This window comes from Protomyctophum bolini (genome assembly GCF_963924005.1).
Source record: "Protomyctophum bolini genome assembly, chromosome: 18".
In the NCBI taxonomy this organism is placed as follows: domain Eukaryota; kingdom Metazoa; phylum Chordata; class Actinopteri; order Myctophiformes; family Myctophidae; genus Protomyctophum; species Protomyctophum bolini.
The window spans coordinates 9,841,292-9,913,380 of NC_137879.1; the positions used below are offsets into that span (position 1 = coordinate 9,841,292).

At 41.3% G+C, this 72,089-nt stretch overlaps 3 protein-coding genes across 5 annotated transcripts; 1 reads left to right on the forward strand and 2 right to left on the reverse strand.

Moving 5' to 3' along the window:
- Nucleotides 1-8,288: 8,288 nt before the first annotated feature.
- Nucleotides 8,289-29,092, reverse strand: LOC308333347 (cadherin-related family member 1a). Of its 2 annotated transcripts, none has more exons than XM_080789703.1 (19): nt 28,986-29,092; nt 27,524-27,624; nt 27,064-27,414; nt 26,468-26,563; nt 25,999-26,144; nt 25,722-25,772; nt 25,414-25,503; nt 24,284-24,370; nt 23,036-23,152; nt 21,062-21,205; nt 20,430-20,508; nt 19,957-20,057; nt 19,009-19,212; nt 17,242-17,394; nt 16,509-16,673; nt 15,195-15,262; nt 13,131-13,359; nt 12,417-12,671; nt 8,289-10,877 (listed from the first exon to the last, which is right to left on the reverse strand). In XM_080789703.1, exons 3-19 carry the CDS (start codon nt 27,122-27,124, stop codon nt 10,206-10,208), a joined length of 2,718 nt encoding a protein of 905 aa, XP_080645829.1. In that variant the 5' UTR covers nt 27,125-27,414; nt 27,524-27,624; nt 28,986-29,092; the 3' UTR covers nt 8,289-10,205. The 2 variants fall into 2 exon arrangements, with proteins under 2 accessions (XP_080645829.1, XP_080645828.1); XM_080789702.1 differs by having other exon boundaries at nt 27,524-27,879; nt 28,986-29,085.
- Nucleotides 29,093-30,714: 1,622 nt separating this feature from the next.
- Nucleotides 30,715-36,857, reverse strand: ghitm (growth hormone inducible transmembrane protein). Its single transcript, XM_080789098.1, has 9 exons — nt 36,771-36,857; nt 35,864-36,017; nt 35,122-35,224; nt 34,148-34,259; nt 33,718-33,859; nt 33,212-33,320; nt 32,267-32,455; nt 31,801-31,972; nt 30,715-31,535 (listed from the first exon to the last, which is right to left on the reverse strand). The coding sequence occupies exons 2-9, from the start codon at nt 35,987-35,989 to the stop codon at nt 31,451-31,453; spliced, it is 1,038 nt and encodes a 345-aa protein (XP_080645224.1). The 5' UTR covers nt 35,990-36,017; nt 36,771-36,857; the 3' UTR covers nt 30,715-31,450.
- A 1,059-nt stretch (nt 36,858-37,916) lies between these two features.
- On the forward strand, nt 37,917-49,487 carry LOC308332590 (carbohydrate sulfotransferase 3-like). 2 transcript variants are annotated; one of them, XM_080788560.1, is made up of 4 exons: nt 37,917-38,225; nt 45,209-45,425; nt 45,931-46,410; nt 46,549-49,487. In XM_080788560.1, the coding sequence occupies exons 2-4, from the start codon at nt 45,346-45,348 to the stop codon at nt 47,324-47,326; spliced, it is 1,338 nt and encodes a 445-aa protein (XP_080644686.1). In that variant the 5' UTR covers nt 37,917-38,225; nt 45,209-45,345; the 3' UTR covers nt 47,327-49,487. The 2 variants fall into 2 exon arrangements, with proteins under 2 accessions (XP_080644686.1, XP_080644685.1); XM_080788559.1 differs by lacking the exon at nt 37,917-38,225 and having other exon boundaries at nt 45,210-45,425; nt 46,565-49,487.
- Nucleotides 49,488-72,089: the final 22,602 nt, after the last annotated feature.

Here is a 72,089-nt window from a genome sequence, read left to right on the forward strand (position 1 = left end):
AATGGACCCTGACAGGTCTTTAACTCTGAGTGTACAAATCTGTACACTCAGAGGGGTGGTACAGTGTAGGACTGACCTTCGATCACGGTTTTGGAGATCGACGCTTCGACAAAAAAATTGATTTGATTGATCATAAAGTTAATGTGACTGTGAGTGTGCGTATACACAGGCATGGGAAAAAGCAATGCGATTTAAGTTACCTCATAGTTATGCTGCATGCGCTGTTGGTCGATGAAGAATTATAATCCAAGGTTTGTCAATCATATTATGGTTTGTGGTTGAAAGTAAACCATAATAAGTCAACTTTAAGAAGAGATCTGCAGTTATTGTGCTGCAGACAGTGCAGAGTGAGAGCAGCGCCGCTCTGCTAATTGATCTGACTGGCATTACAGTAATTAGTTATTTGCCAGCACCTGCTCCAATATAGGCCTAAATCAAATCAAACTTTTATATTTATATAAAATATAAATATATAATATTTATATAGCACATTTAAAACAATAGAAGCTGACCAAAGTGCTGTAGGCCTACAGCATTTTGCATTTATCGAACGAACGTTGATTAATCAATGTTTTTGTTTTTATGTGTTTGGTTCATTCTTCTCTTCTCTTTGTCTATTTGTTTAAGTAAATTGGAAATGAAGATGTCCAGTCCAGTCCACAAATTACTAGCTGTGTTCTGTGTCCATGTCTGGACATAACAAGAAGTTCCAAAACCTGTTTCTTTTTCATGGTGCATAAGGTAAAATTTAGTTTTTAAAATGTACATTTCTACATGAGACCACATTCTACAAAATGTCTTAAGTCCTGCCAGTTTTTTGAAAACCATATCAGTGGTGCTTGAATGTTTTCATGTCCCTCTGGACCCCAAGCTGAAAATATTTTGTTTCAGCGACCGACCAGAAGCAAATATTTGAGTTAAAATCGTTTGCTGTGAAAGAATATATATTCAAAAACTTACATTTTCTTCCAAAAATAGCAAATCTATAAGCTTGCATATCTGCTATTTTTCATTAGCTAAAGTATGTAGAGAAAAGTCCTTGCGCACACCTACAAGGACAGAGCTGGCAAAAAAATGCAAATAATGAGAGGAAAGATGTCCCGCACACTGTATTCATTTATAGAGCCGCAGTTTATTTCATCTTTAGACTGAAACGTTGTCACTCAGCTTTCCTCTCATTAGCTAAAGTATAAAATAATTGTTAATGTGGTTAAACACTAAAGTGACGGATCTTAATGGATTAACCCATTTTGGTCTGAGGTCGATTAAAAAAAATCCTTGTAAATCCTGACCCAAGTTTTCTGAAAAACTTCAAATATTTATATAGCGGCATCATTTATTTATTTATTTTTTGAATACTGTACATAGTGTAGAGAAACACAAAAGGGGTTCCTGACCAGAAGGGTAGCGTTACAAAAAGGGGTTCCCGCCTAGAATGAGTTAATGATGTAATTTTGCAAAACATTTGATGTACACTAGTAAAAGCATGCCACAGCATACAGCTGCTATGTAACTGGTGGAATAGGGAGTGCGACAGATCTGTAAATAGGCCACCGTTAGCGTTTCACATCGTTTTTTAATATTGTCATCATAAACCCAACTTGTTACTTTTGACAAGTTTCCCACCAGTAGCTTTTAAGCTTTTACAAGGTGTAATACAACACGTGTGTAAGTAAGTAAGTAGGCAATGAGAGGCTATATGATAGGCGTATGATAGCCCTATGCTATTCAAAGGTTCGGCATAATATTGCTTTAACTTTAATGTCTCTTTCCCCTGTTTTTGTGATCTTTCTTTTTAAGACACATGCGTCAGAAGCAGAGACTCCATCTGATGTACAGACTGATGTTGAAACGACCGAGGAGGTTGTTTTAGGGCAGTGGTTCTAATAATATTTTGTGGCAATATAGGGCCGTGGGGGTCATCGCACCCCACTTTGAGAACCCCTGCATTAGAATATGGACCACCATAATTATCTGAGAGTGTACAGTTATGGTGGTCAAACAAAATGGATTTGGTTCTCGGAGTTGCAGCAACATTAGGGTCCATTCGGATCGCAACTATCCATAATTTATGTAGAGACCCCTGGAATCCCCTCAAGGACCCCTGGGGATCCCCAGACCCCAGTTTAAAAACCACTGTGTTGGGGTGCTTGCCAAGTACATTGGCACACAACCTGGAATTTCCCTTCTATTATTAGACGCATAAGTCCCACCTCGATCTGAGCAAGGAAGTGAGGATTAAATGTGAGTCCGCATGAATCAAGTAGGTTGGACTGACAGGCTGCCACATTCCAATTCCGCACACTCCTGCTCGCTCACTCCTCCACATGTCATGTGATGTGATGCTGTATTTCTCCTGAGCTGTTTGACATTGTGGCCCACACCATGCTACTGCTTAAAGTTAGTTTTTTATGTTTGCTAAAATGTACGTTTTCTTTATTGAATGTACTGTAGGCCATCGCAAAGACATGTGACCTACACCTCCCTGTGGAATGAACAGTGTTGGACTGACTACTGTGTCCCAGAGAGACTACTGTGTCCGCCACTTTAGTATGACCAGCAGCCCCAGTGTGTGTCCTGGAGGTTCTCATGCAAGTATGTAAACTATGGAATTAGATTTATTTCATTTAAAAAAAAACATAAACATACTGAGAATTTGACATCTTGAAATGTAAAATTATGTGTAGGAACCCTGGGTCACAGTGGAATTGCTGCCCAACTGAAACCCTGATCAGCTGCTGGAACCCTGAATGTGAGCACCTGAATGTGGGACACAGAGCCGCCCTACTGGAACCAGTTGTAAGTTGAAATATATTCACTTCAAAATGTAGTTTCGAATCACAATCACATGCATAGTCGATAGAATCTGGCCCTTCTAACTCTAACTTGAAATGGTGTTTGGCAAAACATTTGATGTTTGATGTACACAAGTAGAAGCATGCCACAGTATTACAGCTGTAGCTGCTGAAAAGGGATCACAATTCTGAACAGAGGCCACCGAAAACAAATTTGCCACCATGTATTTCACATAGAAAACAAATTTGCCACCATAGCTCAAGACATTTAAAATTACAGTTTTTTGGTTTGTTTTTAATCTTCTGTTCAGAAAATAATCCTCAATATGCAGCAAAAATATCTTTACAGACCATAGCTATTATTGCTGTATAATTAATCATGTAATTTATTGTAGCACTTGGCCGTGTGATTAAATTGTAGTACAACTTTCATGATAAATTCTTAAGCGTTATTCAGTCTGATTTATTGGTGGTGAGGTGACCCCGCACCTACAACATGACGTCACAGAGCCGCAGTGAAGAGCCCTTCTTGCTGTTTTTACTCACCACCGCTCTGCGTTATTACAGCTCCGGTGGTCACCTCACCACTGAAAATCCAGACTATGAATAGGCCTTTAATAAGATGGTTGTGGTGGCCAATCCATTAGTCCCTAATCACACTCTATTATATATATTTTTTTTAAATATACACATGTCTCATGATGTTTCATAATGTAAGAATCAAGCTAGCATTACTTAGTCAGCTTCTTGTTATTTATTTTTAGGGACACTAAAGAAGAACACAGTGGCAGTCACACAGGACATTCAGCAGGAGGAGGGAGAGGGAGCACTTGAGAACACATAGGACAATGGGGCACAGCCCCAATAGAAAAAACACCATCTGACAGTCTTGGTAACACACACACACACACACACACACACACACACGCAAACAACTACCTCCTCATAAGAACCCTCTTATTTTAGTTCAAGTTGAGAGTTCAAGTTTAATCTGTCTCTTTCTCCAGTTGGCTTTTTTGTGTTCAATTTTAAATGATTGTCAAGTCGTGATTGTGTCAGGTTCCTCTTACTTTTTGTGTTCAGAATATTTAAGTTCCTCATGTAGTTTGCCAATTTATACACTATTCTAAAATTATTGTTTACAATAGTTATGGGGAGTTTCATTTCAAACATGTTTGGGCTCAATTTAACGCCTACACAGGCTTCTGTGAACGCCCCATACAGTTTAAATTGCTTTCACTCACTCATCCCATGGCCTAGGGGGTTGTACAGGTGTCATGGTGGATGCTTGGGCACTCTCCAGTGCTTTTCGATCTTCTGTTGTGCATATCAGGGTTTTAAAGCTGCAGCCAGTCCACTCCTTGATGTTGTCCACTCGGGACTTAATCTGCCTGTCTGCCTCTTCTCCACTTTCCCTCTACTGTCCCCTGTACTATTGTCTTTGACAGGGAGGGTATGTCTTGTGACATGACCATGAGAGTAGAGGCTCCTGTTCTCCAGCATGGGTGGTAGCTAAACTGTCTTAACATAATCATTTGACTGGTCTTCTTATACGATATATGTAGCATTCTTCTGTCACACTTGCTTTAAAATGACTGTATCCTGTGCTCGGTGTCCGCTGTAAGTGTCCAGCTTTCAGAGCCAATGGAATAGGGTGGAGATTACAAGTGACTTGTAATCTCAGCTTCACTGAGAAGCTGATTTATTATGTGTTATGTTTCCAAATACTGTATAGTCTAGTCATAGCTGATGTTGCTATCCCAATTATTGCTTTTATCTTTTGTGGACTTAACTGGGTGCTCACAAGTTAGTGAACGTGCCTGGGGACCCAGAGCCCCTGGTTGTCCCTGGCACGATGCTAGGCCAGCGATGTGTCAAAGTGTGTCCCTGAGAAAAAATCGTAACCCCTAATTGCTGCCTGAGCGCCAGCTCCCAGAGATAATGGCTGCTCCTTACTCCTAGTTGTTAAAGGATGGGTACAGTGACAAAAAACACCACAATGTTAGAATGACCCCAAACATGTTTGAGAGTTAAATATCCTTTAATTTAACCCTATCTTCACTTGATGGTTCGAGTTCTTGAAAATGATCAACATTGCCCAATAAGCTTGCAATAGTGTTTTATTTATTTATTTTGAGGGGTGCTAGCCCGTCCTATGCCCAGGTTTGTGTGTTCCACAAAACTATTATTTGATTGGCGTAGCAATGTGTGTACCCCATTGCGACAATTTGATTGGCTGAACAATGTGTACGATGATTTGATTGGCTGAGCACGGAATGTGATGTATGATATGATCGCCCATCACTTCACACAAGTGTTATTTACACAATTTGTGAATAATTTGTTTTTCATATGTTTCATTTATGACAGTTATGTTAAAACATTAACAGAAAATTGGTCTGAAAGAACAAAGCTTGTTTTTATATTGCAACCAATAGATTCCATGTGACCATGTTTTCAATAAACTTTGTCAAAAGATATATTCTCTGATATAGCTTTTTCACTCTGGTAAAATTTAAATTGGCTAAACCTTAGGCACTTTTTACATCTTGTGTCAATGTGTTTGCAGTTGTTAAACAGGGTTCATGTCAATATACTGCTAAATTCTTCCATTTAAATCCCTTCAGGACCAACTTGAAACCCATTTTGGCAAAGTTCCCGGGTGTTACCCACTTGTGCTGCTGGAAGTGGGATCTACATCGGTCTCAAAGTGCCCAGTTGGACTCCACTAAAGGCCCATTCAGATCCCACTTCAAGCCTATATAGGTAAACACAGGTGAGGCCTACATGGGTTTGAGATACAATTGCCAATTTGGACCCCACCTAAAACCCACAGCTGGGCCCTGAGTGTATACTGGGTGAAAACCCACTTGGAGCCCTTAATGGGCAGATACAAGTCTGGCCTACATGGGTCGCATTTAATTCGCCCAGCTGGAACCCACATTCAGATCCCGGTTCAAACCCATATAGGCAAACACAGGTGACGCACACATGGTTCTGACATCAAATGGCCCATTTGGACACCACCTAAGACCCAGCTAGAAACCCACATAAGCCCATATGGGCTAACACAGGTGGGTGCTTTGTGAAAAGTGGGTGCACGGCCCACTTGGAGCCCTTAATGGGCGGACACAAGTCTGGCCTACATGGGTCGCATATAATTTGCCCAGCTGGAACCCACTTAAGGCCCATTCAGTTCCCGGTTCAAAACCCATATAGGCAAACACAGGTGGCGCACACATGGTTCTGACATCAAATGGCCCATTTGGATACCACCTAAGACCCAGTTAGAAACCCACGTAAGCCCATATGGGCTAACACAGGTGGGTGCTTTGTGAAAAGTGGGTGCACGGCCCACTTGGAGCCCTTAATGGGCGGACACAAGTGTGGCCTACATGGGTCAAATATAATTCACCCAGCTGGTACCCACTTAAGGCCCAGTCAGATCCCAGTTCAAACCCATATAGGCAAACACAGGTGGCGCACACATGGTTCTGACATCAAATGGCCCATTTGGATACCACCTAAGACCCAGTTAGAAACCCACGTAAGCCCATATGGGCTAACACAGGTGGGTGCTTTGTGAAAAGTGGGTGCACGGCCCACTTGGAGCCCTTAATGGGCAGACACAAGTGTGGCCTACATGGGTAAAATATAATTCACCCTGCTGGTACCCACTTAAGGCCCAGTCAGATCCCAGTTCAAACCCATATAGGCAAACACAGGTGGCGCACACATGGTTCTGACATCAAATGGCCCATTTGGATACGACCTAAGACCCAGTTAGAAACCCACGTAAGCCCATATGGGCTAACACAGGTGGGTGCTGTGCAAAAAGTGGGTGCACGGCCCAGGTAAAACCCATAGCCCATAGCCCATATCAAAACCCAAGTGGGGCCCATATGGACATGTTAGCTGGGTAGTGGGTAAGTCAGGTAAGGTGAAAAACCTTAAAGGGAAAATAAAAAAGAACTAATGTAAGTATAATGCACATTCAATCAATACACATACTTTACATGTTCTAAACACCTAAATATCATTTTTACTTAAGTGTCTCTTAATCAACTCATTTCTAAATCAATTCATTTTTTGCTCAATTCGTTTCTAAACAGTTTTTAAACATAATAAACTCATGAAATGTAAATTAAATAAACTGAATTAATTAGCATCATTGAAACGTTTTTATCAATCAATAATCAATTCAAATGTATTTTAAATCAAATGATCATGTTCATTGTTCATGTCCAATTGGCCATCATGTTTCCTTTAACTTCAACTCAAGTCATCATAAACAACAACAAACAATAACAAGTGTCCATGAACTGGCATGCAACTGGCATGATCTGTCACAGATATACAGTTCTCTCACCGGCTGTCTCTCCAGCATTTATATGGCTGCACCGTTCTGCTCTGCTGTTTGTGTGTGTTGCTCCTGTTTGGATGCACACTGCTGTTTCTCATGGAGGTTTGTGTGTTTCCTGTGTTTGGCCAACGCCCTACTCTCAGGTGCAGTGAATGCACTGATGCTGATTAGTGAGGCAATTGGGGAGTGAGTGAGTGAGTGACAATCAGCAGAGTGTCAGTGGCAATGATTGTCAGTCCAGATTTAACCCTTTACTCTCCATTTCTCCAAGTTGACTTCACACTGGTGAAATAGTGAATTTCATATTTAATGTGAACATACAACAGGACTAAGGTTAGCAGGTTACAGCGCTGTAGGGCTTCGAACCCTATATCCAGGCAGAAGCTTGGATAGTACACTACCAGCGCTTTCTTTTGCTTTGCAACACCATGGTCCAAATTCACAACGGCGTTTACGATGATAACATGACGTGACGTGCTAGCGGAATTTACGTGGATTTCCCACATTTTAATTTGGAATTCAAGGAAATGGCCGTGAACTTGACGCTCACGTAGGTTGGTCGGAAACTCCGTCAAATCCTCTTTAGGTGGCGTAGACATTTGCGGAGGCATACACTTGCGTATAGATTTATTCAGAAGGCTTTAGTCTTCATGCTGAATCAATAAATTGTTCCCAAATCTCAGATAAAATATGTAGGCATGTGTCCCCAACATATTGGTCGATCAGCACATAAAGAAATGATAGCCTATATAATAAATGATGAGAAACGAGGCTAACTTATTTTTTCAAAATTTCAAAAATAAATGAAAAAATAAAAAAACGATGGGTTATAGCCCATGTTTTTTGAAATTTTGGAAAAAAAAGTTAGCCTCGTTTCTCATCATTTTGGACCATGGGCTATAGCCCATATCGTAAAATTGCGTAAAAAACGATGGGTTATATTGCGGAAATTGATTAAATGAATAGCCTATTTTATTAGACCTTATTATTATTTATGAACCTGAATTAAACTGGCTTCTGCTGAAAAGGAACTGTGAGCACTGATTATTTATTTGATCAATAATTTATTCAAAAATCAAGACAATATTACAAAGACAATACAAAGATGTCACTTAAAAGCGACAGGCAAGTGTAATATGTTGTACAATATTTGAGTTACCGAAGGATAAGAGACATTCATTACTATGATTTAAAAGTTGAAACGGATGTGCCTATACTTGTCTTGTACAGGTGTGGAACAGCAAGACCATACAGTACCATACCATCAGCACACTACTATCATTAGTTTCGCTCTAATGCCAGACACAAAATAGATATATCAATGTAGTTTAGGAACATAGCAAGACTGGAAATTGTAGTTTTATGTGGAGTTATTCTTATAATTACTCTAGTCTAGAATACCTCTGATAATGTATATAGACCTATACATTTTTAATTTATACTCATATTTACAGCAGCAAGGTAAATTTCTTTGGAACGGCAAGTCCACATGTAAATGGGCCAAATATGTATATAATGAAAATAACATAATACTCAACTGTACATTCAAAATGAAAACGTCCCACATATAAAACCATCTCTATTGTACAACAAAAATGCTCATACTTAAATCACAGATACAAGCAAATGAAACTCTTATGAAAGCCTACAGTGGCACATCATCGTCATATAAAAAGAAACTCATCAGCTTCCGTGGAGCTGGTATAAGAGTAAAATAAAATATACTACATAGGTCCTTTAGCACTTTGTATTGAGCAGTGGTCCCGACTTTTCTGTTGAGCTGCATGATTCACTGAACCAACAAAACTGGACAAATTACATTATTTTAGGATTTCTGTTCTTAAAGCTGCACTTTGTAACTTGGTTTTTAATTAATCAAATGGAATTTGATATGTTAATATGATATAACATACAGCTGGGGTGGGTAGAGTTTTTCTCTCTATTCTTCAATTGAGCCATTTAGATCGTGTCAAAGGTCATGTCTCACCTAGACACAGGATCTGACCCAAATTTTGACCTAATGATTAAGATTACATTTATCCCCTGAGCAAGCAGGCAGGCTTAATTAGCTCAATGGTAAAACATTTCAGCCCTTGGAACCGGGTTCAAATCCATGGTAGAAGAGGAACGTTACATAGTGCAGCGTTAAAGCATTACATGGTCTTTCTTGAGCATTTTACTTTTCAAGAAATGACCCCTTATCTTTATATCATCACAATCAGGCAGACTCCTTGTATTTCCATACCGTTTCTCCTTATTTCATAGATGAATGCCCTATTTTAGGGGAGCATTAGTAAAAAAAATCGCCAATCCACAAGCTCACAAAGCGTCACAATGTGTAAAAAAAATTAATTAACAAAAAAAGAAAGAAATAAGGAAGAAAGAACAAAAAAAAAACACATTTCTGAAAATGGTTGGCTAAAATGACATGCCCAAAATTGAGATGCCAGGTTTTCTGTCACATACATATCTAACCAGTGAAGATTATCAACAAGAGCTTGTGAATAAATAATAACTACATTTGTTTTCCCAATTTTTTGGAAAAGTAACAATGTTGGAGATACAAGGTTTCCAGCCGACAGCAACGACATGTACGTGTCAGTAATTCTCTACCATACAGTACAGCACACTGCTCCACGAGGTATAATCCTCCTCAAGATGGCAGTGTGGTAAATCATGTAGACAGCTGCCACTGAAGGACTTGTGTACTTTCTCCTTCTCTTGGCTGGCTTGTATATTTACTTGACATTACTGTCTCTCCAGCAATGCCCGTTACTGATCTATAACCACATCTGCTGGCATTCTAACACATCTGAGAACTATTTAAATTAATTCTAATTCTCCTTCTATGTAATGTCAAAATAGCTGTCGTCGCTGATGAGGGTTTGTCAAAACTCTGGTTTGACAGTTAAATGTTCTTCATTTTAAAAGGCAGGCAAAACCAGTCACATGACCAAGGGTTCAGGTATGGTCTTGTGGGGATCACAGAGGAGCAGTGGGTCGACCCACGAGTCCAGCAAAAAAGACAAAGAAAACCTGTCTGGACACTAATTAAAACCATAACCTTTATTGTTCTCGTGGATTTTCTTCTCCAGCTTCATCTTGAGCTCTGACACCAAGGCGGAGCTCAGGTTCCCCTTCCCCGCCTCTTTTCTGCGGGTTGACCTGGACCTCTTGGGGCCCCTGGACGCCAGCGCGCCAGAGATCGTAGGCACAGACCCAGCGATGGAGGGCAGGGACGTAGGGATCGTGAACGTGGACCCAGAGATCGTGTGCATAGACCTGGTGGGCCGCTCGCTGGGCTTGGTGATGAGCGGGGGAGGAGGTGGGGCGCTGGGGGGCTGTGGTCTGGAGTCGTCGATCAGGGGCAAGCTGTTGATGGAGATGTTGGGGATGGCCTGGCTGCCCCGGATGGGGCTGGCCCGGCTGCCCCGGCTTGGGCTACCATTTGGGTCGCTGACGAAGAACTTGTCCCCGGGGCTGTTGGCCATGAAGGAGGGCATCTTCCACGATTGGGCGTCTGTGGCACGGCGCTTCTTGATGATGCGGCGCGATGGCCCAATCCTGTTTGACTTTGTGTTGCGTAAGTACAAAGCCGTAGAGATCAAGACAGTCACTCCTACCAAAACACTAACGATAGCAGTGACCATGCCTAGAGCTTTCATGGGATTGGCCCTACTTTTCATTAAAAAGGCCCCCATAGGCCCATTGAGGGGAGTCTGTGAAAGAGCACAAATAGAAGAGTTTTAATCAAGTCCAACGGACTGACTTTCATGCGTCTAGGTAGCTTTTGTTCAAGCATGCAAGATGGCTCAGCAAAGCACTGGCAGAGGAGGCCCAGACTGGACAACATACTAAACCATTTGATATAATGCTTTTACTAACATAGTGAAATCCTCTGTGTAAATTTGACCCATAATGGTCCATTTTTATACCGCCAGAATTAAATGAACACTGAGGAATTTACTGTGATAGTACTATTCGATGACATGCACATACAATCATCCATTCTGCTGGGAAGATCTAATCTAATGCAAAGCTAAGAACTACTTGACTGGGAATGCGTCTGGCAGTGCGTTGCGTTAAAATGTCTATTTGATGTGCATGAATGAGGGTTGCCCCGCAATGATTTAAGTGCAGAGATTGTTTTTCTATAAAAATGTGGACTGGTGCAAAATGCAGGCCTACATCCCTCGAAGAAGCCTGCATCTTCCCGATTTATACTTCATTGTATCACAATGTTCTGTGACAAAAAATGGACGACATACAGTACAACCTCACAATGGGTCGCATCTGCGACGTGGTGTGAACTTGTACTGTATGTGGGCTATTTTTGCCACAGTTGTCATACGACAGAGCATAAATTAGGCATGAGTCTCTTCTGGTAAATAGTCAACAGTGCTTTGATCAAAGATAAAAAATATTATCATAATTTTGATAATTGAATTAATAGCATTTGCCCTGTTGTCCCTGTTGATGGACGATGTCATGATTGATTATAAGTGAATTCTCCAATCACAAATGACGATTTATAATGTAGTAATTATGTTAGAAAAGAAAAACATATTTGATAAACTTCTTATTGTTTTTGATTTCCTTCAAAATGTGCTCCGGTATTCTTTTACAGACAATAAACGTCAAGTAGAAAAATAAATATCCTCTTTTTGTGATGTGAAAATGAATGTCTTTTTTGAGGAGGAATGATAAAAACTAATTCCTCATTTTATCCTCCGCATCACTTTAATGTAACTACTCTCAGGGTGAATTCGGGACTTTTTCACTGCATTACAGTAAAGGATGGTGGATATGCAGACTGTTAATGAAATGAGAGAGACGACAGTGCTGAGAAAAATCCCAAAAATGGTCAGGGGACGCTTGCTGAGGCCCTTGAAGTAGGAAATAATTTGAGCTTTGATCTGAAAAGCACAATTCACAACAACAACAACACAAGAGACAACAGCAAAAGTAACACAGAGTCACCTCAACATGAATGAACGCTTAAAGAAAATGAACACACCACATGCAAATTTATATCACACATGAAGATGGGTTAACGTGAATATAAATGTAAAACAGAATGGCGGTTGAATTAAAGACAAATGAAGTGAAAGTGATGTCAATGCTTTTCAGTTTAGCAGGGGCATTAGCCTATGTTATAGGTTATAGCCTACGATGCAGGCTTGGCATATAGCTAGCGCTGGCAAAGCATGCAAAGTTGTCATGAACTCAGGAAGCAGGACGCATAGCCCGGCTCTTACCGCCTCTCTGATGTCGATGTTGACCACAGCTGTTGTGCTGAAGGACGGAGACCCTCTGTCCCTGGCCTGTACCACCAGAGACCACCTGGTGTCCTTCTTCTTGGTGATGTTCTGGACGATCTCCAGGGACTTGATGTACGGCTTCAGGTTGATCTCCCCCGTGTCGGCGTTCATGTCAAATATGTTGTCGGGGTCTGACGTCATGATGGAATACTCGATGATGTTGTTGGGAGACTCTGCGTCGTCGTCCACTGCCTGGTAAGACAAAGGAAAGCATGCTGTGTGGTCAAAGCTCAGACCGGGTTCAATAAGCACCTTACTATACCTGCAGTGTTTCTAGGGTGAGTAGATAAATGATACAACTTTCATCCACACAGAGTCACCTGTTGTGAGCTAGTGGCTCAGTATTTTCAGCCAATACATGTGGTGTAAAATTATTTTTAGCTATATAAATAGCACATTTGTTGGCTAATCAAAAATAGCAGATATACAAGCTCATAGCACGCACAACGCCACACATCACTTGATATTTTTTTAAAGAAACATTTTTAACTCAAATCTTAATTTCAGACACAAAATATTTTGAGAACCTATGAATCGGGGGGTCCTTTGACATGAAAAGGTTTGAAACCCACTGATATAGCAACATAAAAAATTCTGTTTTAGTAGACATTTTTAGAATCGGGTCCTATATGTTCCGGCAAACATATATACCTCAACTCTGACAGGCATGCCAATGACCATTGTCCTGTCCAGGTATGTCTCCTCAAACGCTGGAGAGTGGTCGTTCTGGTCCAGGATGGTGACGAAGACCTCGGACAAGCTGTACTGGCCGTCTGCGTCCTCGCCCTTCACATAGAAGTTGTACTTGGACCTGACCTCGGCGTCCAGGGTGGCCCAGGGCTGGGTGTAGATGACGCCCAACGACCTGTCGATGGAGAACCTGCCGACCAAACATGGGGAGTGAATGAAACACGTGAACCCTGGCGTCCCTTTTAGGGGCTACAACGGTCAGTGAAAAATAGCTGGAAATATATGTGCATATAGAGGGGAAAAAGGAAGGGGCCATGTATAGACAACCTAGGGGACTCCAGTCCACTAAGTATGGGTTTACGTCTGATTTGGTTTTGTAGAACCCACATATTAATCCTGCAAGGGAAATTCAGTTTCAGCTTCTCCCAGCAAATGGTTGCTCAGGTAGTCTCAGAGCCACTGGCAACAGACTGCTAAAAAGCTTTTTTCCCCTGTACAATCATCAGGCACATGAACGAACTGACTAAAATAAACCAGGATAAAAGGAAAATCCCCTACACATACATCTTGTGTACAGCCTAAGGCACATATAAAATAAAGCACAAGCATGGTCAGCACTCTGCATGACGAGCACTCAGCACATAGACTGGAGGCTAACCGGTGACTTTATCAGGCGGCCACTATGATGCTGTCCATTACATGATGTGGTACAGACTACAGTATGTTGCCTATTTGCCCGTCCTTCTCCATATCACCATCCCCATTGCTTTAAGAAAGTGTTCAGGTTGTTACATTAGGTTCTCAGTGTAGTTTAAAGGGATACAGTAGTTTTATTAGTATTCTTTTTTACTTTGATCAATTAGTTGAACTGATTACTGAAATATATCCACTGGTTAGAATAGACAATAGGAAGTCACAGTTTTTTGCAGCATGGCCCTGTAGGAGCATGTGAATGTGTGTGTGCGTGCGTGCGTGCGTGCGTCCAGGGCTAAGAATATAGTTAACAAGTTGTTTTTTTTTCAGAAAGGGGAAAAAGACACAATTCTATGCATTGGCGAGAAGATTTGTCAGAAATTGGCAAGTGCAGTAAAGACGCACATTACTCGTCTACCACTGCAGCCACAGCCCTTGTTCATCCAATTTCATCTCATCTCCTTCCACATCTTTCACTGTGAAAATTAACAAGTTTGCCTCCGAACTGATAACTTTCACACGTTTAAACCCAACTCCCTGCCTGGAAACAGAGACGCGTATAAATTTGCACTTTCCTGTTTGCTGTGCGCCACCCCATGTGCTCCAAAGCCTCCCATCCTCCCTGGCTCCAGCTGTCACAGTGCATGATAATTGGCTCGCCCTGTGTGAGTCAGACCAGGGAATCTATTTTTTACCCTCCAATCCAATTAGGAGATTAGCCAGTATCTGGCTGCCATCTTAGAGTGTAAGCTGTTTGCTGAGAGTGTTGTTGCTGGTGCTTGCAGCGCTATATTACTATACATACAGGTCTGCTCTTCTGTTTACTTTCTCCATCAGAGAGAGAGAGAGAGAGAGAGAGAGAGCACCAGAGAAGGTTAAAGGTTGTTGACCTGCGAGCCAGAAGATTGCTCTATGTGTCTTACCATAATTAATTGACTGACCGTGTCAGGGTTTGATTTGTTGAGGGGCATGGATGGCATGGGGTGGGAATCAATGCCTCTGCTTTAGATATCCCCACCTTCAATTTGAACAGACTACTTGATCATATTACAGCGTCACACGCATAGCAAGCTTGTAGCTGTGTTAGTTTTACACATTTGTTTTTAACATAAGGCTTTTATACCATATACCTGCTTCTGGTCAGACCGATACAATTCTTTTTTTAATTCATTTTAACGACATTAAAGTTGTCCAGAATGTATAAAAATGTGTCAAACTTTATATATTTTTTAAATTATAAAGTTATAAGTTAAGTTAAAAAAAAATGTTTACAAAAAATACATTTTGGAGGGTTTTTAATAACTGGGTTTTAAAATGTAGAGTGCTACTTACAAATCTGATCCGGATCCATAAATTGTGTATTTGACATCACCCCAAGGCCCTGAATCCGGATCATTGGCCTGAGGAGAAAAACAGACAGCAGAGATTGGTTAAAGGTGCTATATAGCAACCTTTGTCAAACGGTGCTATATAGCAATTAGAGGTGCCTTACAACTAAAATGAAGAACCTAAAGAACCATACAGTGGCTTAATTAACACATCCTTGGAACTGCAGCGGTGCGTGCTGCTAATATAGCACCTCAACCAAACCCAAATAACCAGTGAAGAATCACCATTTTGTTGTGTGTAGGCCTACTGTACTGTATACAGGTCTGAACCATAGACTGTAAAAAAAATATGGACAAAGCGTTCCGCGGGTCTAACATGAACGTAAAATGAAGCCTGTCAGTCCTTCAATTGTACATCGCCATCTTTCTAGATCCGTTTGGGCCCAGCTGGCCATTGGCTGGCCCAGACAACGAGGCGGGACTGCCCCCCTTCTTCTCCGTTGGTTTTTATTTTGACTCGAGTGGGTGGGGAACCCCGATCATAGACTGTAACGGTAGCCACACCCCTCAGAACATACGCGACTTTATGGTAATTTATTTTATATATGGGACCATCATTTTCCAAAAAGAATATTATGACATTAGAAATGAGACTTTAAACTAGTGACTGGAAGCAGAAAGTATTCATGACCATGTTTATTAAGGTAATACAGTCTAGGTGAAGTTGGGCCCAAATACATGGACTTCTATGGGGCTATGGGTTTTTTTGGGCCCAATGACAGCGCCACAACAGGCCATTATATGAACTTTCAGGAATTCCCGATTTCATTGGTGGCTTCACAAAATATCTGTCTGACTGCCCCCCTGGTCTGAACGTAAGGCTTCCTGAACCAACTGCTGCCCATTTAGATGATTGAAGTTAGCTGAGTTTAAGCCCATGTACAATGCGGTCTGCGGGCGGGCGAGGGGCTTTAACCCAACAGGGTCTGTCTCTGGGGGAAGTAAAACAGTAGGGCATGCCACACAGGGCAATATGATTAACCTTGATGCAACTTGACCTCTGTTACCTTCAAATACTATAGCTTACAAAGCCACATGGCGTTAAGTACCGTACACAGTACCCACAACGATATGCAGTCTGCCAGAACAATAACGCATGCCTGTCACGGTGCGCTTTGATCCCTGGGAAAAACCACCTGCTTTCTCCTAATGAACACCCACCCAGCAATATGCAATTTATTAACAGATTGCTGCTTATATAATCATTGTTCAGCGGGGTCAAAGGCGAGAGTTTAATCTCCCGTCGGGTCCGACTCACTGTCACTGTCACAACACTGGAGCCCCCGGGGGAGTTCTCCGGGATCCGGGCGATGAAATACTCTGCCGTGAATTTGGGGACATTGTCGTTGGTATCCAGGAGATTAATCACTATGTCAGCTGTCGCGCTGAACCTCTCGGGCGTGTCAATCTCCACCGCCAGCAGCTGCCGAAAAGACAGATGCGTTGCAAAATAAATAATACATCCCCATTTGGGCTATTTGTATATTTGTAACAAGAAATGAATATGCATACTGTAGGTCTGTATTGGTAACAATAACACACTTATGCAGTGTTGATTTCGTCAGTTAAAATGATGACGAAAAATGTTCGTTGACTACTTATTTTCACTGATGAAAACTATAAATACTAAAAGATTAAATATACTGACAGTTTGTCAACAACTAAAATTTTTACTAAAATGTTAGGGAATGACTAGAGAAGAGATCCAGTAGAACTAAAAGACACGTTGTTGATTGTCTATAGATTGGCTATATTTTCAGCAACCACGTGTAAAATCTGCTATTATGACGCCATCAATGCTCGCCAACTGTAGATTTAACTCAAATCTTATATTATCTGACATTTAGTCGACTAAAGGTAAAACATTTCCGATGACAAAAATATGCCTAAAACTTTAACAGAATTTTATTCAGCCGACTAAAACTAAACTAAACTGCTGTCAAAATCAACACTGCACTTTATTCTGCAGAGATTCAGACAGAAAATCTGACCTTGAAAGACAAGGTCGGCCCCTTCTCGTAGTCGATGCCAGACGTGTCCTCCACGATGATGGTGACCTGGGCTTCGTTGAGGACGGTCTGGGGGACCACCCTGAGGACCCTCCATGGACCCACCAGCTTCAGTTTGAACTTAGCATTTGCTCCCTGCAAGAAGGACAAACACACAGAGCAGAGGCTATAAGAATATGCATTAGGATCCGGTTATTCTATCCTATTGTCTTCGTCAATTTTCTTTAAATAATCTATAATTATATTAACCAGGTCCCCCAGGAGACACTACTATTAGGACCCCCCCCCCAAACCAAATCATTTTTAATCTATAATGGTATTACATAAATGATGCGTAGCCTGCAGAGTTAGTTCAGGCAGACATACTCGAGGGGGTTCATGCCATGCTCAAAGGCGCATACTATACTCAAGGGGTTAACATGCATCATTCGTTGATGTGGCAATCAGCTGACCAATTGGGCAGGCTCACCAGTCTGCATGCTCTTCCTGCCTTCCTTCTGCATATGGTTCCTGGTTGTTATGTGATGTTTGCTCCCACCACCACCCCAGCACCACCGGTGGGCTCTGTTATTTATGCTCCCCATGGGGGGTTTAATTGTATATCTATCTCCCTGATCTTAATGTTTTACGATGTTGTTTAATCGCGCCGAGCAGGGAGAAAATGCAGCAGAGCCGAACGCCAAGTCTAATATCGTATGCACACTTGGATTCTGATGCTACAATAAATATTGTCCTTGTAGCAGCTAGTATAACTATATAGTACAAGTAAGAGGTGACAGCAGACTGCTGGGCGAGCACTGGCGCTTTGGAATTGTGGGTCAGATCAACATATCTGCCTGGGTGACAGCAGACTGCTGGACGAGTGCTGGTGCTTTGGCATGGGGGGTCAGATCAACATATGGAATGAATTCTGTACTGGCCAAATATGGAGCGTGTCTTGAGTGTACAGGGTTTGATGAGGTCAGATCAACATATGGAATGTCAGAAAAGGTCAGCTCTATATATGGAGATGTAAGGGTGGCAGCAGGGGCAGTATCTTGAGTGTACAGGGTTTGATGAGGGCGCAGGTAGGGCCGGGCCTTAATTTTCGGGCCTGTTGAGAACTCTAGAGTTTAAATGGACGGGTATCAGTCAAAATGGAGACATCAAAGAGGAAGGATGGATGGGGAAGGATAAACCTATGGAATGTCAGAACAGGTCAGCTCCATAAATGGAGATCTAAGAGTTTGATGTTTGAGGTGAGATGTAGAGTTTCTGGCCAATATTGATGACATCAGGGATCTCCATATATGGGCTTAATATTGATGACATCACGTGATCTCACGAGGCACACTGAGGATTTGATGGTGTTCCATAGGCATCACATCACACGCTATGAGAAATGTGATAGATCATCTAACTAGGTTCAATGTGTTCATTTCTGTTAGGTCTTCTATACAGGTAAAAGTAAAGATTATATAATAGTTTTCTGGTTCATCACTCAGTCAATGTAGCAGCATCACTACTAATTAAATATACAAAAAACAGGGGCGGCGGGAGCCGGGAGGAGGAACGGCTTGACCATTATTCTGTCGTTATAAACATTGTGTGTGTGTGTGTGTCTGTGTGTCTGTGTGTGCGCACGTGCGTGTGTGCGTAAGCTGTATAGTGATCTGTGCCAGTGTACTTGGTGTTGATCAACACACAGGCTGCCTCTGACCTGTCTAGTTAGTACATTGACGTGACGTAGCACAGGAGTCCTCCTCCTACCTGGTCGGAGTCGTTGACAGTGATCTTGAAGCCTCGGAGGATCTCCCCGGCGGGCGGGTGTTCGGACATGGTGACCTCGAACAGGTTCTGTGGCCCGTTCTCTCCGTAGAAGGTCGGAGGGTGATTGTTGAGGTCCACCACTCGAACCGTCACCACGTCCACGACATAGTCGCCCAGGTGGTCGCCTGGCCCTACCTCTGATGCCTGCAGTTAAAAAAATATGTGGTTTTCAAACTTTTTCATATCATGGGCAAGACCCCCATTATTTATTCTGCATTTGTGCCACGGACCACTATTTGATGAGATTTAGCCGTGAGAGTCGAAAACCAAATAGGGTCCATTTGGTTTCATTTTACACTCTCAAGAGCTAAAGATCTAGAAGGGTCCATTTAGTTACCAACTCTCCATCATTTAGTTAGGGACCAACTGGAACCGCCTCAAGGACCACTGGTGGTCCCCGGACAGACAGAATAGATACAGGGTTCCATTTGTAACAGAGGGGAGGGGGGCATTTTGTTAACCACCATACCTACGGACAGTATGTACTTCTCAGAGCAAAATAATTGCTACTTTTCTCTCGACCAAAATAGGAATGCCAGGGTTAATGTGGTTACCATACGTGGTTTGTCAAATGATTAAGCTGTGATGTTATATCAAACATAAATATCAAATCAATCAGACTATAATAAATCAGTCTTATGTATTTAATTCAGTCTGACAGGGATTAAAACATATCACCACTGGGAGAGATCAAACACTAATGTAGCCACGGCCGGGAGGCGAACCCGGGGCCTCATTCAAACAAGCCACGTACGTTCCCAGTCGGCTAAAGAGCCATGGCCCAATGGGCGAGTGACTGTGTAACGCAGCCACCTATAGCCTACACTAATACAACTCCGGACGGATATCTCAGCATCCAACTAAGAAGAAGAAGTCATCGTGTCACACCTTGACGTTAATCTCATACAGCTCACTCTTCAACTGGGACGGGTATGTTGTCAGGGTGACACAACCGCTCGTGCCGTTAATGTCAAAGATGCCATCGCTGCCTGAAAATGACGAAGAAAATGTGTTAGAGACAAATTATGTTCAACTAAAACCAACCGTTCAACAAAATCCCATAGGAATTCGATGGCAGAATGATTTTGTCAAATATTCAGTATTTTGTGAACACAATTTAGGTTTAGTTTATTAAAACACATTGTAATATAAAATGGAAGTTATTGTGCAATAAAAGGAAGAAGCCAATAGACTTAATTAATAATTTGGAATCTTGGAAAAGGTCATTAAATAACCTAACATTAAAAGTTCAATAAGAACAATACGAGCTTAGAAGGGAACCAGCAGTGCTATTAAAGAAAAAGGAAATGAACACACAAAACACCATGTTATTATTATTCTGCGATGTTAGTATTGCTTACCATTTATAAGAGAGTAATAGATTGGGTTGGGATTGCCCTGATCTCCATCTCTGGCTGTCACTGTGAATACCTCAGAGCCCTGGAAGTACACAACCAAAGAACCTTTAGAATAACGCTGATGCATTGAAGATCCTTTTAGAATAACGCTAATGCATTGGCAAAAAGCAAGAGCACACAACTAAACTGCACCCAAAAATGAAAGCACAGCATTTTGATATGGTGGAAAATTATACTTTAATATTATTTACTTTGGATAAATCAAAATTTGCTGATATAATTAAGATTTGCAAAAACATTTTTGCAAATCTTTGAATATACTTATTTTTAAAGCGAACATTTTTTAACTCAAATATTTGCTTCCTCCATGGAACAAAAAGATGGGGGGTCGGTGGCCAAATACATATCATTCTGGGGTCCTTGACATGAAAACGTTTGAGCACCACCGATACGTTTTTCAGAAACTGTTCGGATTCAGAAGACATTTTGAGAATCGTCCTCGGATCTTAATGACTTAAGTTAAAAGACTTACAGAGACTTCATAAATGTATCAAAAGTTGCAGACTTACAAGTACAGATACTTCATAAATGTATTAAAAGTTAAACAATTAAGGTATCCAAAGTTGTAGACTTACGGGGACAGAGACTTCATAAATGTATCCAAAATAAGGCGTGCCAACAAAGGAAGGGGGCATGTCCTGGGTGTCTATCACATTGACGGTTATGGTGGCGGTGGAGGACATCACCTGATGGTTGCCCTTGTACCTCCCTCCTCCATCCTGGGGAAAGTCAAACGTTCAATTAATCATTGACGCCATCCATTTTGCGAATAAGACTATAGGGCTGCAACTATCAGTGTGTTGTTTGTATGTGTGTTGTTTGTATTTTTATTGATCTAATTTCTTCATACTATACTGAATCGACATAAAAAATATAATATTCTTTTATATTAGAGTCAGACTAAATTGATTAACCAATTTTATACTTTAATAGCCAATCTATAATCTCAGAAAATGTCTACATCTTTTGAAAATGTAATATTTCATTAACATTAATTACTCTTAGTTTGCTAAACTGTTGCAGCCCTAAATATGACATGAAGAGCAAAATGGCCACCAAGTGAATATGGTCAATAGCAGGTCAGGGGAGAGATGCTATTGGGCTTCAGTGTGTCTTTCAAGGATGCTTACACAAGGTAATGGCTGCTGGTGAATACACGGTTTGCTGTTGCATGGATTGAACCATGCATGTGAAATTGGCACCACAGAGTGTCATCTGTTAACAGTTATGTCATGCAGAGAACATTATATAATTTCTGTGAATACCAAGGCTATAGCTAGAATATGTTTGGTGCCCGTTGCAATATTTACATATTATTAGAATCCAGTTATAATGTGCTGTACAGTGTACAGTGTACACGGTTTAAATCATGGCACTAATCCATTAGAAATTAAAGTTTGAAATGTTTTAATTAACCTAAAATTAACTTATAATACTGTAAATAATAAAATGTCACCCATATCTCCAGGGTCCAGGCCAATATGTCACACAAATTCTGATAACTTACTGATTCTAATTGCTTATTTGAGGGACATCATGTCTAGGTTTGAATGCTGGTATACCATTACACCCCATTTCAAATTTTAGGGGATATTAAACTCACTAATCTCTCTCGCTAATCTAGCATGACATAATTAGATGTTACTTATTTGACATGTTTAAATCTGTAGTTTAAAGATGGGAGCTCAGCCTGGCCATGCTAATCGTGTTAAAATTCAAAGGGGAGTGCGGAGTACATGGAGATGTTACAATCTCCTGAACTAAAAGTGTCTCAGTCATCTGGACCACACAAACATGTCCTCTAATAATAGTGCATCCGTCTACACACCTCACTACTGTGTGAAAAGATGAAGCTGTGGAGATGAACCCATCTGGTCCCATCTCCTTCATCCTATGAGGCTACACAGAAACAAATTCTAAGCGTTTGAGTTTAATTTAGTGTAAAGAAAAAAATAATCTTAAAATGTGTTATGTTATGCCATTATGTCAATGAAAATGTATTTGAATAGATATTGAATTGAGTTTTTGTTTAAGCAAATGCACACGTGTGCGATAATCTATTCTACAGGGCTTCAAACTTCATAACAAATTAATTTAATAATAATAATTAAAACAACGTTAAATATCTGATTCACTACTTTATGTTAAGCTGCAGTACACAGCCAAAATGTAGAAGTCAAAAGTGAAGATGATACATTGGTATGTGCAGTGTCTTATCGTCCATCTCATTACAGCACAACAGAAGGACCAGCCCATGAAGGTAAATGGTAAATGGTGCATTTATATAGCGCCTTTATCCAAGGCGCTTTACATAGATTGTGCATTACATTCACCCATTCATACACCGATGGCAGAGGAAACCATGCAAGGCACCAACTAGCACATCGGGAGCAATTAGGGGTTCAGTGTCTTGCTCAAGGACACTTCGACACTAACTCTGGGGGAGCCCACAGGGTTCGAACTGGCAACCTTGCGGTTCCCATCCAGGCACTCTACCCCTGAGCCACCGCCGCCCCTGAAGGCGGATGATGACCCTTTGACCTCCTCACCTTGGCGACCACTGCCACAAAGTGCGTGGGCGTATCCTCGTAGTCCAGAGTCTCTCTGATTCTGAGAACCCCGCTGTGACCGTCGATGGTGAATGGTGAGTTGATGTCTGGCGTGCTCTGTCGATGCAATCGGTAGAAAATGGACAGGGGTGAGTGGAGTACTTGCAGTGCAGGTGCATGTTTATATCTATTTGAGCATGCATAACCACTTTCAACCCGGCAACCGTATTTTTTTGGCATGTCAAAAATGTAAATTTCCAAACTAGCAGATCTACAACCTCAGAGTGGTGGCTATTTTATTTTGTTTTATCTGTCATACGATATAGGGCTTAAAGATGAAAGGCCATGATCAGGGCTTAAAGCCAAAAAGAATCCCAAGACTGAAAATTATTTTTTGCAAATCTGCACTGATCTCATTAAAATAATGAAATCCTCAGGACTGAAATCCGTCCCCAGGACTGAGAACTTTAAGCCCTGCATGATTTATTTCCCCCCTAAAACATGATCATCAGGTAGCCTACTATGATTATATTTTTTTCAAAAACGTGTACAGAAAGTGTTAAAATGATACACAGGGAAGACATATTTCAATATACTAATCACACCTGGGGGTCTATTAGAGCAATGTTAACTCCATAGACACATACAGTACAAAACAGAAAAAGTACAACAATTACGGCACCAAGTACATTTCTGGACTTGGATGTGAATAGCAGCATCTCGCTGTAAACAGTGACACATGTTATACTGTCAAGCATGCCCAAGCTTCTGTTAAGCCATCAATGCTATCATCAAATGTGATTGAAATTTAATCCACTAAAGTAACATTAACACCATTTCCAACACTATACTCCGCTATTAAATTAACCTCCATCACTTAACATAGGAGATACCGTGTACCCCTACCAGTCTACCACTGAATAGAAAGCATTACTTATTTGCAAAACTGGACTGAAATGTTATGGCCACAGTTTAAAATGAATCTGCCCAGGAGGCACAAATCACAACACTTTTACTCAATGTATTGCCTGCAATGTTATATCTCCAAATGGTGGGTATTCATTCATAGGATCATTATGCTGCTATAGCTATGGTTTTATCTTGCCGTTTTCTAAGCAAAGTGTTGTAGTCGGTTTAAGGAGTAATTGGATTCAGGAATCAAAAAAGGGGTACTAAAGCCAAAACATTTTGAGAAACACTGGGCTAATGGATGTATTTGACAATAATGTAATTACTATATAGTGTTACCTGTAGCGAGTATGAAACACTGCCTCCAGAACCGATGTCTTTGTCCACTGCTTGGACTCTACCAATGCTACTTCCTGGAGTGGTGTCCTGTTAGGGAACGCAAACGCAGAAATGAAAGGGAACGTGCGAACATTAAATACACATGGTCATACTGTACTGTACAGTAGAAAGCAGTGGTGGAAGAAGTACTCACATTTTGTACTTTAAGTAACAGTACCAATACCACAATGTACAAATACTCTGCTAGTCCGAAATTCAAGTACAAAGAATTGCATTAACATATACTTAAAGGACCACTTCACCACTTTCAACTTATCTTCATATAATTGGTCCTCACTAATGTTCATGATAAAATAGCACAATTTCTTTCTACTCAGTCTGTGGGCTGTGGGCAGTTCAGAAACCCAGATCTTTTTTTAAACAAGATTAAAAAAAATATATATATATTTAGATTTGTATAATCATGAGAACGATGGCTTCTATTTTCGTATTTCGCAACATTTCAGGAATAGAAAGCCTGTATTTTCTATTAGCTTAGATTCCCCAACAATGATGTCACTGGTGGACGGGTTTCTGAACTGCCCACAGCACTCCTATGAGCCACCGACTGAGTAGAAAAAAAATAGTGGTATTTTATCATGAACATTAGTGAGGACCAATTATATGAAGATAGGTTGAGAAGTGGTGAAGTGATCCTTTAAGTCCTGCAAGTAAAGGAACTTATTTTGCATAATGTCCCATTTCCAAATGTTTCCAAATGTATAAAAATCCTTTGAAAATAGCAGATCTATATGCACATTGTGAGCTTGTAGATCTTCTATTTTCAAATAGCCTACGTGGACAGTGTAGGTCTGAAGTGGTTAATGCATGTTTCGTAATAATAATAATAAATAAAAAATTAAAAGTATAATAAATTGGAAATACTCCAGTAAAAGTACAGTACTTAAGTAAATGTACTGGATTTACTTTCCACCATTGTGTACTGTACAGTAGAAAGTGTCCACTTAGCCATCCATCCAGGCATGACTTAAATGTTTAATTCATAAAAACAATAAATACATCATGAATCAGTGCTGTATGGTAGCTCAGCTCACATTATGTTATATAATTCCTCTAATTATATTATTCACCTCTGGGACATCAATGATGAGAGGTACGTTTTGAAATTCAGGCTGTTCATCATTGGCGTCCGTCACAAACACTCTCACTGTCTCGACGACCTGATGGAAATGACAAAAGGATGAAAAATAAATGTTCACGCACTTACTGCATATAGTACAGTGTAGTGTATGCACTGCAGTATTTGTATATTAGAGATGGCATTTATAATGGATCCACGCGATCCAAGTCACTTAAAATACATAACATACTGTATACATACACTAGCATCATTATATTACCAAAGTACCAACACACATCATTTGATATGAAAACTCACTTTATTGCGGCCATCCGATATGCTCACTATTGCTGCAATTTCACCTTGTTTCTAAAAAAGAAAAAGACAAAAGAGGGGATGTTTCTTTCAACCTCAAGGCTGACAGGTGATTTAGTTCCATATGAGGCAAAATCCTCTGAGTGTATTTAGCTTAGAGGGTACCGTACAAATGAAACCAAATGGACCCATTAGGGTCATCATAGCGCTCGAGGAGTTCTCCTCTAATGGACAAGAGCTACTTCTTAAAATGAACAACGTTTGCATTGAATGAACGCACCTCTCGGTCGAGCTCCTGCACCAGAGTCACGACTCCTGACTTGGGGTCCACTCTAAAGTATTCTCTGGAGCCCTTTTCAAAAGACAGTCCATATCGCACTGCATCCCCCTCTGGATCTGTGCCGTTCAGAGTGTATACCTGTGTTCCTGCATTGGAAACAAACGAAACAATTCAATTCGACATTCCTATTCCAGTGTGTGTCTATGTGCAAAGTTGAAATACTTTCATTGAAATGACATGTATTTCATCTTTTTTTTTTTCTTTTTTTTTTTCAATAACAACAAATAGGTTTGGCAGGTCAAGCCATGTTGTGCTCTTTCCTAAGCCTGAATGCAGGTCACAGGTATTAGAATGGCCAGCATGGGGCTCAATACTAATGTGATCCTTCCATTACACCGTTGTACTCTGAATGCAACACATTACTGAAGACAGTTTGATTATTACTACTATCCTTGTCTAAACAACTCACCGACTGGTGTGTCCTCTGAGATGCTGAACGAAGCCATATTCCCATTTGTGCTGCTTGGTTCATTGTCATAGAAATAAGGAGCGTAGTCGGTTTGTCCTTTTAGGAAACACAGACACAAACATCTTTGTTTGAACAAGAACACCACAAATATTCTTACAATGACCACCGTATTTTGGGAAAATAAAGAGTTTGTGAAACTGGGAACTGCACCATACCAATTTTAATCCTATGCAATACATGCAACTGACATGCCATAGCATAGCCCATAAGCACATACATTGGATTCTATTTTCTTTTTGTAAACTTGGATGTAATGTATTTATCACACTCACTTGCTAGAAGGAAGGGTACCGAAGGCAAAGAAACAGAGAGGCAATGTTAAATGTTGGAATTCTTTGACATTAATTCAACAGTATCACATTCACACCACAAACACATAAGGCACTGGCCGCATGAACTCTCTCTCCCTCTTAAGCAGTTCATGTCCTCTGTGTGGAGGAGAGGATTAGCTAGTTATTATGAAGCCAATAAACAGGCGAGAAGAGAAGACTTTTAACCACACAAAACAATGGGGGAAAAAAGAGACCAGAGCCTACCCGAGGTCAAGTGAACCGAGATGACCAACAGCAAAATGTGTATTTTCTTTTCCTTCTTCATCCTGGTGGAGAGGTAAGGCTTGGCTGGCTCATGTGGAAGGCTTTGGGGAAGGTGTGGTGAGCGCGCGGCTCAGTGGAAGAAGGGGCTGGAGCAGCTTCTCAGACACTAATCCAGTGACGCATCCGCTCCCTCCTCAGACATCTTCCTGGCAGCAGGCGGCGTGTTCACTCACATGACGACTCAAAAGCACACGCGCCGATGATGATGATGATGATGAGAGACGGATGGACGCCTGAGTTTCTCGCATCGCACGGTGTGATCACACCTCAGCATATGATGTGGGAAAGAGCCTACGGCATGGAAAGAGGGAAAAAGTCATGCCTTTCCAGCGTCACAGATGAATCAGACTTTGATTTACTTTTATAACATATACAGACCATACTGCGGGTACTGACTGACCTGCTACTGAGGTCAGCTCGGAGTGAGCCGTGTTTTTGTTTTCCCACAGAACGAGGCTGGTTTCGGCGCTGGTTCCATATGCGTCCCACAGGATCACACTTCTGTATAGGTGTTGTTTTCCTTTTGTTTGCATTAGTGAGATCTGTTAGAGAGCTTTAATTATTTTCTTTTTTTTGTCTGTTAACGTTAGTCTTTTGTATTTCTGTTTTGTGTGTTTTTAAGTTCCTCTGGTGACTGGGAGGATAATAAAGGATCACTGTTTGCCCTTATTTGTCCTCTGGACAGTGGTTATTATGTTTTGTTAAGGTGTGTCTGAGGTCCATGGGAGATTCAGGATGGTTTGTGAGTGTGTGTGACTGACAGGTGCGAAGGAGAGAGAGAGCAGCCGCAGGAGGTTTATAACATTGGAACAGTACACTTTGAAATAATTTACAGATCCATGTTTACACCCACTGAGTGATAGCGACACTTACCGACCCAACTAGTGAGAGCTTATAATAACCACATGTGTCCAGTCACTGTCATTATGCGCACGCACACACACACACACACACCCCAGCGTGGGTCATGATGAACTTGACACTGAGGTTCAAAGGTTGTTTGATTCTCCAGAACTGTCCCTATAGGTCCACGGACCCCCAGGAGTCCTTGAGGGTGTTCCAGGAACATTCAGAGAAAAAAAGGTGGTAGGCTACAAATAATTGGCTGCTCTAAAATAAAATCACATCCATGTGAAGTGAGGGGCGCTCAAATAAATCGTACATCATCCATTAATTGTCAATGGGAATTGGAATTTGTGTAGGACCAAAATAGCCGATTTGCTCGTCCACGTGTAAGGCGAAAGTCAACACTGAATATATCAAAAAATGAGAATAATTTGTGGTTAAAAACATGCAGCACATGAAGTGCACATTTTGTTTCTCAGATTCAGTGAGGTGTATGTTCATTAATACGCTCCTTTAGTATACTCACATTGAGGTGCTTATTCACAGGTATAAAAATAGCATGAGACATTCAGTTTCACACCCATGTGAGCTGCAGCCTGCAGGCATCCAATAATTAACGTTTTTTTAAATACACACTGAATACAGGAGAATGTTGAATGTTTCTGGCCGGGCATAATATGAACCAACTCTGGTACTGTATGTATTGGACTGGAAGTGCTTATTGAAACAGAGAGGGCCTTTTTAAGCAGAGCCTTTTTAAGCAGGGTTGGTACTGTAAGTAGCAGTCTAGATAAAGTACCCATAATAGAGTTATGCAGTTAAATGACAAAATAAATGTAATCAGATGACAGATTACAGGGGAAAAAAAGAATGGTGGTCTAGTTAGTTACTGTACATTATACAGTGATGAGAATGTAATGAAAATGTTGATTAAAAAAAAAAAGCGTTACACTCAAATACTGTATACTTCAACAAGTAAAAAGCACAATCATTGTAAAATCTAAAACAATAATTACCTGTTGTGAATTACATTTCAAAAAGTAACCTTTTCGCAATGTTGTGTCAGGGTGGGAGGGCACACAGCAAGGCCAGGAGAACACGGATGAGTCATGACCCTGTGAAACGCATCTCAAATCTCTCACGTCACGCGTGTACGCCCATACATACGCGCGCACACACACACACACACACACACACACACACACACACACACACGCACAGAGACAGACAGAGGCAACCAGCCAAGCAGTTCAGATAATTGGACCCCAACCCAATATTGGCCATCAATCTGAAAATGCCTCAGACAACATATTCATCCCCAGTAATGGAAAATCTGCGTGCTCAGTCAGGCTTTGCCCCGGCCTCCTCCCATTATTGTCCCTCTTTATCCCTCCCATCTGCATGAATTTATATATGCATTATATAATCAGCTATCATATAATACAGAACATGCCTTTAATGCGTACATGATCGAATTGATTTAAAACACTCGACAAGCTGCTGCCGTGCGCCTCGCATGTGTATTTACTTTAACGATGCACCTGTACACTTGCAGATGTTTGCATCTGTTGCATGTGCTCTGGTTTTGATATTTAATTTTAGAGCATCCAGATGGTGGACAAGAGGATTACCATGCTAATGCTTTGTCATCTGCCTCTACACACAGACCGTCTATGGGGAAATACATGACGGTACCAGAACGCCTGCTATCCCAAGCCAACGCAGATGCTTCAGCGCTGGCGTTGTGCACCAGAAAAAGCAATTTACAAGTCTCACAATGCCTCACAGCATGATGCCCTGTGAGCTTGTAGGTCTGCTGTTTTTGGTGTGCACAACCAATAATTCAGGCTTTAGGGGAAGGAACGGTGTGTTCCTTCCTAGGTAAAGACTCAGAGGGGGCTTTAAGGACAGCACAGTGTAATCTGCACAAACCAATGTTTTGTGGTGGCATTTTAGCTTACATTTGGTCATGTTTCTTTTAACACATGGCTGATCTCACAAATAGAGATGTATAAAGATTATATAGAACATGTAATCATGTAAAAACGTGTGCTTTGATTGGAAATAAAACAACTGTTTGACATAGACGTGGATTTCTACCTGCACTAAACCACTGGTCGGACTCGTAAAGCACATAAATGCCATTGTACTGTGAGTGCCGTCACCTCACTCACAGTTAGAAGGTCCTGGGTTCGATTCCTACTGGGGACGTTTTCTCTCCTCCGCATCCTCAGTGCCCATAACCTAGGTGGGGTTGGTGAAATAGCCTTTCCGTGAGGAGTTTGCATGTTCTCCCCATGTAGGTACCCTTACAAAAAACATGCAGTAATCCTGATCTGATGGAGAGGAAAGGAACTGGTTGGAATAACGTTTTCCTTCCACGCACTACGTCCAACCGGGGAAACTCCCCCGTCAGGTGAAAAGAAGCGGCTTGGACTCATCATGCATTGAAGGAAGCATGTCCGTTGCTCTCCCCAGGTTGGCAGAGGGAGTGTAGAGCCCAGGATTACATTAGATAATTGACACTGGGTGAAAAAAATGAGTTACAAAATTGTGTAGATGGAAAAGAAATGCCCTTGTACAAAATAAAAGCAAGTGCGCTTTCTGCTACATGGCAACAAAGAGTGGGAAATAAATTAGTAATGAGTGTATACTATTAAGACACTATTAGCTACAAAATGCAACAGTATGACAATTTTGTGAAAGCTACCTACCACAAAGAGAACACCCTGACAAGACCTGAGAAACATTTTACATTTCTTTATTGAATGATTCAATAACTGGCACTGCCACAATTTGCAAAGAAGTGTATTCTAGTGCAAAGTGTGAACCTGTTGAAGTAAAATCTCAAAGTATCTTAAGAAAATAATATCACACATTTTAATAATTGTGAGAGCTAGAAGCATCAGATTTAGATGACATGCGGTTATGACCTTAGGTGTCCTGAACTTCTTTTACCCCAATCAGAAAAAATAAAATAAATAGAAAATACAAGGAACAATATAAACAAGTCGGGGGTCAGAGACGACATATTCAAACCTGGGATGCATCAAACATAACTTTCAGGATCAAGATAACAGCATCTCTTCATAGAACCATAACCATATCAATGTACAATTTGTCTTGATATGCTTTATTTATAATTAAATTATAAATAAAGCATATCAAGACAAATTGTCATACGCTGGTATCACATACCAATCAATCATAGCCAATCATGTAGATGAGGCACTTCCTACATTTTACTTTTTGGAAACCTCTTCATTGTATGGCGAACTGTAAATTAAGCTTTAGACTGATGAATTGCAATATGCACTAGAAAATGCAATCCACCTCATCTTCACAGAACAACACAGCATATTATGTTTTTATTTACCAGTTGGATAGCGTTCTAAAACCAAAACAGGGTAGACTCTGGCGTTGCGCTGCTTGTGTACGTAGTGGAAGTGAAAGGGGACTCGAGTTGGAACGGGTGACGCATCTACTTCCTCCTATTTCCGCCTCCCGACAGAATCATCACCAGCCTCATGAAGATATTCAAAGTGTCCATGTAAATACCCATGCACCTGTATGAAAAGACAGTGAGAAGAGGGGGAGAGCAGCCCAGGTACAAGGTTTAAGTGGTTAACTACCGGAACATTTACGTGAATCCAACACAACGCTACACATTGACAGTACTGTCAAACAAGTCTGTGAAGCTATTTCTGAAATCTATGAGTGTTTAATCTGCAACACAATTTAGAGAGGCGTCCCTGCTTAATTTCTGTCTCAGCTAAAAATATGATAATCACTGAGTATACATCATACATCAATAACATTGGCATTACGTACGCATTGATGGGGTCAAATTTCTGGACACCGTAGAGGGGGTAGGTCTCGGCTTTCTTGATGATCTTCTGCGTATCGTACAGGAGGAAAGCGCTGAACAGCAGCAGACCCCCGTAGACGGCCACCCCGTAGAGGCCAGCTCCGAGCGCTGAGGTGGGGGGCAGGAACATCGATCCTGGACGGGACATGAAATGCATGGCGATGAAAACTGACCCAACAATTAAAAACCTTCACACCAATGCAAACCGACAGCTACATTTTGAGTGTCAACCTAACTTCCAGAGTGTACAAATGTCAACAAATGGATTCCATTTATTTACTTTACATTTATATGAGTCAACACTGAGGAGTAGTTTACTGTGTACGCATGGTTTCGGGATGTACAAAAGGAAGATTTTGAGATAAACAGAGTTCAGATTCAATTCAAAGGGCAGTGTTGGAAATGAATTATGAAACCAATAACACTAACCAATGGAGGAGGCGAAGACCACTCCGAAACCAACAGCCAGTGGCCCACCCATGTAGAGGAACTTCTCGCTGGGGGCACACATGGCCACCGTAGAGAGGCCACCCACGATGCCCGTTGTGTACCAAGCGGCCCTCAGCATCAGGGGTCCTCCCAGAAGAGTGAGTGGGGCGATGACGGCGCCCATTACACCTTTTTCAAAGCAGTGGAAAAACAAACAAATGGGAAATTAAAAACAGTGCAGCTCTTATCTGTTGTGGCCATCAGTTGTAGCAGCTAGCAGTTACTGCCACCTAGTGTTCAGTTGAAGTAAAAGCAAGGAAAATGTAACAAAAAGTGTCTGGTTAATGTAGACAAAATCAAATGTAATTTTGACCAATTACCTCAATAGTGATATTGTGGAGGCAAGTGCTTTCATAAAATATTTACATAAATCCTTTTTTATCAATAAACATGAATAATGGCTAATAACACCTAGAACTGTCAAGAGAATTATATAACTTCACTGTAATTCAGCCTTCAAAACTAGTATGACAGAATTACTCACTCTCGCAGTAACTAAGTAACAATAACCAAAATCTCAGACTATTAAAAACACCACAAATGCCCGGGGGTATTCAGGACCATTAAATCAGAGCGCCCAGCGATAAAACAATCTTTGATTAGAATCATTCACGTTATGCACGTTTTAAGATTTTCGATCTGATCCGCAAAAAATGGGGGGGGGGGGGGGGGGACATTTTGGATGACGTCCCAACCGGAAATGACATAGAATGTTGCCCAACAGATGCCCCCAGCCTGTGGAGCGATGCAATCGGTTTTGATATCAATAAATCTCTATCCTTTTACTAATCTCCGTCCTGAGCGCTGGGCGTCACTATTTGATAGGACGGAGAACTCCGTTTATGCCGCTCAGGGTGTCAATACATTTGTAAACATCTAAATTACCTGCATGGAGCATCCAGGCAAGATGTTTAGGCATCGGACTCTGGTCATATGAAATGGACCTGACCAACATGCCTGCTCCAATCATGGCCGCAAACGTAGCTCCCATTGCCTGAGTTATAAAACAAAGTTTAGATAGAATTGTTGTAATTAAACACCAAGAATACAGCGCTTTCCTGTCATAGTTGAAAAAAGGAGCAGAGTATAGAGAACTGACTTTAACTTTCTCAAACAATAACGCAGTAAGTAGCAGATCCACAAGCTTTTGAGCTTGTCAATCTGCTACTTTTGATTTTGAATCCTGAAAAGTCACAGTTTTGGACATAATAGGTTTCCACAGACTATAGCAACATATTATTTGTTTTGTTTATCAGAACCCAACCGTTGACATCCCTACTTCAAATGTGTTCTGCAGAGTATTCTGTAAGGATCAGACTCTAAAGGGCCTCATATCTTAACCCAGTGAACCCTAACATCAGCAACTATTCAGTGATAAGTGAAGGATTTACCAGCCAAGAGCCCCCCATCATCAGACCCATGAGAGCTGGGGTTCTGCTCACTGCAACAGCTGACATGGCCGTCAATCCAATACTGCCAGCGAAATATGCATAGGTGGTGTGGATTCTGTCCTTGACGTACTGGGGCCAGATCCTGTACAGAGAAGACAAAAGATAAGTCTTAGTACACAGTAAAAGAGTATTCATGTAAGAGTGTAAAAATGGAACCAAATGGGCGGTTCCATTTGTTCCAGTGTTTTGCTTCCAGTGTTTTGCAATTACAAAATAGTATAGAAAGAAACAAAAAAGGAAAGAAAGTCTGATGATAACAGGACAACAATATCAAATTATACTTGAGGTGCGTGCTCTTGTGTATATGACCAATTTTATTATTATTTATTATTTGTATCAATCCAGAGGGATTGGTAAGGCAACTACTTACACTGCTTTCTCAATGGCACCGATCTCATTAGACATGCCTAGTCCATAGTAACACAGGGCACCAAGGCCTACAGCAGCACCCCCAGCCAGCATCATTCTTCCCATGCTGTCAACTGTGGATAGGGAGCAGGGAGGGGAAACATTAATTTCATATACATTAACACAGCAAACGATACCGTGCTTTTCAATGGGTTTTGGTTGAATGGCCATTGCCGTTCGGTCAGTCACGACATTCAGCTGGTCTGTTACTGTAGCAGACCGCCGCTACAGTATGATAAACACAGTGCACTCCTGAATCATATCAATCCGAAGTGCTTTGTTTATGACCTATCGAACAAGGCAGCCAATGCTAAACGTAATTTTACAAGATTTTGCACGTGTCGCGCTGGACAGACCACATTGGCATAAATATCTAGCTATGTTCTTTACTGTAAGCAATGACATTATTATTATTATTTTAAATCAATAAAATCATTATTATATTTTGTGTCAAATTATTGACTTAAAGGGATATTTCACTTTCAAAAAACCTTTTGATCATTTTATCATCTACTCAGGATTATGTGAACACCACAGTTTTTAAATTGCTTGATTCTTGATTGCTTGATTTTAGCTGCCATCCTTTATGGTGACTGATTCTGCCCTCCTAATACGTGAGGTTCTTTTGCCAAAACATTATTACAAATATATGAAAACAGTAAAAGAAAAAACACGGCCCCCTCACATATTAGGAGTCACCAGAAAAAAGGACGGGTGTTTTCGATGAATCTATCATGGTTAAAATGGAGTTAGAAGTTTTTCTATCTCTGGGACCCCCAATTTCAAATGGACGCGTACACTCCATTTGGTTCCAAGCTATCAATTAGCTGGGGACCCCCTGGAACTTCCTCAAGGACCCCTGGGGGTCCCCGGACCCCACTTTGGGAAGCACTGATTTAGATACTTTTGTCAATTCAAACAAGCTTTCACATTTACCTCTAATGGCAGTATTTGTGGCTGGCTCGAACGCTGCTTCTTTGAGCTGGTCTCTGGTGGTCTTCGCCCGACGGAAGCCAAATCTGGCCTTTGTGGAATAACCCTATAAAAGGAACACACATCAGGTGACAAATACAATTTAAACATTTTACAGATGTTATTACGTTTAATAGGAGTACACTATGACCATGATTATCAACACATTTTGAGCACCAGATAACAGTGAAATCCACTGGAAACATTGTGTGTGCCTGTGAATTAAGAACTTCAGTTGAGTTGATTCACAGGCCCACACAATGTTTTGTATGTATAATTCAACTTTGTATAATATATGCCAGTGAATGACTAATGTTTGATCTAAGAAAAGCGTTACTAGCTGCTGCCAGTGATTAGCAAGCATCAACATCAATATAATCTTAGGCCTTTCCAGCTATATGTTACTTAGTTTAATCAGTGTTTATGAGTTATAATAAGGCATTTATAGGTCCACGACCACTCCATATGCAAATACAGCAACACTGATGAAGTGGGTGTATTTATGAGCAGCTTATATAATGAGTATAATATGTGAACATGCGCAATCACAACAAAATAACAGTTTAAATATATTTAAACTATTAAACACATACATGTCAGTGTGGCTGTTGCCTTTTTGATTCTGTGCATGTTCTAGAAAGTGCCCGTCATTAATCCAGTTGAGCCGGCATGTCAAGAACGATGACTCAGATGTTATGTTGCGTACCTGATGAGGCTTTAGCAGGTTCAGCGTGGAACTTCTCAGTGTCGGGGAGCCACCGTGTGTCAGCATGGGGCGCAGCCCAGCCACCCCTGGGAGACTCCTCAGGCATGTTAGCCTCGCCACCAACATGGTCAATGATCAAATGTGTGCTATCACTCTGTCAATAAATAAACAAACACAATGAATGAGTCAAAAACAAAACGACAACATTGGTGTAAAGTAACCATTGCCAAGTACACTTACTCAATTTCTGTACTTTGAGTAATATATTTTTTCTTCTTTCTTATACATTACTGGATTCCCAAATTGTAATACTTAACTTCTACTCCACTGAAATATTGTACTTTTTACTCTTTCAAAAGATTCTTTATACACTTGTGAAATAGGACATTCTGCACAATGAGTTACTTTTGGTACTTTAACTAGATGTCATGTATGACAATTTGTGCTTATACTCAAGTACATTTTTAGTTTGGGACTTTTACTTGTATTGATACTTTTATTTAAGTAAAACAACAAAAGCAAATTACTTTTACCACCACTGGTCAAAACAAAACAAAACGTGTTTTACACCAACATCATACAATTGCGTAATATTACATAATGATTAAACCTCTATAGATAGTTAATTCAGCTGGTTTAGCAATTAACAGTAATAGTAAACCAAGTTAACGTAGCTTTTACACATGATTTATTGGAGAAATTAACGCATATGCGTTATGTATTAACTGTTTAACCTTAACTGTGAAAACTAAGCTAACTTTAGCTAGCTGGCGTATTTCTAGAGACAGTGGCTTCGGAATGAATGGCGTATAAAACACCTCAACTGTTAAATATAACACATACTGTGTGTTGCACATTTCAATACGATAAAATAGTGAAAATAACACAGGTCTCGTGAGTTACATACCAAGAGAGCTGGTTCACCTTTCACGACAGTGCGTTGTTGAGCTAACTGAACTGAACTGACGCAATTATTTTGCAACCTTCCTGAATGTCCCACGGCTGTGTCGTCATCATTATGGGACAGATATCATGGGAGTTGTGACTGATGAAAAACGAATACCGTAATATTGTATTAGGAAAGTTACATAAAATGTTATACCTATACTCTGGCTTGGTGGCACCAAGCCAGAGTATAAGATTAGCCTAGTTAGACTCTCGTACTAAGATGTATTTTTTATCGATTCTGACATTTTCAATCTTGAAATGTCAGATTCGATTAAATTCATCTACGAGAGTCTAAATGTTAGGCTAGTCTAAGATCACTATTATCATTATTAATAGTATTGTGGTTTAGTTGATGTTTTGGTCAGCCTTTTATAATTCTTTGGTCAATACAAATGATATTTATTCAATTGGCTACCGTGGTACTTCACCGACTTTGTGGCGCAACGGTAGCGCGTCTGACTCCAGATCAGAAGGTTGCGTGTTCAAATCACGTCAGGGTCAAATCTTTTTAGATTAATTAAGTAAGGAGCCGGACCCCAATGGAAACAAGCCATAGGCTTGCTTGGGTTTCAAATCCTCTTATTAGCAGACCTTAAATTGAATTTAGCTCTGGTCAGCCACAGCCCAAACACCCACAGCTATATTTAACTGTAGGCCTACTTCCCCGTGCCCTTTCCCCTGCAAACTGCAAATAAAGTATCAATCAATCAATCAATCCATCAATCGATCAATCAATCAAATATTGTTTTTTATTTTCGGAGCAAAAATAGACAAAAATGTAAGCAATGCATGTTTGTGTCCACTAGGTGGTATTATTTCCCCTTATATAGTCCGCTGACAACGTCCATGGCTGTTTAATCACTTACAATTTAAAAAGTAAATGAATGAAACATAATCTTTTAATGTCCAAGCGGCAACCTAGCTGGTCATTGTCTGCGAGTTTTGTAATTTTATCTGAAGTTTCAGATACGACAGGATAACTTTATATAAAGGAGTCGACTGTCGAGTGTTCCAGTTCTGCAGTTCAGTCAGTGAACGAGTGTGCTGTGTGCCCTATGTCGACATGTCAAATCGCTTTTGGGACCGCGGTTCTCCATGTGATCTGCGGTGTCCATGTCATTCAGTTAGTCAGATTGGAGACAGCGCACAGGGGAGAGTAGCTCTTATATCCCGGCTTCATGTTAAGATAGTAGCCCACACCGAAAACTTTAAAACATGTTTTCATCTAAGTTTTCACCTGGGCAATGCAGGGCAAACATTTCTTTTAGATTTGATCCTTTGCCTTAAAAAAGTGAAATTTAGATGCGAAGTAAACGACATGGAATTAACTTTCACCTGGAGTCAGTCCTGTGCTGAAGGAAAGCCTGATCGCTTTTATGGATACCATGTGGGATGGATGCTTCTTCACAGAATGGTGCGTATACAGCCTTTGATTGGCATTTAGACCAGGCTACTGTTTCTGGCAAGTATTTTGATATGAGACTATTTAATGTAATTTTCAATAAACTTTGTTGTGGCATGTTTAATTCAGTTGTTCTGTTCAGTTCAGTTCAGTTTGTTTTGCGAAATTCTAAATAAACAGTATAGGCAATTAGACACTACATTAAATATATAGAGCCTATAGCTAAACACTGTAAAGTGTAGCCTGTAGCCTAGACTTTTCTTAGTTAAATTAAAATGAGCTATAGTGCTTATGGGTCCCACGCTCCACTTTATGTGAAAATGTGGCTTTGCAGAGACTGTGCAGACAGTGCAGAGAGTGGTGGGCTACAGAAAGTAGGCTACTCAGATTTGTATATCCTACTATTACTACCACAATGTCCAAATACTGTTAAGTAAGTAAGTAAAAGTCCTGTATTCCAAAATAATTAAGTAAGTGTAGCCTAAATGTGTATTGGGGACATGCCATTGCCTACCAAACGTAAAAGTACTCATTATGTATAATGAATGGTCCATTTCACAATGATATTGGATTAGTAATGAATGAAGTGTGCATCACTTAAATGTTGCTGCTGGTAAAGTTGCTTTACCATTATTTTATGCTGGGTACTAGCTGGTAGCTTATATTAATAATACTTACCGGTCCGGAAATAATTGATCACTTCATGTATGTTTTGTAATATTAATCTACATTTACTAAGTAATTAACTAGTAACTATAAAGTTGTCAAATCATTGTAGTGGAGTAAAAAGTACAATATTTGCCTCAATGTACTGCAGTGTGGTAGAAGTATAAAGTATAAGCTGTCAAAAATATATCTACTGAAGTCTGATCAGATATCTCTGATTGTCCAAACCTATAGATGTCTGTCTGTCTGTCTGTCTGTCTGTCTGTCTGTCTGTCTGTGCATGAGTGTCATTGATTACAGCTGAAATACTTAACTGCCCCAGATCAGGCTGCAAGACACAACGTGCCATATGACCATGTTTCTCAGTTTCCACGTAGCCTACACTATAATAGTAGGCTACACTATTTTATCACACCTACTCCTGAAGAAGAGGCGTATAATTAGAATGCCACGTTAATGTCGATTTGCCAGCAGGCATCAGTCAATTGGAAAGCAAACTTTGCAAGTTTGTGGTACACGAGGTATGGCTACATTCTTGTGTAGTTTGGAATTTGCAGACAAACAGAGGAGAGGTGAATGGTGCACCGAGACAGTTACATACCATGTATGATGCTGTGCTGACAGTGATAAACAATGCAGCCTACCATAGCACCTATTGTTCTCAAACATTTTCATGTCATGGATCCCCGTGTGTAGCTTTGGAACCCCATTTAACAAATAATTTGTGCCGGGGAACCCCATACAAGAAGATTTGTCAACTACTGTCAAACATAAAAAATAAAAATGGCCATTGCATCGCAAGATTCGCAACACATTGTGACTGTGGACCCCCTGGAACCCACTCAAGGACCCCCTACTTTGAGACCAACTGGCCTACAACACAATGAATGAAAGTGCCTTTTAGCTGGCTGGCTTGCTGGCTGGTGTTGAATTTGCCTCCACAACACTGACAATAAAGGGGTGGCAGATATTAAAAGCATTTATAACAAGATGATAAATGGTACAGTCAGTAATATAATGGCGGTCTGGTTATGAGCAGATGATCAAACGTGTCATATGCCTCAGTGGTTAGTGAATATTTGAAAATGTCAGCGTATGGCCATTTCAACACAGCTTGAGCGTTTGGTACAATACGCTGAGATAATTGGTGCACTGTATTATCCTGAGTGTTCATTTAACTCGAGAGACTGTACAAATGTAACCAAATGGATCCATCTGTACACTTTGAGAGTCACAAATGGATAAATGAACACTGAGGATTTCACTGTGTGTAAGATTAGAATACATGTACAAGTTGAAGCATCACTAGGCTTGTATTGATGATTAATTGCGCTGACATTATTTGTTTGTCTTAAAATCACATTTGATCAGACCAATTACTGCTATTTTAGAAACTTTCACCTATATTGATTATAACTTAGAGAAGCAAAAAAGCAGGGGAACATCAGGTAGATGCTTGCTAGAATGTAACGTTTTCCAGACACCAGATAATGCAAAGCCATATAATGAGTATGATTGATTGATTGATTGATTGAAAACTTTAGTCAAAATGTCAACAGCACGTGGTACAGTCAGACATTAGGGCTAAAAGACAAAAAAGTCCTGAGGACTTGTTTCGATGTGGTCCTATCATAGGACCCCATCGAAACAAGTCCTCAGGACTTTTTTGTCTATGTGTTCAGTTCACAAAATATTACATGTCTTATCATCCATAATAAGTGTTCAGGCGGGTTGCAAGCTCACAGCGCTTGTACATCTGCCATTTTAGTTTTTTTTTACACTTTTGAAAAGTCTGTGAGAACTACTGATTTAGAAGGCATTTAGTGGAAATGGCCACAGATCTTAATTAACGTTGACATCACTTACTCATCACTTTAGTCTCCGGGTCATACACGACTAGAAACATCCCAGAGGTTATAGTCACTGACCCTTTGACGAGTGACTGACCCTGGGAGTTTATGTGCACTGATCTGTGCCCAGGCCAGGAGGGGCTTTTGGGAGTCTCAGCTGTGTAAGAGACCTTTGTAGGCTGTGGCATGCGGCAGAGTGGTGCAAGACGGAGTGGAGATTTCCTCTGGGTGAAAGCGCACCTCAGTGGACGGGCCAGTAGTACAGTACACACCCTTTGATTACACACCGTTCCACGTTGACACTGTTATACGCTTACACGATCTAGAGTCTTGGAACTCTTTTAGAGTGTGAAAATGGACACTTGCTTAACCACGGCGAACCTTGGCGGCTGGCGCCCCAATTCTTTGGGCCTTCATGGTCATTATAGACAAAGACAGGGCACAGAAAAAGAAATTCAAAACATTCCTAGTCATAAAGTCACTGAAAAACAGATGATCTACAAGCCAAAAATGTGTAGCGGTGTGACGTTTCTTTTCCCCCACGTTTCAAAAAATGTTTGAGGTGGTTATGTGGTTAAGTGGTTGACACTCTGGATTATTTTTGCAGCGTGCACCCACCAGTCAGAGCCCTAAACTTCCCCGATTCCCGTTGGGAGAATTTCACATGCAGTGTCCAACCCAGGCCTGTGTTTAGATTGCTGTCTCTCCTGGGTCTGACCACAGAGCAGAGCAGCTGGCCCAGGACAGAGAGAGGTTGCAACAGGATGTTAGAACTGCAACCTCTGGTTGTGTAAAGAACCGAAACAGGAACCCCTGTCAGGCTCATCATCAATGTACACAAAATGCCAGGCATGTATTTTGGGTCGAGCCTGCCCTGGGCCTTGTTTCTCGATTATATTGGTTAATTTGACTTTTTATTTACATCATTGCCATCAGCAATTACTAGCCTTTCAGGTTGAAAGGGGTCCCTAATGGGCAACCCTAACCCCTAGTCTAAAGGGGAAATGTGTGGTTAGATTAAGTTATTAAATTGAGTTCATGTGTTTATTTTGTGAAATAGTTAATTGTGTTTACTTATTTATTTTTGTTTCACCCATTAAGACCCAAGGCTGATTCTACAAATGCCTTCTAAATCAGTAGTTCTCTCACAACAAAAATAAAAAATAAATAGCAGGTGTACAAGCTCACATTTTTGAATAACCAACACAAAAATCTAAAACGTCTCTAGATGCTTTCCCAGTTTTAACGGGGTAAGTTAAATAGAAACTTTAATCAAATCAAAATCAAATTTTCTCTCCAAATCAATTAGAGAATGTTGACAAAACATTGATCAAAACATCAGTAATGGGTGGTTTAGGTCAGAATGGTCTTTGCATGGTTTAATTGCAGGTCTGGTCTATAGGACTTGTTTGGTGTGAAAGACACACACCTACATTTCTATTAGGGAGTGGGAAGAGTCTGTAAGCTGCACTTCCTGCTGATTAATAGCAGCAGTCACACTAATGGCTTGGCCTTGTGGCAGGACCTGTAATCATTTAACAGTGATCCATATGCAATCACCAGCACCCTCCACATTCCACTGGTAGCACCCGAAGGATCCCACGAACCCATGTGTTTTCATCAACACAGATGTGGGACTATTGGATAAAAAGCTAGAAAGCTGGTTGTTTAGCCGTTTGTTTTTGTCCCGAGTTGTTGTAACTCTTATTTGATTTCAGCTTTAGCAGTTTGGGATGGCAGATATATCATAATAACGACACCTTATTCTAATGACCTCAGTGTGAGACTGTTATTTGTTGGACAGCCTTGCCGTGTTTTATACTGGTGTGGTGGACGAGATGGTTTGGAAGAAATACATGGATTGCTTGTATTACTTTTGTCCATCTCTGTATCAGTGCTCCACCTGTATCAGAGCTTTTAGAGACGGTTCTCAAACATTTCCACGTCAAGGACCCCTTGACATTATGTGTATTTGGCAGCGGACCCCTATTTGAAAACATTTTATGGCCCAGGGACTTCCAACATTTGTCAACATTAGCCATTTTCCAATAAATGAATAAAATAGGGCTATAAGTGTTTTTAAACTGTTCCTCCTTTTGCTGGAGACCCCTTGGAACACATTCAAAGTGGGAGTCCCCTCCCCAGACCCCACAGTGTAGAGGTCAAGGACTCAGGGAGAACAGCCAGTTCCAGCTGGTATACCAGTTATAGTAGTTTCAGTACTTGACTTGACCCATAGTATTATAAAGTACTACTTACTGTTTTCAGAGATCTGCTCAGGCCATGCATTGTGCCATCATGTACTTCTCTTTAAGCTGCTTGAATAAAGAACAAGTTAGATCATTTCCTGAGCCTCATGTGTCTCATTGAGTGAATTGATTAGAATCAAATCAGGAGACGATCTACTGCAGATCCATTCCCCCACAGTGGTGTAGCTTCTGCTTAAATCCCTAGGATTAGTGGATGGATCATAGCCAAGTTGCTATACTGTATTATCTCAAAGGTAACCCAATAGTAATCTTTCGGGACTGGGGGGTGCAGGATATCCGCAGCCATCATTAAATCCATCCTCAGCTTCATTTGACTGCCCACAGCCTCCCAGGTAGAGGCTTATTATCCTACACACTTACATAAGTATTATGTTTCTGAATGCCCTGCAGACTTTTAGCACCACACTTTAAGGCTTATAGTGACAAATAGGGTTCTCCCCCGGCCCACAACATATGTGTACTTATTCTATATACCTATGTGTCTACCCCTCAGTCTAAAGCTGCAGTTTAGTGCAGGGTGACAGGTAACCATGCAGTGACAGAAGAAAGTACTAGTCCTTACTTAGGTAAAAGTAGCAATACCACAATTTAGAAACACAAGGAGAAGTCCTGCATTCAAAATGTTACTAGAGAACAAAAGCACTATCTGACAACAACGTAAAAACACTCATTATGCAGAATGTTCGATTTCAAACTAGTATTGCACTAATCAGTTTATTGATGCAGCCGGTAAACGTGGAGCTGTTTTTCATGAATTTGTGGGCTGCTGCTTAGCTTAACCTAATGCCCTACTTAATGATGCATCAGTTATTGTATGTGTTGTACTAATACCATATATATTGGAGAATTAAATTATAAAGAATGGAAAGACTCAAGTAAAGTACCACAAAATTGTACTCATCCAGATAAGAGCAGATCTAGAAGCTCAGAGCGTCTCGTGGTGCGATGTAGTACTTGAGTAAATGTGCTTAGAGTTAGTTACTTCTTGCACACTGACTTTACATTTATGCAGGAGCAGCTGCGGTCCTTCAGATCAATACCCAGATGGTATCTCTCCCATCACAGTAGGCCAGTCATGAAGCTAATGGACTCTATCTCTGATTCTCCTCTCAGTGTTGACAGAGGAAAGTAGCTGTCTGCTAGTACTGCATGTTGTGGGTGGTTTCACGCTAAATCCACAGCAACAGGAGTTAAAATCAAACAAACAAACAGAAAATGAACATTTTGGTCTCGCTAGTTCAAAGACAAGAATCAAGTATAAACTTGAGTCGTGTCTGGGGTGCCACCAGGTTTTCTAGTGCATGCATGGTGGGTGGGCATGTTCCATTCCCTGGGTCTCTTAAAGATGAGATTAGATTCCAGTAAAGCCCTGCTGGGAGCTTTCTTTCTTTTCTCACTTTGTTATGAGATGCGCTTTTGTCCCAGAGTGAGTCGCACCATCTTTTGGCTTTGCCAAACACTCTACACAACGCCATTGTTATGGAAGTTTGCATATACGCAGGAGGAGAGTTTGAGGCGCAGCTAGGGCAGAAAAAAAGGCTCAGCAAAACCAGGGCTTTGCAGAGGGACCCCTTTATTGTGGTATATAAGCCGACTAGGCATCTATGGGGAACTGACAGGTTTTATGGCATAATGCAACAATAGGCTCTTAACTTCCCCATTAATATGAGCAGCTATAAGAAATTTCCACAAGCGCTTTGACAGAAGGAATTGAGACCGAGAGTGCGATACATGGAGTGGTGTAGAGTAACTATAAGTACCTTTTCCACTACATCACAGAGGAAAATATTGTACTTTTACTCCACTACAATTATGAAAAGTTTAGTTACTATAGTTACTTTGTAGATGTTGATTATTATTACAAAACACACTAACCACTTCAGCCTTATATCCCGGCCATTTGAAAATAGCTGATCTTCTGTAAGCTTGTAGATCTGCTAAAAGACAAATTTCACGCGACAAATTGTGAAACGGGACATTCTGCAATCTGCATAATGAGCACTTTCTACTTACTTTAAGTACATTTTGATACCAATACTTTTGTACTTTTACTCAAGTAAATTTAGAATTCTGGACATTATTCTACATTGCAGTATTGATACTTTCAATTACGTAAAACATGTGAGTAGTGGCGATGCATGCTCGCCGCCTTGTTCGACTGCGCAATGCTTTTTTGTGACCGACAGTTCCATGTTCATTTCATTTACAGGATGAAGCATTGTCTTACGATGGGGAATACAAGTAACTCAAGGGCTCTTTAAGAAGGCAACCGGAGTGGTGGAAGATTGGCAGAACCTATTAAAAACAGTCTATAAGAGCGTATCCAAGGCACCGCTACATCCAAGAATGAGGATCAAATACACAATATCCATTGTCTTCGTCGTGGCACTTGTTATCATTGAGAAGGAAAACAACATTATCTCGAGGTAAGCCCATTTCAGTGATCAATGGAGCGCTGTTTGCGTTTTCAAGCAGTCGCACCGAGGCCTGTCCGTTGCATTTATCTCTCTCAAGCTTAAAAGACAGCTAACTTATCGTGGCGCGTGGCATTTATTTAGCAAACACAAAAAAATGCTGTTGTTTTATCTTAGCGTTTTGATGAAACATAACGTCATAATAGGCAAACGTTCATCGGAAGCAGATGTACGAGCTCACAGCGCGTTGTGTCACGCAATGTTGTGAGCTTGTAGATCTGCTATTTTCTGGCCAATATTAGGTGTGCACTGTGCAAGGGAGAAAATGAGAGGGCCATGGCATGGATAGATCCCAGGGCTGGGAGACCCCTGTTAACAAAGTATATAAGGTTTAAGACAGCTAATTTACCATGATGTTTGGCATTTATTTAGCAAATGCTTTAAATTAGTAAGTAAGTAATAGACCTATTTGCTCTCTCTTGGCGTTTTGACCAAAAAAAACGAACCTGTTTTTCAGGGTGTCGGATAAGCTGGCGTTGAAGCAGACCCCCCAGACCCCTCTCCAGACCAGAGGCTCCTCCTCCTCCGTCGTTCTGCTGAAGCACAATGGTTCCTTCACCACGTCGCTCAACAACAAGCTGGACCCCGCCTTCACGCTGATGAAACGTCGCCTCGTCAACTACACCGAGCCCCAGCCGGAGGCCGCGTCGGCGTCGGCCGGCCGCAAGCACATCCTCCTCCTCGCCACCACCCGGACGGGCTCCTCCTTCGTGGGCGAGTTCTTCAACCAGCAAGGGGACAACATGTTCTACCTGTTCGAGCCGCTGTGGCACGTGGAGAGGACGCTGACGCTGGAGGGCGGCGGGACCAACGCCACGGCGGCCGCGCCCGCCTACCGCGACGTCCTGCGACAGCTGTTCCTGTGCGACTTCTCCCTGCTGGAGGGCTTCATGGAGCCGCTGCCCGAGGACCATGTCACCGCCGCGCTGTTCCGCAGGTAGGGGCTGTCTGTCAGCGCAGGCACACTTTAGCGTCACCAAGATTCCACAATTATCTCAAACAATTGAAATGATCTCAAATAATTGAAATTATCTCAAATAATTGCGATTAGACGATTATGTAATAATTGTGACAGGCCTATACATCCGCAGGGAGTCCAGCAGCTCGCTCTGCGAGGATTCCGTCTGCAGCCCCTTCGTCAAGGGCGTGTTCGAGCGCTACCACTGCAGGATGCGGCGCTGCGGGCCCCTCAACCTGACCATGGCCTCCGAGTCCTGCCTCCAGAAGGAGCACAGGGCCATCAAGTCGGTGCGCGTGCGTCAGCTGGAGACGCTGCGCCCGCTGGCCGAGGACCCGCGCCTGGACGTCAAGTTCATCCAGCTGGTGCGCGACCCCAGGGCCGTGCTGGCCTCGCGCATGGTGGCCTTCGCCGACAAGTACAAGAACTGGAAGCAGTGGGCGGCGGACGGCCACGAGGTCCCCGTCGACGACGACGAGGTGCGGAAGCTGAAGGGCAACTGCGACAACATCAGGATGTCCGCCGAGGCGGGCCTGAGGCAGCCGCGGTGGCTGCGCCGCCGCTACATGCTGGTGCGCTACGAGGACATCGCCCGCTTCCCCATGCGGAAGGCGGCGGAGATGTACAGGTTCTCGGGGATCCCGTTCACGCGCCAAGTGAGGCTGTGGATCCTGCGGAACACGCAGGCCTCCAAGGAGGCCAGCGGCGTGTACTCCACGCAGAAGAACTCGTCGGAGCAGGTGGAGAAGTGGAGATTCGGCATACCCTTCAAAATAGCACAGGTCGTGCAGAAAGTGTGCGGGCCCACGCTGAAGCTGTTTGGGTACAAGTTTGTGAACAGCGAAAAAATGCTCACAGACAAGTCCGTCAGTTTGATAGAAGAAAAAGTGTTTAAGTTTACATAGACTTTGACAAACATGAACAATGAACCCTGACAGAGGCAAAGCCAACAGCCAGGATCATCTGGATGGATCGATATTTATTAGAACTTGTGTATATCTGAGAGATACAGTAAAGTATTAAATATTTTATGATGATGTGCTATTTAAAGTTTATTACACTACTAACAAAAAGAAGATCAATGAACAAAAGTTCCCATTGAATGCAATATGTTCATATTGCATTTAATGCTAAAAAGAAAACAGGGATTATTATACCACTCCAAATTAAACGATCTGGGGCTAGTATTGTAAACCCGGGGCTCCACCGGGCGCGTCAGCGTCGCGTCTCCGTCAACGTTTTTAATCAATGAAGGGTGGCTCCACTGCCCGCGTTGTGTTGCGTTGCGTTGTGTGACTGCATTAAAATTGCCCCGGTTCGTTTTTTGACGCACATGACGAAGACGCAACGCGCCTGGTGGAGCCCCGCCGTTAGCAAATATGGCATAATAGAGAAAGCTCTGTCCTTACTCATTGAGAACAGTATGTAGTTGTTTCAAATGCTCCGAAAAGAAGAGAGAGAGAGAAAACGTCCGGTAGCTTCTAAAGGTGACTTGCTGAACTTGCACAGTACTTCTATTAAATTACGTTTTGTCAAACAAGTCATGGGCGAGCAACAGAAGCTGCTTTTATACCAAAGAAACTTGAAGTGAAATGTAGTCGGCAGGTTAACTGAATGAGTTGCCTTGTACGGCGACACACGTTGCAGGAAAAGGAAATACCAGTGCCTTGCCATGTAATTTCTACAGTGCCCAACATTAACCACTTAAACCCTTTTTTCAAAAAATAGCCTATCTATCTATCATCTACAAGCTCACAACGCCTCGCATTGTGCAGCTTGCGGATCGTCCGCTATTTTAGAAAATGATGTGTGAACACTTTTGAAAATGTTTGAAATTTGTCCGCCTATAATGACGTGCCCCAAAAGCCGGGGCGCCAGCCAGGGTGAAAGTGGTTAATGAAGGGATGTTGTTTCATGCTAATTTATTTTTTTTCCCCCTCTGTTTGCTGAAAGGTCATTATGGCTCCAGCTCTGAATGTGCTCCACACATTTCCTCCCCCCGCAGTGTGGGCACTTTTCTCTTTTTTTGCACATGCATTACTGTACTTTGCTGAAAACGTGGGGTTATGCTTTTTAATTGGCCCCGAAGAGTTTGTTTGAAGTTGTCCTCGTGACAGTGCTGGGACCCGTTGTGTAAAAACAGATGTTTACGGTGGTACTATGTACTGTACGTGTACTGCAGTGCAGACATTCCAACTGCAGCTGGTATGCAGAGGATCGTGTGAGGTTTGTCGGCAGGTCTGTGTCTATTGACACAAGTGGCTCATGGCTGGTGATTAACAGGGGCCCTGATATACCCAGGCCGGTGAGGCTGTTTGTCCATATGCCTGTCTGTTTTTTGGTTTGTGTGTGTGTGTGTGTGTGTGTGTGTGTGTGTGTGTGTGTGTGTGTGTGTGTGTGTGTGTGTGTGTGTGTGCGCGCGTGTGTTTTATCTCTTTTGTCACAATGGTTAATGGTTACAACTATGTTTGTTAAGGACACAATGTGGTTCATATTTGTTTTAACCACATAAACCCTATAGGCTACTTAGCACATCACATACTAGGTCTGCTCGAATTTCTCTCTACACACCAAATCTGTGCTGACATTTGCTGGGGAAAAAGAAAGCCAAAAAGAAAATACAATACAATACAATTAAATAAAACAATCACTGCATGTTTGACCCAGGATATAGGCTATAGGGTTCAAGTGGTTAATAGTAGCGATGAAACCAATGATGTCTATGATAGATAGATATACACAACAACATCCTGTATTACTGTGTATGGTCACTGTTGGATAACAGAGATTTAGAAACGGCAGCGTACGCTCAAGCAAATGTGGAACAGCTTGTAAAAAAAATAGATATTTTATATTGTTGGTCCATATACTGTATGTGTTGATCTTCAATGCTTTGCTGCTTATAGAGAACGTGAATGAGTTGCCTTGTATACATACAGTACAGTATAGTAGTAACGCTCTCTCTCGATGCAGGAAATAGGAAAATGCCAGTGTGCCTTTTTGTAGTCTAACAAACAATGAACACAGACACAGATGCAATATTGAAAATGGTGACAGTATCGATAAAGAAATATCCATTGTATATTTGTTGTTTGGGTTATTATCATGCAGTTTCCTCATTTTACTCCGTGAGCAAAATGGTATCTGTCGGGTGGACACACCTCATATGAACAAAAACCTTTTCAGGATTCAAATTCATACGTAGCAGATCCATCATCAACATGCAGCTCAAAACGGATCTGCTATACTTTGGATGCTTTCGTGAGTGAAAAACACACACAAACCTAGGAGGAGGAGATAAGAAGGTTGCAGCCCCGGCAGCGACTAAATGCAATGTATACATCCAGTATACTTAACTGTATATATATTTGTGTTTGACTGGAGCAGCTTGTCTGTCTTCTAGGAAGCGAAGGAGGAAGGATCATGCAGTATGGAGGCTGCTGCCTGCATGGTTTCCAGTATGTTTACTGCTGTGAAGGAAGGACCTATTTAAGTATCTGAAGCCAGCAATTACCCCCGCTTTACATATAGTGTGGTCAGAACCACCTGACCCCACCCTCCTACCAGCTCACTGAGTTCTGCAGTCCCAGCTATGTTGACCTCTCTCTTCCTCTCTCTCTCCCCCTCGATCTCTCTCTCTCTCACTCTCTCTCACACACACTCACACGCACGCACGCACGCACACACACACTATTTTTGGTGGTGCCCTCTTTTCCACACGCATGCACGCTCTCTCTCTCCTCTCTCTCTCTATCAGCCAGTCAGCAGTTGCATAATATCCTTTGATCTGGTTTAGAACAAACCACCAGGTATTTGGTTGTCTCTCGGTCGCACAACGGGCGTCTCAGATGTATACACATCACCACCACCGCTGCACTGCACTCATGAGTCATATGTACACCAAAAACCTAATGAGGAGAAGCAGGGCATTCATAAACTCTTATATTGGACTGGCTTTATGTGGGACGTGTGGAGGGTGGAGTCACTGTATGGTCGGGGCAAATATAGAATAGAATAACCACTTTCCACTGATTTAAGGCCCTTTCCCCTGTTCCTGAAGTGAAACGAGGGCATTGAGGTAACCCCAACCCCGCCTGCTGTTATATGGTGCCCCGCCACATCAATCACAAGGGGGTTTGGAATATGCAAAACAAGCCTGCACGTAAGAGAGATCAGATTAATGCCATTCTCTGCGACGTCTGTGGACGGCCGCGCATGGGTACAAAACCGGGACTGGTTTAACCCTTAAGCCTTCTAAATCAGTACAGTTCTCAAACTTCTTGGTGCCAAGGACACCCAAAATTGTATGTATTTGGCCACGGACCCCCCCCATCAGATTTATTTTGTGCCAGGGAGAATGAAGTTGTGTGTTGAAACAAATTCAAAATGATTCTACATTTTTCAAACACATTAAACATTTTTCCAAAAATGTTCAGAAATGTGGAAGCTAGCTTGCACGACACATTGTGACGAGCTGTGAGCTTGAATATCTGCACTTTTTGAGAACTACTGTTCTAAAGCAATGTTCTAAATATGAGTTTTCTGAAAAAACTTGCTATGCCTGTACATACAGTATAGCTCAAATAAAAAGATCCATCCAAGGTCCATATCCATAAAATCCAAAAAAATAATCACATGGGGGGTTGATGGGGGAGGACTTAGGGGATCATTCAAACATGCTCAGTGCCTGATCTTGTACGGTAGAATGTAATTCATAAAACACAGCTTCTAGCAAGTAATAAGAAGAGCATCGTTTAAAATACACACGGTCTGTAACATCATCCACGCATCCTGCAAGCAATGGTTATTGTTAATCGGTGAGGAGTCAGCTATAGAGGGTATGCGCGTGATGACATCATCATCATACCCGGAAGTTATGTGAGAGTGGCAAAAAACTACTTTCTGGTCTTGACAGTCCATACATCCAAATAGAAAAGTCCTATTTGATTGAATGAAATGACTTTAAACAACTTTAAATTAACTTTGTCACTCACTTTGCCACTCGATCTGCCATTCACTTCATGCATGCGCATACCCTCTATACGCAGGCACCATAACCGTTTAAACCGAATACAGTAGTACGTCAGACACCAAATGTCTTGAGTAGCCTATAATAAATTGACCTGGATTAAATTTGTAAATTGTAGCCTACTGTATCTGCAAGCACAGCGACAGACAGTGATGATGCATTGTGAGGTTGTAGATCTGCTATTTATGCCAAAAACGTTGCATTAGCTTCTCACGTGCTCATATACCGTAGGATGACGTGTAAAACTGTCGCATGTCTGAGTTTGTTGCCTTTAAGCAATGTGCATCGAGCCCCGCTAAAACCGAAACATTGTAGAAGCTTTTCTTTTTTTCCTTTTGTTCATTCCCTAATATCACACTGCTTCAAATAAAACGCAAGAATAGAATCTGTTTTTAATTAGCATTTTATGACACCGTTATGAACTATATGAAGCTACTGTCTTGCCGTTGCCACATTCAATTAAATTTGATTCTGTGCCTGAACAGGAAATGGCAACCTGGGGATTTATGGCGGCTGCTGATTGTACGGCTGCTGTTCTGCACAGACAGCCGACCGCGCCAAGGTTTGGATGGAAGATCAAAGATCAGCGCTGTGTTTTTTATTTGCCGTGTCACAGCAGCAGTACTGATCACGCACTTACTACAAAGTCTGTTCTGCTGTATTCTGTGGCAGTGGAAATACTCAGATTTTTCCCCCCCAATCAAAGTAAAAGTAGCAATACCACCATGTAGAAATACTCATTTAAAATGATATTCTTTTGTTAAAACAAGTTTTTGTTAAAAGGATTAAGCTCTGTATTCTGATAGGAATCAGTGCTATAGTGTTTGTTCAGTAGCTGGGTCAGCCTGTCTCTACAGCTCTTTAATAAACCAATCCAACCAGTTTGTTTTATTTTTCCCAATCTGAAATCTTGAGAGATTATGAATTAATACACAGAAAAGAAAAGGGCGCTCGAATTGGTCTTTGCCCGTCAGAATAGAATTTCTCCCCTAACCCTATATACATTATAATCATATCAGTTACTATATGTTTTGTATTAATGATCTAAATCTGCAAAGTAACTGAAGTAATTAAGGATGAATCCTGACCATTGTAGTGACCCCATAATATATAGTGGCACCAATTGAGACACAGATGTTCAAAATATAAAAAATCACCAAGAAGTTTAAGAATAATTATTAAGAATGAGCCTCGGCTTTTGAGCTCTTTTGTCTTTTTATATTCTCCCCCCCCCCCCCATCCCCCCCCCCCCCCAACGAAAACCACAAAAAAACATCCGATTTGAGAATACTTGACAGCGGTCAAAGAACGAACACAATAAAAACCTTGGAAAGAGACTAAAAGCATGGCCATGATTACAGCATCCGAAATAAAATTCACATTTTATACTGGATTTAGATTCTGCTAAGCAAGTGAAAAATGCCAGAGATGTGAATGTGGGCAGTGGTGCTATACTTCTGTGACCATTACAGACACCACAGTATGTGTAAAGAAACTCAATTTAAATTATTATGATGTCTGACTGTGGTATAGCTATTTAGAGAAAAGATTTTAAGCGTAACAGAGTGATTGAAATGCTTGATCTGTACCTTTACCAAAGCACATCTATAAATGGTGCTATACTTCTGTGACCATTACAGACACCACAGTATGTGTAAAGAAACTCAATTTAAATTATTATGATGTCTGACTGTGGTATAGCTATTTAGAGAAAAGAAGCGTAACAGAGTGATTGAAATGCGTGATCTGTACTGTACCTTTACCAAAGCACATATATACATATAACAGACCTTAGTCTTTAAGTCTGATAAATACTTTGTTGCGTGATGGGGATGCAAGCCAAAATAGCAGACCTACAAGCTCACAATGTGACCCATCCGTGGCGGGTTGTGAGCTTGTATTTGCTATTTTCGGTTCAGCCCAGTTTGGTCTAGTCCTGCAGAGGCACTGGGCCAAATGCCAATGTATTCAAGTCCCAACCAAAGAAACCCCTAATGGACACATTGTGACATTTGATGTCCTCCAGGGAGGGACCTCTCTACTAAAAAACAATGTAATCTCTCATTACTGCCCCACTTGGGCTTTTCTCATGGTTGGGCTGTTGTTGGTGCTCGAATCCACTTTATCTTTTCCGATTGTGAATTTATCTACAGAATTGGCCACCCCGCCGTCTATCCAATCCCCATGCCAGACATGTGAGGCATTGTGCATGCATGGTTTGTTTTATATTTAGATACGTCTGTTCAAGTTTGAAATAACGCGGATGTGGGGAACCATGAGTGTTAAGCCATATAAGGTATGGCTCTAGTGAATTAACGTGACGGTTTGTCATGGCACAGGAACGTTTATTATTACAGCCTTGTATCTTAAAAGGCCCAAACCCAGCGGTCTGGCATGACATGTTTAGCCCATTGACTATGAATCACAGCACTATATAGGCTACTTGACATGACTGCTTTTACAAAGCAGACAAAACAGGAAAGGGCCACACCAGTGTTGGTGAGGTGCTTGGCCTAAGGCCTTTTACAAAGCAGCCATTGGACTCCATTTATACTTGACACTTGAGAAACAGTAGATCATTTGGAATGTCACTGGCAATTCTTCTCATGAAAGTTACATTATTGTTGGGTTTACTGCACTTGAAAGTGCAGAATGTCTAGTGGTGGACATTAAGCGACTGTTTTTCAAATGAAATTAAACATTAAACATGCAGTGATCACATACAACATTGACTCAATTATTCAGTTAAATTTGGTAATATTTGTAATGACTTTGAAGAACACTTTAAAAAATAAACCCACTTGTCTATTTTCAGGAAGGATATATCATGGCCGACGGTGTGAATAGACAATGATGATGTTTGGTCTTTTAACCACTCTGCATGGCGTCCCATTTTGCAGAGACATTTTTCCAAGAATTTAAAACATTTTCAAATATTGTCCAATATGTTCAAGCATTTATAAATACAATAAAAACAATACAAAAATAACATACGGAAAATCGCCAATCTACAAATGTGTTGAGCTTGACTGTTTTTAATGTAGGACTTACGTGGTTAATGGCATGGCAAAGAAACAAGAGAAAAACACATAACTTATCTGAAAGTGTGTTCTCTTTTTTGACCCTGGGAAAAGGGAAGGCCCCCTGCAACGTGTGACGTGCAGCTGAGGTCGACAGGAAAAGAGGAATGTTAGGTAAACTACTACTAAGAGATCAGGATGGCAGGTGGTTCGTGGCAAACAAGATGTCAAAACATCGCCCGCTTAGTTCCCACTGAATAGGTGTCCCTCTGATATTTATCATTCTGCAAATATTTGTTTTTGGAGAGGGGAAAAAAACACACCTTATGCATATATATTTTTGACATTAGACGACATTCCTCTGCCAAGAGGATACAAAGGGCATGCATTGTGGTCTGTCGGGCAGACCCCAAATGAGGTGCCTGTTGGCTCTTGCGTCATGAATTTACGTTTAAGGTCAGGCGAAACTTTGCACCGTTTCATCATGTCTCTGCTTATTTATTTCCTTAGCACTTACTCACATGAGGACAGTTAATAGTCGTATCTATCAGTTCAGCCGGGAAGGGGGGAGAGAAAAGTTGGTGAGGGCCCAGAAACAATATTCCTAACTTATCTAGAGTTGTTTTGAACATTTTACGGTAGTGTTGATTCAGTGCCTTTTCATATATTCTTTGTTGACCGGGCGCCCCATGGGTCTATACTTGGCCCCATCCTTTTTTTCCCCTTCTTCACCCTCTTTGCTGAGAATAGCAGATCTACATGTGAGCCTTGTAGATATCCTATTTTCACCAAATGTTCCTATTATGACATGGCCAGAATAGGGCCGCTATGTGGTTAAAATTACAAATCTGAATTAACAGTATTAGCATTAATAGAATACATAAATAGTGTTGACTGGACAATTTGTATCCTTATCCTAAAACAGTTCCCTCTGTCCTCTAAAAAGCCCACATAAACTTTAAAAACAGTCCCCTCTCTCTGACATTTTGTCTTTGTGCTCTCTTAATAAACGGCTAGGAATGGAACCCACTCAGGTTTCCCAAGGACAAAGTGTAATGGTGCAGCGTTTCTATTTTGGAACAGACTTTGCTTAAGAGTCTTTAGCCTCGGCCAGTACTGCTTTGGAACATAAAGCCTCAGTCTTTTCCACCTTCGAGCGCCTCAATGCCATCTTTTGTTTGAGCCCCGGGCGAAAGAGAAAGAGGTCCTTAAAAACATTTTGAGCTGCTGCAGAGGTCATGCCACTTATCCCACACTGTTGGTACATTTGGCAAATGACTGAGAATGGGGACCGGAGAGCTTGAGGACCACGATTTGAGGCATTATTGCAACTTAATGGAAACCCTCTGCATACCAGGAAAAGTGCCATTCTATTGAATAGCCACAAAAAAACAATAGTAGGACCATGAGACAGAGGAAAATGTATAAAGCCTAGCTAAGAGAACTTCGCTCCATGCCATAGATAGGACCCCAAGCATGTTGTAGAACTTAAAAATGGAAAAGTGTACAGAAAAGTGTACAGAAAGTGTTCAGTTCATTAAGTATACCTGGTTTTCACCTTAGCACCACCCACCTAAACTTAAGCGTCGTCCACAGCTGTTGTTGTATGATAATGGGGGAGATGATCATGCTATGATGTCATGATACAGTCTGTTTCTAGCGAAAATGTAACTAATTTGTCAGCAGTAACATTTGCATTTTCTCACAGTCAGTTGATTCTTCATATCCAAATACTAAATGAACTGTTAACTACATTAAAACATTTCGCGGGGGCGAGTTGGTAAAGGGGCGAGTCATTTGGTATTCGCCACAGCTGGGGGGGGTCTATTCATGATAATTGTTAACGCCATAACACTTTGAAAGTCATTTCCGTTCACGAAGATATATTTAAAATTATCTTTTAGAATATCTTTACACTTACATACAAAAAAGTGGGAGGCAACAGTCTGGCCACGTGAGACTAGGGGTTAAGGTTAAGGGTCTTTTTCAGGGACAGTTTGAGACGTCAGACAGATAAGCAAGCCGAGGGTCGAAGCGATGACCTTCTGATTACCAGAGGGCCTCTCTCTACCCCACACACACGTTTGGATATAGTTGACACCAGCGTGGAGATAAATTAAAGTCATCCTAAATCACCGGTTCTCAATGTGTATGGGGATTGATAGTTATAGGATTCGGAACCAAATGGACCCTAAAAGATAAAATTCACCCCCAAAATGACCTTTTCCCCATCAATAACGCACCGCATGAAACTTTTGAATTCATTTTTAGTTTTTATCGCATTCCTCAAGGAGTCTCAATTGAGTCTCCATGAATTCAAGGCTTCATTTCATGGGGTGAGTATAATTGATAGAAAAGTACTGAAAGTGCCCCTCTGGGCACATGTCTCCACCAGGTTAGGAGCGGGGTTTTTTTACGTGGTATTTCTTCCTCAGCCTAGTGGGACTATGTGTGCACAGTTTCACCACAATCGGACGCTGCATGCGTTCATGATTTTGTACAAAACAGGCCACTCCTGAAAACTTTGGAAGCCAATCTTAGCCAGGATGGAATATGATAAATCAAACAGACCCGTCTTGATCACATAATCTAACTAAAGAGATCATGTGTACCAATTGGCGTGAAATTTGGATAAAATCTGAAGGAGTAATATAAAAGAATGTGTTACATAAGTCGGCCTCCTGGTGGCAAAACTATAAACTAGAAAAAGTGCTCCTCGGAGCACAGGTCTCCACCAGGCCAGGTCAGGTTATTGTGGCCTCCTGGTGGCTCTATAACAGGCCAATGTGAAACTGAAAAGGCTTCCATTTCTTCTTACGCCTTTGATGGCAATAGGACGTTCAAATTCATGATTTGAGGCATTTTGTTCAAAAATATGTGTTTTGCAAAATTCCACCTGTTGGTGGCGCTATATATGATGCCAGTAGGGAAGTATAGGGAGTTATTCTGTGTGCATTTAGCTCATTTATGTTGTGAACTGTCCCTTGTACTGTAACTCTGAGAGTATGGTTTGATTTGCACACTCTCAGAGATAAATGAACACTGAGGATACTACTGTGTAGATTGGGGTCCTGTAAAAATCATATAAAAATGGGGGTATATGCACTATGCATATCACAATCTACAAGTTCACAGCAAGTGGCAATGCTATGTGTTGTGAGCTTGGAGATCTGGTGTAGCGGGGAAAGTGTAGACCCTCTAGGCCCTAGACGGGTCTACGCTTTCCCCGCTACACCAGATCTCCCAAGAGTCTATACTAGGGAGTCAAAACAATGATATACTGTAGGGTTTAAGTGGTGAAAAAAAGGGTTGAGTGCACTTGTTCTAGACAATGCCTATTATTGTCACCTTTGTGCAGTGAGTGATTCATGGTTCCGTAACTCTCCCAGAGGGCCAAAGTGTGAGCCATTCGTGTCAAATACAGCTCAGCACTGTCGACCCATGTGGCCACTGACCAGAGCGTGGAGATGGTTTATTTTGAGTACACGGTGGACAATAATTACAGGCAGCAATGCCCCTCTCGTGTCATTGACAATGTACTGTACAGTTGTCATAGCAAACAAGAAATCTACTTTTTATATGCACCACTCTGAAAGACTTTCAATATGAGTGGTTGATAAAAAATAGCCTTACATTCACTGTATTAATGATGTATTTGTGTCTGTAAACGACAACCAGCATATTATAAAATTAACTAACGTGAAAAAACTTGAACTTGAAGTAAGTAGCTAGTCTTTTGTGTCATTAAAACTGATAGGGTGGTGCCCTGCGACAGCACACCAGCATGTCACTCATAACATAATGAGGATCATATGGTCGTTTGTAAGGGTTTTATGTACTGTAGCAACATAATGGGGGAGTTAAAAAGACATCAAGCCACTGTTTTGTGTCCTTTTCATGAAACTAGAAAGTGAAGCAGGGATTTAAACACAGAAATGGGACAGAATTTGAGCTGACGAGCGAGGAATTAAAACCTACAGTCAGGATGCAGTATATTGTCAAACAGAAATGTACTCTCATGAATCCAAATTAACATATAGTAGTTGAGCACTTAAGCCATATACTTTGTCGCCAAATAAATAGCCGATCTACAAGCTCACAAGATTGGTTATTTTCTATTATTACTTGCTTAAGCCATTAAAATGTCATTTTAGATGTTGACAATAGCAGATCTACAAGCTCACAGCGCTTCACTTTCTCCACAGAGGTAACAACTTTAATAGAAAAAGGAAAAATAACACTAAAAGCTAAAGAACATTAAAAGACAGTGAAAAGGGTTAGCTAGGGAAGGCAATTTTGAAGATAGGGGGTAGGGGGAAGACACGCAGCAAAGGTCTAACCCACGACATGCTCTCAGGCTGGATTACCAGTCTAGGTGCCCGGACCTATAGGCCGGGCTGGGCCATAATTTTGAAAACGTTTGAGAACTACTGATTTAGAAGGCCTTTGCAGAATCGGCCTCAGGTCTTAATGGGTCGTACATTTTAAACTGCTTTGGGTTTTCTTTCTCGTCCCATTATTTGTATTCCCCTTTTTCGGCCACTTGCCCTGCACTAGCCCCATGCCTGCGGGCCAGCTCTAAAAATGGGGCAGAGTGCGAGCTGGTGAGTAAAGAGGCGTCAACGCGGCAGGAAACGGGCTCCCTCGTCACTCGTCCCAGAGCGACCCCTCCGTCTCTCCACGGGGGCCGCCGTGTGTCTCCGAGGGGCCGGGCAGAAAAGGGAATATTTTCATACCTTTGGCCCCGGCCGTTTCCCGTGCACAAAGCCGTGCTCTATTTCTAGTGCGTGAGGTCTGGCGCGCAGCGGTCTGGGCTGGCGGGGTTTTCTGGTGGTGGATGAAAAAGGAAAAAAAAAAGTTCCAGTTGAAAAAGTCCCTGCGGAGAGCAATGTGTTATTTGAAAGAGACCAAAATGATTCCCAAAAAAAGAGCTCACATTTGTGTTTCTAAGTTTCGTGTGGCCTGAGTTTTTATCACAGCTGTGTAAAAAGAGGCCTAACTAAACTAGTGATCAATTTGTTCACATCCGGAACACTGCTTGTGTGTATGTGTGTTTATTTTGTATTTATTTCTTGGATTCCAGCTACAGTATGTAGACATTTGACAGACAGTACAGTAGACATGTGCCACAAAAATGCATATGATTATGCACACAATGTTGGCACAGGCATTAGATTCCACAGTCAGCCACAATAGATGCCCTGTAGTGTAGATACACTCACTGTACTTTAAGAGTTTATGGCATTTGACTCCAGTAACGTACTGTAGGCCTCCAGTAAAATAATAGGGGAAGAAGGGCCTATACTGTAAGTGGAGAACATTCATCACTGTGTAAAGCACGTCTTGTCACTGTGCACACCTGTGTGTTCTAACCAATGAGGACACAGCACTCCACAATAAATACAGGTGTGCATACCTTGAAACAATGAACAGAGAAGTCAGTCACCCAGACAGGGAACAGTAGTGCTGCAGTGAGTGCACATACCGAACAAACGACATCCCCTCCAGCTACACAAACATCCCATGTGCTAATTGGCCGTGCAGAGCAGGTGGTACGGTAAGGCCAGAGACCTATCATTAATGTTCACTGACAGATGAGCACTGGTTGATTTGACTGAAAAGAAGGACCCTTTTCTACACTTTTCTCAGCTGCTCTAAATACCCAGTAGCCTACAGTGACTCAGTGAGTGGTGTGGATTCATAAACCTAGCTGATGCAACCCCCTTGAATTGTCTTTTAACCAGTGAAGACCGAAATACTTTGTCATATACAACCGGACATACTGTATAGCAAAAATAGTCGATCTACAGTACCAGATCACAACATATGCTACATCACGATGCGTAGTGAAGATATATTTTTGGCCTTTATTGGATAGTGTACACTACAGTATGGTGACAGGAAAAGGGGAGAGGGGGGTATACAGTTATACAGATACTGGGATGCAGGTCCAACCTCCGATATATTACAACTGCTAGAAATATAATATCTTGACTCTTTTATGTATGTCCTTGGCAGAGAAAAGTTTGGGATCCCCCTGCCCTGCTCCAACTACTTGTCTCCATGTGTCCCACACACCCTCCCCCTTCCTCCATTTAACTACTGTGTTAATTTATCTTCAAGAGGCCCCTGTCAGAGGAAGACAAGCCCCCTCTTAGCCTGGTCAAAGGTAGGGGCGCCGAACGTGAGAATAATAACACAAAAGGGACAAAAGGTGCTGTTATGTTATACGCTGCATGGGCGATATGACTTCAAATTTAAAACTTTAGCCTCGGTTACTATTGTTCTTTTATTTAAAAAAAATTGTGAGTGAAAATAGATCTACAAACTTGCACCGCAACGCGTTGTGAGCTTGTAGATCCATATTTGTATGCCACCATTGCACAATGAAGTATAATACAGGGTTAATCAGACTACTCAATTTAGTCTACTAAAAACATTGATTTTAAATTTTGTATGGATTCGTTGATATAAGAAGAAAAAAAACATATATAAAACTGCTCGAATATTGAATTAACCTACATGAGCAAGATTAAGCCCAGGTTATTGGTTCTTATAAATATTTAAATTTTCATTAACTGCCACAGCCTTACTGTTCTGTACCGTTTGTGGTAAGAATATAGTCCGGTATACCATCCAGGTTTACCAATAATATTAATATTATAGTATCATGATATTATTAATGAATGAAGCATCAGTGTGTAAGCAGCATGTTACAGTTGCAGCTGCTGCGGTGGAGCTTGTTTGAACTACTTTATCCTTAACAGGCAATGCTGTGCAGCGTACTGTATGTAGTCCAGGTGCCAGTGCTCCAGGCTCCATGCAGGAGACAGTGGTCAAAAGTCACCGTCGGACAGTGCAAGTCTCAAAGTTCTCATAAAATGCAAGTATTCTCGCAAAGCAAACAAAATGCTATTAATTCCCAGTGATAGCAGACTCCCACGTGGGCGGCCGTCTAGAGGACAAATCGCTGGCCACTTGGCTCACAGGCAGATAAGTCAGTTCACATGGTTGCCCTTGACTTTATTCACTTGCAGCTGCTGCTAATCACATTGCTGTCAGACATGTAACCCAGCTGCTAATAATCTGTTGTAACCAGTTTCAAGTGATGTAGAGGTCCTCTTCCCCGTGGCTCCAGGGACCCTCGAGGGGCCCTCCAAAATAACGGTACAAATGTCTGAGAGCCTGCTAAAAGGAATTGATACTAGCGAGATTGTAATTTGTGGGGTGTGGGCATTTTTTCGTTTTTAAGCACCACAACAAAGCACAGTGGTCACGCGGTTGCAAACAACACGGCCACAGAAGAGAAAAGAGACAAAAAAGAAGATAAACTGTTTGGTGATGAGATAATCAAAAGGAACTTGTAGTAACATTGCGCCGCAAAATGACTACTATGAAAGAAAACCGTTCATGATGACAAAGCTGGATGGATGGATACGTACACATGATGTATGTTCAAAGAAAGAGTTCAAAGTAGTGAGACGGAAATACTACTATATCAGTACATCTCAAACCTTTTCAAGGACCCCCAGTTTGGCATGCATTTGGCAAGGACACCCATTACTCTCTGAATTACAGCCCTAACAAGGGTCCACTTGGTTCCTAATGCTAACTCACTTACTGACTGTAGTACGGCCCGGGGACCAATTGGAACCCCACCAACTACTGTTGGGGTCCCTGGACCACAGTTTGAGAACTAACTGTAATAATTATAAAGTCACAGAGGATGCAAATAGAAGATTAACAACTTTGAAATTCTAGCAAGCAATCTGTTAGAAATCTAACAGCTAGCTGATATGTTCAAAGAGACAAGTAATGAGAAGGGGAAAAAAATGCAGTTTCACTGATGGTGAATGCCAATCAGTTTGGCTCATCATACAAGCATATACTGTATCTATTTCATCACAAATCAACCAATATGCATTGCATTTTGAAACATCTGCTAATGGCATGCATGGAAAGTTATCCATCCAACAGATCACAGACAGCCTTTTTTAATTAATGGGAGTTCTCTGGTGGTATCGGGGTACATAAACAACGTGGGCTCCCAGAGGGCAGTTGTTTGGGACCACTGCTCTCCATTCTTACTAACAATTTCATCATGCACAAAACTGGCGTGGATGTGTATGTATGCTGAAGATTCCTTGTTGTATGTGTCAGGTCATGTACAGTGTGAAACTATCCTGAATATATTTGAGATCAAAAGTAGCATGTGCGCATTGTACGGTATATGCTGAACCTAAATCTCATTCTGAATGTAACCTGTGTTCTGGTCAAAAGCAAAACATCTTCAGTGGCATTAAGTACAAACTATTCTGGGTCCAAAAACGTATTAACCACTCTACATCTCTATCACCCCTATTCTGGGGATGTCATAATGGGAAAACATTCAGCAAAAATAGCATTATGTACAAGCTCACAACACATTGCAACACATTGTGAGCTTGTAGATCAGCTATATGCTGCAAACAAATTTGGTTTAATGGGGAGTTAAAGGAGTGTAGATAGTTGTGTTGTCTGGGTAACTCAGTCCAGTAGAGCTCTCGCCTTTGGACCACAATAAGGTCAATGAGCAGTTGAGACGAATAACAGTCTAAGTCCACACTAAATGTCCATAATGTATAAATGATGGATACAGTCCAGGGTCAGGACAGATAGGCCTTTTCGGGGAGGGGTCAGAATAAACTATGGACAACATCACCTCAGTGCTCCATCTCCCAGGGGTCATTGTAACGGGGACAGACTCCCATGTTATCGGCTGATACCGACAATAAGCCTACTTATAGAGCCCTGGGGATGCAGATTGTTGTTTACACAGTCAATGGTGTACATCTCATGGGTTTAAGTGGTTGACAATGAAAGTGTTCTCTGCATAGTTACTTATAGCACAAACAAAAGTTAAGGTCTTCACTTATGAACATAATAAAGGCAGAGCTGTGCCTATATAGCTGTGACATACAGAAATGTTGTTCTACAGATTAATACCCATGAGGGAGGGAGGGTATGGGATTAGTTTAGGGTTTTTGGGTCAACTGTTTAATGTTATGTTGGGTGTGCTGTGAACCGTTCTCCATTTGTATTGTATTGTCTGTTTGTCTGTATGTGGGAACAAAGTAAAAAGCCATGAAATCTATCTCTGCTGAATATGTATATAATTTTGTTTTGAGTGTTGCAACCACTCCTATAGACAGCTATGTGTGTCCCTGGCTGGCTGGGTCTGTGCCTGCCTGTGACACATACACACAGTACAGTACAGTACAGTACAGTACAGTACAGTACAGTACAGTACAGTACAGTACAGTACAGTACAGTACAGTACAGTAGAGGGACCCCCTGGGGACCCCCACACGGTAACTCTGTCATTTCTCGACCGTTTCGGACGCAGGGCGGCTCCCCGGAACCGGGCCAGCCCCCTGGGCACGTTCCTGGTGGTCTGGATTTTCTCTAATCTCCAAATATGATATAGTTGAGCGGCTATTAAATGGCACCACGTGCAGAGCTTCATGCAGCACCAGCAGCAATGTGCACATTTTAAATTCAAAACAGGCAACAAAGCATTTTTCTTTTATAGCCTCTTTATACTGAGAGAAAGAAAAACTCCACTGTGTCAACGAGATGCATCTAGTAAAGGAGATAATTCATACGTTCGTGTTTTGACTCGCACGTCAAGCTTAAACCAAGTAAACAGCATCATCCCTTCCCACTGCAAGCCGCACTTTGCACAATTACTATAGTTCTCTTAAATGGCCCCGAACCTCTAGGTTTTATGTGCAAACTTTAAATACATCTGCAATCTTCAACCGTCAATTTAGCTCTGACACGGCAGCAGCAAACTGAAGCCCGTGGTTCACCAAAGTCAGTGATTAGAACGATAATACTGAATACTGAAGGAGTGAACAAGCCCTCAGTACACCATATGGCCATGTCACCTTTGTTGACATGTCAACAAATGTACCATTACAGACCAGACCACCCATGAGTGCAAATGGGGATTCTTACACAATGGTGGATTTGTCTGTGCACTCATTTGTCACATGAGATATCATACATGATTGCAAAGGAAGTCCTGTTAAATCTCACGGTGGAAAAAACTAAAACTGTGACACACATTTAACTTTTTCAATGACGAACACTAAATGGAAACTAAATGAAAACTAAGCTATGATGACTAAAATGATAAGACTAAATATACTGACAATTTTAAGTGTCGCCTTAGCGTTTAGCCACTTTAACCATTATTTTTAAACTTTAGCTGTTGAAAAATAGCAGATCTACAAGCTCATAGCGCTGCACTCTGTGCCACGCTATGAGATGGTATTTTTGAAAAATCGTGAAAATTTGGTGCAAATATTTGAATATATATTCTTTCAGAACGAACGTTTTTAACTCAAATCTTTACTTGGAACATCATATTTTCAGATGGGGGTCCGCGGCCAAATACAGTGAATTCTGAGGGGTCCTTGACATGAAATATTTTGAGACTGACATAGAAACATTCAGAAAACTGTCATGATTTAGAAGCGATTTTGTATAATCTAGTCTCAGTCCTAAATGGATTAAGTGTAATGCAATGCAACCAGAATAGGCCATGGCTTCACCATAGAACTGTTTGCTATCTCTCTATTCCTGTAGAGGGCACTGTAGGCTACTCCAACACAGGACACCAGGAACTCTCTCTCTCTCTCTCTCTCTCTCTCTCTCACTATGTTTAGAGTATATATACTCTAAGGTTAGGTCTGGCTGTGTGCATGTTCTTTGCAGTGATGAAGTATAATGATGATTCACGCCCAGTCATCACTGTCTCAGTAACATATATATTCTTAAAGTTCTAAACCATGTTGGAAAAGCAGTGTGACATCATGATGATATCCTCTCCTTCCACTTTTATGGCCTAATTTACAGCCCAACACATGCCCCGCTGGTGCAACGTGTTGACAGATATATTGTAAGCCATGGAGTGTCTGTGCTGAGTTACAGTTCCTCCGCTCGGCTCGTAAACATCGTTTACTCTTCATAAGTAGGCAAAGAAACCATCTTGAGCTCCTCCTCCCCCCCCCCTTCCTTTAAGCGCAATTAAACGATTGCCAGAGCATTACTGCCTTAATCTGATGTCCCCTCCAATTTTCTGAAGCGCTAACTTTTGTACAATGGCAGTGTCTAGTCTGGGGCCTTAATGACGGTTGAAGGAAAGTAGTCAGTGACTTCCCTGTCTGGGCCATCTGCATGGTTTCATCTGTGATTGCTTCCTAGGTTTTCTAAAGCGAGGAAGTGTGAGGAATTACTTTTTCAAAAGGATGTGTGGCCCACCAGCACTAATCCCTAGTTAATGGCCGGCAGAAGCAACAGACCCCGACAACCTCAACATCCGCTGCACCGAGTTGTTATTTAATGTACATCATTCTTTTCCCCACTTGAAAAAAAATAACAAGAACATCGCGTCCCAATTTGTGACAGCAAAACAGTGGCTGCATTAGGGGATGATTGTGTGACACATTTCTCGTCACGGTAATTGTGGGGAAAAAAACATAATCAGAGTCCCTTCTGTTTCCACTCCAGTGGATCTTAGGTGAACTCACAACTTCACCACTTAAACCCTATATACTTCATTGACCGGGGGGGTCCCCCAGGGGTCTATACTTGGCCCGCTCATTTTCTTCCTCTAGTCTACACCAAATCTCTTCACAGAAAATAGCCCATCTACAAGCTCACAATGGGCTGATGCATGGCTGTGCAACGCGCTGTGAGCTTGTAGATGTACTGTTCACTAATATTGTCTCAGAATGTTTGTCTATTATGACATGCCCAGGCCAGAATAGAGGCCAGAATAGAGACTCTATATCATATATCATGTGGTTAAGGAGGAGTAAAACATCTGGTTACAGCTTAACCCACATATTCTATAGCCAAGCCAACACATGGATGGATATTGGTTAGGTTACTGTATGCATTAACCAAAGTCCTCCATTTTGGTTAAGTATATTTTTAGCAACACAGATAACGGGGTGGTCTGTAATTAGAGAATAGCTTCTTTGTCATAGTGCCGAGGCCATTATGGTGGCAGGTTCAAGGCGACTGAGTGGAATAGACACAGCTCTCCCTAGTGGCCTGCCTGCGACAGACAGAGCCAACAAACCATTATTGGTCTCACAAGCTTCCAATTTACAGAAGTAAGGAGAAACATCAACCTTCCTATTACAGCAGATTTGTGCTGAGCACAAACACTTTCTATACCCTGTCAAGACAAGAGGCTGCATGCTGCTACAGGCCCCAAGCGAGGCTCAATTCATAAACGTTTTTGGGATAAGTTTGAATTACCGGCGGTAACCTTGAAACGACGCAACATTAAATAACACCTTATTCCACATTAATAAATGTATGCTCAGACTCAGTATGCAAAGTGGATTTCAATTAAGGCCCACCACGCTTCAAAGTCAAATATTTGCTATAATACAGACACAATTAATTGGGATTAATATAGTGAAACATGGATGTTACTGCGGCACACATGTAGAACAGATGCCACTGAGCCTTGGGGAAGCGCAAACACTTCACTTTCGACTGGCTGAGCTCTCGGAGCCTCTTCGTAATGATTTAGCATTTGTTCAAATTATTCAGACATCACAGTTTGAGCCATGTGACCTGTCAGCGCTCGTTACAAAATGGATGAGGCTGAGAAATTTTGACACGCCAGAGTTGTCGCTCTAAGGCCGCCGCAGTGTGCACGATGGGGGGAAGACACTCACCCGAGTCACACAGAACTGTTAGGGAAGAACATACAGTATGAATACATTCTTGCCTATACTGACATGTACGTCGTCCAGTGGTGGTGAAATACTCATATGTCTTAAATGAAAGTATCAATACTGCTGTATGCAGTAATTAAAACTCCTGAATTCAAAAAGTACAAAAGTTTTGGAAATACTAATGTTTCCACACAGAAACTTAAAATAGAAATCCTTTTTTTCCTGAAACTGTGCTGGAGGAATTGATATTTCGAACGTATGTATTTAACACCAGATTTAGCACAGTATACTCGAGGTCCCTGAAGAAAGACGCTACACACTGAAACTGTTCTGTATGTCATTTCCATGTTAGAACATACAGAACATATACTGTATGTATGTTAGAACATACAGTATGAACATTCTTGCCTACTGACATGTACGTCCAGTGGTGCATGGTGAAATACTCATATGTCAATACTGCTGTATGCAGTAAATAAAACTCCTGAATTCAAACTTTACTTGAGTAAAAGTACAAAAGTATTGGTATCAAAATGAGCCTATAAGTCTAGGGCTATTTGTACCCCATTATGCAGAATGTCCCATTTCACAGGTTTCAAATGTATGAAATGTCTAAAAAATCTTCTGGAAATCGCAGATCTACAAGCTCACAACGTGTTGCAATGTAGGCCTACTCTAATGTTACTTTCCACCACTGACTAAGTCACTAAAACAATTTATTTTCCAGCACAGTGACGCAACATAAATTAAATAAATACATGTAGGCTACTGTATATAAAGGCAGGTTGTATCATATTTTAGTTGCTGATAGAGATGAAGAGGGTTAATCTTATCTATATCAGAGAATGTAATTTCTCAAGAAAGCCGCCATAACACTCACAATCACCCAAATATACAATATGTCCCATTAGTGCTGTCATTAGGGGGGTGATCTCTCGGGTTACACACGCTGCGATTGGTAATTTCCCGATTATTTGTCCTCCTATTACAATATTTATGCTCTCTGTAATGGATAGCATGACAGATATCAGTTAATGTGGAAGATAGATCCCGCCACGAAGCTCAACTAAGAAGCTCCCCCCTCCCATTGGTTGTACCCAAAAAAAAATAAAAAAATATGCTGAATCTTTAATCTCCTCACCTTTTTGGCTAATTCATAATTCAGTGAATTGGGAGTGGAGAATTTAGCTTTTTCCTGGCCACGGCCCGGTAAATGAAATGGTGTGGAAAGTGTGAGGTCATTAACCTGTTACAGGTTTCTCTCCCTAATATTGAGGATAATGTATTCCATCCAAGTGTGACATGAAGAGATGGGAGATGGAAGTCATTCACAGGTATAGCAGGGGGGCCAACCGTTGAATTCATTTTTAGAAAACTTCATTTTGAACGGCGTGTTATTAAAAAAAGTTCATATCTTTTCTAATTGGGGGAGATATCCCTCCATATCGGACTCGGGTTGGTTTCTAAAGTGGGTTTTCCACCCTGGTGCCCGAGCACCGACAGAGGGATAGTGAAAGCTTAATCTTTCCAGTTTCCACCAATCACCCGTGCATTTCAGAAATTGCTTATTTAGATCGATGCATTTTTAACTGTAACAACATTATCTGGCTTTTGTTAAATTATTTCTAGACTAGATAGTATACACTACTAAAACGGCTAGTATATACTCATAACATGACAGCATTCTGAATGAACATTACAGCGTTTTGGCTGGTTATATAATTGTTTGACATTGACGTACCTATTTTGAGATGAAGTGTTACTGATTAAATCAGCAACATTTTATTACATTTTACAGTGAAACAAGCAGACTGACATTTGCACATAATATGGCAAATATTATGGATATATATATATATATATATATATATATATATATATATATATATATATATATATATATATATATATTAACACATTATATCAGGCTGCAAGTGTGTATCACCAATGCATCTGCTCCTTGCTAAAATGTATTAACCATACATGCATATACATCTAAATACAGTTATCGTTTTCTTGAAGCCCTGCTCGTTGTTGGCATCGACCCAATAGAAGCAGGCCTATGTATGTTTATTGATCCTTCAACCTCGGTTGAATTTATTTCTACTAGTCTATACAAATCTGTTTCTGCGCTTGCCTTTTGTGCAGCGGGGAAGGAGGGAGGGTTAATGTATTATACAAAGTGTTCAGATCACAGGGATTAGATTTCCCCCCCAATTCCATCAGTCAATTCTTGGTGTTCTCCAGGGCATTCATCATTTTGACAGTTGCAGATAAGGCAATTATTTTCCTCAAGCAACTACAAAATGTAGACAAGTGCCTCTGTGACAGTGTGTCTGTTTGACTGGATGGGGGGGAGCACAAATATTATTCCAACAGTCACTGATGGCCCGTTCTGCTGGGCTATACAGTACAGTACAGAGTCCCATCCACTGTATAACACGTTGGAAAACAGATGTTATGAGTGTTTGTATGTTGTCCTGATGTACTGTCTGCACTTCAGCGTTCCGTCTTCGCACAGTGAACCGATATAGGCTCTGCGTTACACATGGGTGTATTCAATATGTTGTTGTCTTCTTTGCGGATGTTAAATCATAGGGCTGTGTATTTGGCTGTCGACCCTCCCCCCCACCCCTGCCCCCCATCTCTCAAAATATTCATCACCATGCAGGGCCCGGAATATTTTAGTTAAAAATGTTTGCTTTAAACTGAATATTATGTATGTTCAAAGATTTTTCAAAAATAGCAGAACTGCAAGTATAGCTATTTTAAAATAATGCTTTTATGACTTCAGCGCTCCATCAACTGAAGCTCTATGCGTTACAAGGATATTCAATATGTTGTCTTCTTTGCAGATGCGTTAGACTTATGTTTTTTTGCTGCTGGAATAAATATTTACTCGATGTTAAAGATGTATAATGTAAAAATAATAAAAGACCCTTTCTCGCTAATGTTTCCACAAAGAAACTTAAAATATATATACTTTGTTTTCCTGAAACTGTGCTGGAGGAATTGATATTTTTCGAACGTACGTATTTAACACCAGATTTAGCACAGTATGAGGTCTCTGGAGAAAGACGCCACACACTGAAACTGTTCTGTATGTCATTTCCATGTTCATAACAAATTATTTTCCCTGGCCTTAAGCCCGAATAACTTCCACAACATCATCAAAAATAATGATATATAATAATTATATTTTATATAATATAAAGCCAAACATGTTATTAAAAATCTATCCGTCTAAAATGTCCATTATAGCCATGAGCCATCAACTCCTCAGCTAAAACTAAACTGTTGCTGTTTTTCAAGGTGGATTCATATAATAATAATTATACTCTTTAAGTCGGATAAATGGTTTGCACTATCATCACGTCGCCTGTCCTGAGAAGTGAGAACTGCATGTTTCCTTGGTGTTTCTATGGTGTTTATCTGCGGTGCACCGAGTCAAATAAATCATGGGAAAAGCAGAGGGGGTCTGGGCTGTTGGTGCCAGCCAGGGTGGTCTGTGCTGTAAGCCTACTGTATGTGAACCCCAGTCTAAACCCCTGGGGGGCAGCAGAAGTCTTTGCTTTGGTACTCATACAAATTTGGACCAGCCAGTGTGCATGGCATGCTACTTATAGGGAGAGAGAGTAAAATCATCAGTGTTAATTCAACTCAAAGAGAGTGTGAGTGAGTGAGTGAGTGAGTGAGTGAGTGAGTGAGTGAGTGAGTGGAGTCTGTGTGTGTGTGTGTGTGTGTGTGTGTGTGTGTGTGTGTGTGTGTGTGTGTGTGTGTGTGTGTGTGTGTGTGTGTGTGTGTGTGTGTGTGTGTGTGTGTTCACTTGTAAGCTTAAGTTATGCCCTGCTGTTAAGAGGCCTTGAGATCTGTCATTTTCCCTCATTTCTGACTTTGCTGTTTATCCTTAACTCTTATGCTTATAAACTAGACCAAACTCACGGCTGCAAATATTCATATATATTCGTATAAACTAAGAAAGGTCATATATTCTCAATGCTGATATAATATAAATAATTGAATAAGGATTCTATATCAAGTGTGATTATGAGAATTTAAAGTATCGATCTGTGATAAAGAATGGATTAAATACTAATAATGCAAACAACGAAACCTGAAGTGATCGTGAAGAGATTGCCAAGATTATGGAGACTGTTTATAAAGGAATATATCAAATGTGTTCCCAGACTTAATTTGCATTGAAGGGCGTGAAAGACAAAGCGAGGTAGGGCAGTATTGACTCGGCTCTGCAGGAAAGTACTTTTATAGCAACACCACGTCGAGAATACAGAGGAACGCGGAATTATACAGGGGGTTGTGTGAGGAAATCTTAATTTCTTTCATGCCGAAATGACGGAAAGAAATGTAACGCATTACGCATAAGTGATCTCTTGATCAATTATATAAAAATAGCACTTGCTTAACCACATCCATCATATAGACTAGAGTATAAATACACAGTAAATCATCGGTGTCCATTTATACATTTGTAACTCTGATGGCACACAAATGTATACTATACTCACATGCTCACAGAGGAGATTGTGTGCACATCTTGTACTTGTATTTAGGCCATGCAGGGTGCTGGACATCAAGGCAAGACTCAAGAAGAAGAGGGAACAAAACTTCCGCACACTGGTTTTAATGGCGCAACGTTTCGACCTTATACAAAATGGCAAATAATATTATGATGATTTACCTGACGAAGGCATTAAAGAAAATACGTTTTGGGAGATGTTTTTACCTTCTTCTCCTACATTTATATATACTCTCAGAGTTTTGCTATAGCTCTCAGGATGGGATGTTACTGCCTAATACAGTACATGTACATCCTGTAACCCAGACACTGAGACACACGTTGGCTGG

Bases quoted from the DNA above. Each gene is read 5' to 3' on its own strand.
- LOC308333347 (XM_080789703.1), bottom strand. From the start codon at position 27,124: ATGAAGAAGGAAAAGAAAATACACATTTTGCTGTTGGTCATCTCGGTT. The intron at 21,206-23,035 runs GTGAGGAGGTCA...GACTTTCCCCAG, and splicing joins TTGTGGCAGTGGTCGCCAAG to GATGGAGGAGGGAGGTACAA. The intron at 20,058-20,429 runs GTAAGCAATACT...CGTCATTTTCAG, and splicing joins CTATTACTCTCTTATAAATG to GCAGCGATGGCATCTTTGAC.
- ghitm (XM_080789098.1), bottom strand. From the start codon at position 35,989: ATGTTGGTGGCGAGGCTAACATGCCTGAGGAGTCTCCCAGGGGTGGCT. The intron at 33,321-33,717 runs GTAAATCCTTCA...TTTATAACTCAG, and splicing joins TGATGGGGGGCTCTTGGCTG to GCAATGGGAGCTACGTTTGC. The intron at 32,456-33,211 runs GTAATTTAGATG...GCTTTGAAAAAG, and splicing joins TGCCTGGATGCTCCATGCAG to GTGTAATGGGCGCCGTCATC.
- LOC308332590 (XM_080788560.1), top strand. From the start codon at position 45,346: ATGAGGATCAAATACACAATATCCATTGTCTTCGTCGTGGCACTTGTT. The intron at 45,426-45,930 runs GTAAGCCCATTT...CCTGTTTTTCAG, and splicing joins GAAAACAACATTATCTCGAG to GGTGTCGGATAAGCTGGCGT. The intron at 46,411-46,548 runs GTAGGGGCTGTC...TAATTGTGACAG, and splicing joins ACCGCCGCGCTGTTCCGCAG to GCCTATACATCCGCAGGGAG.